At 45.1% G+C, this 72,089-nt stretch overlaps 1 protein-coding gene across 1 annotated transcript in view; it reads left to right on the plus strand.

Moving 5' to 3' along the window:
- SLC30A8 (solute carrier family 30 member 8) overlaps nt 1-1,262 on the plus strand; it is a 482,505-nt gene extending 481,243 nt beyond the window's left edge. The window contains exon 8 of the mRNA XM_086967033.1: nt 1-1,262. This exon is cut by the window's left edge and continues 483 nt beyond it. The gene's annotated coding sequence lies outside the window, so the exon portion shown is untranslated.
- The last annotated feature ends 70,827 nt before the right edge of the window (nt 1,263-72,089 follow it).

Here is a 72,089-nt window from a genome sequence, read left to right on the forward strand (position 1 = left end):
TAATTACCTCTAAAAGAAGAATTAAGATCCAAAATACTTCTGTAAATTTACTGCATTTCATTGAGGGAGGCAAAATAGAATGGACTTGAGAATGGATGCATAATTTTACTGCAAACATTTAGTCACCAGTCTGTATTTCCTCCTCCGCCTTCCACAACTCATTGATATGCAGATGAGTCTAAAAACATATATGTATAAGAAAACGTCAGAGAGAGTGATCACCAAGCAGCCTCACCCCTTTCTGGACATCCATGAGAGAGAGACTAGGCAGATTGCTGAGATGAATGATCCACGTCTGAACTTAAAATGGATAATATTTTTAAACTTTGTTTCACATGCTCCCAAGTTTGGACATTCTCCACCATAATTTTGTCTTTGGTTGGTTTGCCTTGGTGACAACCACTAACTGGGATGTGCCTATATTTTCAAAAAAATCCAGAATTACTGTGGCTTCTTAATGGATGTTTCAATGTGGCTCCACCTGTAGTTTTACTTGCGGACTCCTGTTTTATTCCTTCACATGTCTACACTTTTAAATGTATTTTGTTTCACTTTTTAATTTTATATTTAATTATATTCTAAAGATATGCAATGCTTCTCACTTTTCAAACAACTGACATAATTCATGATCTAAGGACTGCATTTGTTTTCAATGGTAATCCAGTTGCCCTGAAAATTGTTACTTACTTACTGTAAGAAATTGGGTTATTAGTTGCAAAATGTATGAGTCCTTCACAAGCAATACCTCCTCAGATTTTTCTTTAATGGGAACCAAGTCCTCCATTGTAGTACTTGACTCTCGCATGGTAAAGCAGCATAGCAGTCCAACGCCTACTCAAAGGAGGTGGTGTGGCCTAGTAACCCCAGCCCCAATCATTATTCAGTCAGTGCTTTTTTCTTCTAAAAGTGAAAACTGCTTTTTAGACACACTGCTAAATACTTAAGAAAATATACAATAAGGTAGCTGAAAACACTTTTGGAGCCAACCGCAGAGTAGCTGGCACAACAGCAAGCCATAATCTTGAATCACAGCACTCCTACACCTATGCATAGAAATAATATTATAGGGTGCAATTATAACATGTCAGGCCTTATTGCTTTTTAAAGGTGTCACCACGGTCTTAGAAATAGAAATATAGCTTTTAAAGTCGTTGTAAACCACATTAAAAACATACTCTGGTGATGCCATCTCTCAGTGATCTTGATTAACGTGCTATGACCCACTGTTCATGTAACCATTCAATAAAGTATTGTCAATTCAATCTCATGTGGACATGAGTAATTTTTCTACTTTTGATATGATGCCACTGCAGTTTTAGGACCAACCAACAGGTGGCCCCTAACTCCATGACCCCATGTACAAAAGTACAGGGTCCAGGAGTGCTTAAAAATATGAGAAGCCTTTCCCAGGATCATGGATTTATTACCCTGGCACACTTGGGGCTTAAGGGGCACTCCGTGGCCCCTCCGAAGAATAGGTGATTAGCTTTTCTTTTGTCGTATTCTCTAAAGCTGTTTCCTTTAGTTACAGCACAGCCTTTGGATACTGGGTGCCCATGACCCTGTAATGGGCATTCATAAATAGGGGTGATTCAATTAAGGGTTCCAGAGGCTGAAATCAATTGAACAATAATTAAACAAGGAGTACCTCTGAAACCACAAATGAAACGTTATTTGTGCCACAGTAGTCCTTTTTATTAACTCTGGGCTTCAATAATTTCGATTCTTTTTTTGGATTATTTTCAGCGAAGGTTCTTTTCACATAGTACATTAACAGATACACCTCTACGTTTTTTATACAAAATTTTTCAAGAAGGCTCAAAAAACTATATTTACATCAGGTACATATATTTTGTCACTAACCACAAATAATATCTTACACACATAAAAACGACATCAAACATTGTTATACATATACTTCCAATTTATCAAAAGATAATATTTCCATTAGAACTTATTGTCCTACTGATTTATGTTCGTTATCGGGACCTTTTTATTTTGTATCCTCAATACTGTCTGCTTCATGGGTCCTAACGAGGTCAGAGTCTTATTCTCAAACTCTTTTCTAGAGCTTATTCAGGTAAGCTCAAGATGCCTATTATTTAGCGCATTCTTTTTCTTGGTTGCTCTAGGCCTCTTATACATATACTCCAACATGTTTTGACCTTCTTTAGGGGACCAAGACGATATATTTACAAGAAGGTCTTCATCAGGGCAGGACTTTGTTCGGGTAGGATGTATGATGCCTGAATAAATTGAAATAATAATACTAAGGGGCAGATTTACAATAACTGGCGCATCCCCAGGGATGCGCCAGTTATTGTGCGCTGCAGCTCCGCCACCCATGGTGCGCCGTATTTATAATGCGGTGCCCCAAAGGGGCAAAAACGGCAAGGGGCAAAAACGGCACAGATGCGTGACGCATCTGTGCCGTAAAGGTGGCGCACTGCTGGAGTTGCGTCGCAAGCGCGACGCAGCTCCAGCAAGGCTCGGGGTGCCCTATCTGTCCAACGCTGCGTCAAGCCTTATGCCTGCTTCAAGCAGGCGCAGGGTTTTGACGCAGCATTGGCCTAAAAGTGACTGAGTGAAATCTTGTAGATTTCACTCAGCCACTTTTGCGAGGCGCAATTGCCCCGGAACGCACACCCTGCGCCGGAACGCCCACATGTGGTGCAGGGCTTTACAACGTGACGCATCTGCCTAGATGCGTCACGTTGTAAATGGGTCGCAGGGATGCGCCACGAATACGCCGCCATTGCGTGACGCAACGGCGGCTCAAGTCCGACATAAATCTGCCCCTATGGGTCTATTGCCTCTGGTTTTAGACACTTAAATATTGCTTGAAATGGGCTCCTTACATACCAAGTATGGTTTTCTTGATGTGCCTGGGTGCAGTTGATTCTGGTCACCTAGGCTGGTCAGTTCTGTGTTGTCTGTAAATACCTTGTTCCCTTCAATGATTGGAAATTCTGGAATTATCATATTGAAGAGAAAGGGTCCATTTTAGTCTTTGGTTTTGGAGTTAATGTTTAGTATCTGTCATGCACTATCACCTAATTGTATTTAGAAGGGTGCTGTCCCTCATGATTTTTTTTAAAAAGCGGAAATGAAAAACATGCTTCACATGCCTCTGATGTGTTAAACACTCATTAACACTCGCTTCACACGTCGTGCAACAAATCGGGAAGACATCTGTGTGCCTACTACCTTCCCCGTGAAAACCTAAGTGGTCGGCGAAGTGTGCGAGGGATTTAAAAGCAGTGGAGTTAGTGCGCTTGCAGCGTGCGGGCTCAGGTTGTCGTGAAAATTTGTTTATACGCCCGCGTTCCCTGCATTTCCTCCCTCATACCTTGTTTTATCTTCGTTATGGGCGCACATTTCTCCGCGTTCCCATCTAGGATACTCAAGTCTCCCGGAGTTTATGGGTTCTTCGGCGTTTTTGTAATGCGGGGTCAGCCTTCATTGCGATTCCTTGCATATGACGTAATCACGCCGGTGAGGTGTGGAGGCCATCTTGCCTGACTTTGCCTGTCTTCCTGTGTGGACTTCGTCATGGCAATGCGTCTTTCAGTACAGCATTTTGACACTATTAGTTGCATGTTTTATACTATTAGGGTGCCTCCATATCTTATGGTCTTTTACATGTTTACTGATCACTCAATTGTCAGTGAAGAACAGGGTTCCTAATTAAGCTGCACTTCCTGGATGGGTGTCAGCCTAGCGCTTTGTCATGCGTGCATTGCAGTGCAGGTGATTTAGTCTGGAACATTATTAGATGTGTGTGACAGTTATACCTAAATGCAGCCTTTGCAACATGCGGTCTTCTTTCGCTGCTTACACTCCTTCCAGTTATCCACAGTGTGTTATCGGATTCATTTCGTTGAGACCATTCTCAATTGTTCCCAAATACATTATTGATTTCGCTTCAAATCTAGGCAATAGATTGTCAATATTGTTTCCGGTTATATGTTTTAACACTGTCCATTTGATGTCATTCGGCCCGTGCCCTTTTTCAATACAGTGTATTACCATCGGTGCACTTGAAACTTTGCATCTTATTCTAGAGCGATGTTGGGTTATTCTCTTTTTATAGACTGGGTAGTCTTACCAATGAATGCCTTTGGACATGGGCATGTTACACACTAGAAGACGTTGTGTGTGTTGCAATTAGTGAACTCTTCATGCTTCACATATTTGTTGCCGTAAGTGAATTGGATGCCCTCAATGATACTGCTGCATAAAATGCAGTTTCGAATAAACAAAGTGGAATCCACTCAAAGTGGTAGTGATCCCTAGAGTGATGGGGAACACACAGTGTTGTTTAAATGCCCCTCACACACCAACAGGCCCCTTGGTGTCATGCTTCATCATTGGGGCCTTCGCACCCCTCTACGGGATGCGGCGTGCTACGACTCGCGAATACGCAGGAGCACTTGAAGTGAGCTATGTGTGGGGGTGTGTGTTTATTACAAAAGTGTGAGTGAGGTGAGGTGAAAAAGTGAGTGGTTAAGAAATTATTCGTATGACTAGGGAGACTGAATCCACTGACTCTCTCTCTCCCCCCTCCTGTTAAAAATTGTAAAATGCAGTTTCCACACCTCCTGTGGCCTTTGGTTGGAGGTAAGGCCAACATTGTGCGAAGGGACTGGGCACCTTTCTTTTCTGTGGTGATAGCACACACTACAAACACACACTATCTAAAAGAGGGTCCAAGGGCTACTTTAACGACTCCAAACTGGACACATGCCCCCAATAGAACTACTTACAACAAAGAGTATCCAGGAGTCACAACCCTGTTGTCATGCTTTAGACTAACCACTATATGACTAGCAAACTAAATTGTGAGTTAAATGCAATTAAATATGTAAACACCATCTCAACACTCATATCTATGACATACAACCCAGGCAGGAAATTTTTCCCATCAGTTATCGTTCTGTGCCACCACTCTTACATCATTTGGGTACTCCTTACCCAGGAGTTAGTATGAAGTCCGTCACCCAAATTATAAGGTGAGGGCTATATGAGTCAGGAGATGTAGGTAATAGTGTTGTTACTGGGTGGTGTCAGTATGGTGTTGGTGTTTACAACTGAAGAGAAGCACTGCAAGTGAATATAAGTGAAGTGAGTAAAATTAGGTGGAACTGAGTAGAATAGATATTTTAATGATTTCTCTCAGACCCCTAAGTATAAAAACAAGTGAATAGTGAAGAAACAAGTAGATTTAACATAATATCTACTCAGCAAGTGGTCGACATGTTTCTGCATATAGATGGAAGTTATCCTATGCTTTCATCAGGACCATGATGTTGCTACTGCTGTATTACTAAGTGAAGAAAAATAAATAGAAAAAATATCACCTATTTGTCAGGTGTTGATTCTCCACCACAATCTAGAGTAGTCATAATAGTGAGAAAAGAAAAAAGAGAAACAGGCATATTTATCACAGAATGCACTTCTCAGTAGTGGTATTCTTGTGGTCATGTACATAAAGTTCAGAACGACATGATAACACTCACCCAATTTCTGTGGGGATGGCGCCTCACCTCACCTGGCTGCAGCTCAGGTAAATAAGGAGCACCGCTCTGTTTAGCAAAAGACAATCGTAGAAGCACTCAACCAATTCATGTCAAAGCAACATAGACAAGTAAAAACCTTAGGTATTCATAAGGCTGAGCAAAGATATGCTCTGGAAATGGTGAATTTATGCATGTGAGTCAAGTATTATATTAAATAAGTCACACATCCCACTTTCAAGATGTAGATTCTGACCTATCTGCCACGCCCCCAAGTTAGCACAATGAATTACTTGAGGACACTTTCTTATAGACAGGCCAGGGATTAAGAAAATATTGGGTCGTGTTGATCGTTGCATTTATTAAAGAAAAAGATCACTCGCAATGTTGTTTATATATTACATAATATAGAATGCGAGTCGATCAGTAAATGCAATGAGAGCCGTCGGAAGAAAGTTTAATGAGCCCACGAGTTGTTTACAGATGAGCTGCTGATTTTTGCAGAGGCCGGGACCGAGCGTGGGACTCGGCGCGGGGTGCCTCTCGCAACTCTTTTCAAAAGAACCGCATAGCCAAGTATGTATGCGCGCGGATCATTAAATGCGGCAAGCGCCGTCAAAAAATGTCTGATGTACCCATCGCGTGTTATGGAAAGAGCAGCTTGTTATGGCCAAGATCGAGACCCAGCGCGGGTTGCCTCTCTTAACTCTTTTCAACGGACCGTTTTACAAGCTACAGAGTACACGCCGTGCGCGGCAGACAGGGGAAAGTTAGAGAGCATGCACCTCCCCTCCCTCCGCTTACCTCTCCGTCGGTGTCTCCCAGCGTCCCTCTGGGCTGTTCTGGGGAGGCACCGAACGGAGGAAAAAACGGGCATTTCAAACATTGCCTGTTGCGCTATGGTTTCTGGGAATAGTAGTTTTTTTTAAAAGTGGCGAGAACAGTGTCATATGAATGGACGATTTCATGCCCCATATTATATTGGCACTTTTTAAGCCGTGTTAACGTGGCTGTGTGGAAAAAATCTTTCACAGCATTTCTAGCGTGTAAATTGACGGTCTTATAAGATGTAAGAAGTATATACTTGAATTTCAATGGGAAATCCACAGCAGAGAGAACTATGAATAAACAGTTGACTAGGGATCTGAAGCGCAACCAAGCAAACACGCTGTAATTGAGCAGAGAATGCATCTAAGTGTAGTAGTCTGGGGGTACATAACTTGTACCTGATTTGTGTCACAGATGGTTTATACTAAGCACACATAAAATAAAAAGAGAGTGATGCACAATGATACAGATGTTAATCAGACATGAGAAGACTTATTCTTGCTGGCTACTGGGAACTGCCGTGTTCTGGTTAAAGGATGGCCATCGGATGGTATTTATTACAATATGTGCTAAACGGCGAAGAAGTTTTCCGCAACGCTCAACACATATTGTCCCCCAAAAAACGGGTATACAGCTCACCGGAGGTTTTTTATGGGCAATGTGTGTAATCAGGGTGACTTTTTTAAAATATTTTAGGATATTTTATATCCACACATTCCGGCAAACAGGTTTTTTATACATACAGGCTGGATTTTTCTATAGTGACATCCACGGTATGGGTTCATTAAGGCCTTCCTTGTCACTGTTCAGCTTATAGACCCACTTCTGTTCAATTCTGAACAGAAATTTGCCAATGTCCGGACAGCTATCTGGAATATTGGGTTGTTCCAATATGGTCCATGTGAAGTCGTTAGGACCATGTCCTTTTTCCAAAAAATGTGCTGTTAAACGTGTTGCCTGTTTCCGGCAGCGGACAGTGCTTTTATGTTCGCCGATCCTGATTTTAGTTTTTCTAGTCGTCATGCCAACATATCTTTTAGGGCACGGACAAGTAATCATGTATATGGTGTTTTCACTGTTACAATTAGTGAATTTGCGTTGTTGCCACGGGCGCATGGTTCCTATGTCCACTGTGGTTGACTTGGATGTCTGGGGGCATACAGAGCAGTTGCCACAAGGGTGATGTCCTTGTACGGGCGGAAGATCCCACAGAGTTCCAACTTGCCTAGATGCTTTACTTTTCGGTCTGGTGTGGACCAATTGATCTTTTATATTAGGTCCTCTTTTAAAGGCAAAGAGTGGGGGAGGTATTGTGTCTCCACTTGTGTTTAATATGGACCAGTGCTTGGTTATAATTTTACGGACCTGGTTGGATTTTGTATGAAAGGTGTTTACAAAGGTCATCCTTTTCGTTTTCTCTTTAGGGACACTGATGTCCAACAGGGCGTCCCTGTTGTTATTGGACGCCCTCTTCTTGGATTGACGAATAATTTTCGTAGGGTAGTTCTTTTCCCGTAAATCTTCAGACAATTTCTTAGAATGTTTCTCAAAGGCATCTTTCGTTGAACAGTTCCTCTGGAGCCTGAGAAATTGCCCGAAGGGCAGATTCTCCCTTAGTGCTCTTGGGTGACAACTCTCGAAATTGAGAAGTGCATTCCGTGCCATCGGTTTTTGGTACAGTTCGGTTGTAAGCCCTTCACTTGTTGCCGATATCAGAAGATCCAAGAAGGGTAACTCCCTTCTGTTAAATTCCAGTGTAAATTTGAGAAATTGGTTACAACCGTTTAGCCAATTATGAAATTCCAACAAGCTAGCCTCAGACCCTCTCCACACGACAAAAATGTCATCTATGTATCGCTTCCAAACTCGAAGCGATACATAGTAAGGGTTGTCATTGTTCAGCACCTTAGTCTGTTCCAGCATATGGACGTATAAATTTGCTAGACTAGGCGCGAAGACACTACCCATACTGGTCCCAGAGATCTGGAGATAGGTAGTGTCTTCGAATTTGAAGTAGTTCTCTTTCATGGCCAGCTCTGCTAGATCCATGATGAAGGCAACTGGGGTGATAGATTGAAACTCCCTCTCTTGTAGTATGCTGCCCACAACCTCTAGTGTCTCTGTCTGGGGGATCGATGTATATAAGGACTCTACATCAAATGATACAAGTAGGTCCGTAGAGGTGTTGAAATCTATACTGGGTAATAGTCGTAGCATGTCTTTCGTATCTTTTAGGTACGTAGGCATCTCTTTGACTATAGGGTTCAGGAAAAAATCCACAAATGTGGATAACGGTTCCAACACTGACCCGATACCGGAAATTATTGGTCTTCCTGGAGGCGGTCTCTGTGGTTTGTGTACCTTTGGTAGGCAATAGAAATAGGGCACCGATGGATGTGCGGTACATAGATATTGGCCTTCTTGAGGGGTAATCCACCCTTCTGTAGTTGCTTCCTCGACAAGTTGGCTGATCTTAATCCTCAATCTTTCAGTTGGATCATCTCTCAGAGGTAAGTACGACTTCCGGTCTTGTAACTGCCTCAGACATTCTTGTCTGTAAGTCTCTGTGTCTAGGATGACGATTGCGCCACCCTTGTCTGCAGGCTTTATTGTGATGGCTTCATTCGTTATTAAAGCCTTAAATGCTAGTCTCTCCTTGTTCGGTAAATTGACGAAAGATCTGGGAGTTTGAGTATTGAAAAGTAGATTAATGTCTGTTTCAACTGCCTCCTCAAAAGTTTGAACTCTTGTGGGTAAGCCAATGGTTGTGGGATTAAAAGTTGATGGTCTTTTCAGACCGGTATTAATGACCGGTTCCATATTCTCATCAGGGTTCTGCTTGGCAAAGAAATAGTGTAGTCTAACCTTCCTGAATAGTTTGGACAGTTCCACTTGTGTGTTAAACTGGTCTCCTTCATGTGTTGCAACGAAGCCTAGTCCGCGATTGAGGAGGTTCTCTTCGTCCTGGGACAATGTGTGGGAACTCAGGTTAATCACGAGGCTGGAGGGTCGGTTATCCCGCTTGTTCCCGCTCCGTCCTGTGGAATCCTTTTCCCGCTCCTGAGGTCCATTGTCGGTTGTTGCACCGGAGTTGTCCATCTGACCTGGGACCCTTGTCCCTGTCTTCTTCTGCCCCTGTTGGTCCTGGGACCAAACCCTAAAAAAGGCTGTTGTCCTTGTGCTTGTTGCATCTGATGCGGGAAGAAGGCTGGGCCCATTTGAGGGAAATTGGGACCATACATCCAAGGGCCTGGTTGCCAGAAGGGTTGGAACTGGTTCTGTCCGAAATTATTATAATTTCCTCTTCGTCCTCTTCTATTACCTCGTCCCTTGAAGGAATTTCCATTGCCACGCTGTGATGTTTCGGAGTCACTTGAGTTGTCATCAGAGCCTGAAGTGGCATAGCCCGAGCCCCCTCGACGTCCGTTCTGATTAAATGATGGGGCTACATAGGAATCACTGGTGTAAGGATACACCTTTTCACTTGAGAATTTAGCTAAATCCTTCTTGAATTTCTCCAATTTTGTGAACAAGATGGATTCTTTAAATTCAGAATTTTTCTTGTTGCAGTCATCTTGTCCAGATTTGAAGGCTGGATTTTTTAGGGTGGTTTTTATTTTCCCTTCAAGTAGTTGTATTTCAAATAAGATTTTATCTGCAGCACGCTTTGCGGTTTTAATAATTAGGACAAGCCAATCCCTGGTGCACCGCCAGGCAATCAGTGACCAATCTTTTAGGAATTCTTTGTCATCCAAGAAAAGTCTTGGTGCATTGGTCACGATTAGTCCTGACGGTGCACAGTTGCCATGTAGGTATTGTGCCATGATTATACCGTGCACTGTGGTCCTGGTATGGGATTTTTTTAAGATCAAGATTTTGTTCCAACCATCATCGGTGGTATTTACTGCAAGGGGGGCACTATCTAATATACTGGGATTTTCATCTAAGATGTTCTGGATCTCTGCTTCCTCAAAAGCTAGCCCACAATTTGATGCCATTGTAAACAGTATTTCTAATTCACCAATATACAGAACTAGTGATTTCCAAAGTCTTGCTAAGACGTAAAGAAAAGGGAATGCTCTACAACTGAAAGTAAAGTCAAAACAGAGGTCTGGAACAGACAATAAAGGTTGTATGTCTGTTCTTTTCAACAAAAGGGGACCCACAGCCGAGGCTGTACTTAATCACAAACACACACTATCTAAAAGAGGGTCCAAGGGCTACTTTAACGACTCCAAACTGGACACATGCCCCCAATAGAACTACTTACAACAAAGAGTATCCAGGAGTCACAACCCTGTTGTCATGCTTTAGACTAACCACTATATGACTAGCAAACTAAATTGTGAGTTAAATGCAATTAAATATGTAAACACCATCTCGCCACACATATCTATGACATACAACCCAGGCAGGAAATTTTTCCCATCAGTTATCGTTCTGTGCCACCACTCTTACATCATTTGGGTACTCCTTACCCAGGAGTTAGTATGAAGTCTGTCACCCAAATTATAAGGTGAGGGCTATATGAGTCAGGAGATGTAGGTAATAGTGTTGTTACTGGGTGGTGTCAGTATGGTGTTGGTGTTTACAACTGAAGAGAAGCAGTGCAAGTGAAGATAAGTGAAGTGAGTACAATTAGGTGGAACTGAGTAGAATAGATATTTTAATGATTTCTCTCAGACCCCTAAGTATAAAAACAAGTGAATAGTGAAGAAACAAGTAGATTTAACATAATATCTACTCAGCAAGTGGTCGACATGTTTCTGCATATAGATGGAAGTTATCCTATGCTTTCATCAGGACCATGATGTTGCTACTGCTGTATTACTAAGTGAAGAAAAATAAATAGAAAAAATATCACCTATTTGTCAGGTGTTGATTCTCCACCACAATCTAGAGTAGTCATAATAGTGAGAAAAGAAAAAAGAGAAACAGGCATATTTATCACAGAATGCACTTCTCAGTAGTGGTATTCTTGTGGTCATGTACATAAAGTTCAGAACGACATGATAACACTCACCCAATTTCTGTGGGGATGGCGCCTCACCTCACCTGGCTGCAGCTCAGGTAAATAAGGAGCACCGCTCTGTTTAGCAAAAGACAATCGTAGAAGCACTCAACCAATTCATGTCAAAGCAACATAGACAAGTAAAAACCTTAGGTATTCATAAGGCTGAGCAAAGATATGCTCTGGAAATGGTGAATTTATGCATGTGAGTCAAGTATTATATTAAATAAGTCACACATCCCACTTTCAAGATGTAGATTCTGACCTATCTGCCACGCCCCCAAGTTAGCACAATGAATTACTTGAGGACACTTTCTTATAGACAGGCCAGGGATTAAGAAAATATTGGGTCGTGTTGATCGTTGCATTTATTAAAGAAAAAGATCACTCGCAATGTTGTTTATATATTACATAATATAGAATGCGAGTCGATCAGTAAATGCAATGAGAGCCGTCGGAAGAAAGTTTAATGAGCCCACGAGTTGTTTACAGATGAGCTGCTGTAAACAATCGTCCATTCATATGACACTGTTCTCGCCACTTTTAAAAAAAACTACTATTCCCAGAAACCATAGCGCAACAGGCAATGTTTGAAATGCCCATTTTTTCCTCCGTTCGGTGCCTCCCCAGAACAGCCCAGAGGGACGCTGTACAAGTTATGAACCCCCAGACTACTACACTTAGATGCATTCTCTGCTCAATTACAGCGTGTTTGCTTGGTTGCGCTTCAGATCCCTAGTCAACTGTTTATTCATAGTTCTCTCTGCTGTGGATTTCCCATTGAAATTCAAGTATATACTTCTTACATCTTATAAGACCGTCAATTTACACGCTAGAAATGCTGTGAAAGATTTTTTCCACACAGCCACGTTAACACGGCTTAAAAAGTGCCAATATAATATGGGGCATGAAATCGTCCATTCATATGACACTGTTCTCGCCACTTTTAAAAAAAACTACTATTCCCAGAAACCATAGCGCAACAGGCAATGTTTGAAATGCCCGTTTTTTCCTCCGTTCGGTGCCTCCCCAGAACAGCCCAGAGGGACGCTGGGAGACACCGACGGAGAGGTAAGCGGAGGGAGGGGAGGTGCATGCTCTCTAACTTTCCCCTGTCTGCCGCGCACGGCGTGTACTCTGTAGCTTGTAAAACGGTCCGTTGAAAAGAGTTAAGAGAGGCAACCCGCGCTGGGTCTCGATCTTGGCCATAACAAGCTGCTCTTTCCATAACACGCGATGGGTACATCAGACATTTTTTGACGGCGCTTGCCGCATTTAATGATCCGCGCGCATACATACTTGGCTATGCGGTTCTTTTGAAAAGAGTTGCGAGAGGCACCCCGCGCCAAGTCCCACGCTCGGTCCCGGCCTCTGCAAAAATCAGCAGCTCATCTGTAAACAACTCGTGGGCTCATTAAACTTTCTTCCGACGGCTCTCATTGCATTTACTGATCGACTCGCATTCTATATTATGTAATATATAAACAACATTGCGAGTGATCTTTTTCTTTAATAAATGCAACGATCAACACGACCCAATATTTTCTTAATCCCTGGCCTGTCTATAAGAAAGTGTCCTCAAGTAATTCATTGTGCTAACTTGGGGGCGTGGCAGATAGGTCAGAATCTACATCTTGAAAGTGGGATGTGTGACTTATTTAATATAATACTTGACTCACATGCATAAATTCACCATTTCCAGAGCATATCTTTGCTCAGCCTTATGAATACCTAAGGTTTTTACTTGTCTATGTTGCTTTGACATGAATTGGTTGAGTGCTTCTACGATTGTCTTTTGCTAAACAGAGCGGTGCTCCTTATTTACCTGAGCTGCAGCCAGGTGAGGTGAGGCGCCATCCCCACAGAAATTGGGTGAGTGTTATCATGTCGTTCTGAACTTTATGTACATGACCACAAGAATACCACTACTGAGAAGTGCATTCTGTGATAAATATGCCTGTTTCTCTTTTTTCTTTTCTCACTATTATGACTACTCTAGATTGTGGTGGAGAATCAACACCTGACAAATAGGTGATATTTTTTCTATTTATTTTTCTTCACTTAGTAATACAGCAGTAGCAACATCATGGTCCTGATGAAAGCATAGGATAACTTTCATCTATATGCAGAAACATGTCGACCACTTGCTGAGTAGATATTATGTTAAATCTACTTGTTTCTTCACTATTCACTTGTTTTTATACTTAGGGGTCTGAGAGAAATCATTAAAATATCTATTCTACTCAGTTCCACCTAATTTTACTCACTTCACTTATCTTCACTTGCACTGCTTCTCTTCAGTTGTAAACACCAACACCATACTGACACCACCCAGTAACAACACTATTACCTACATCTCCTGACTCATATAGCCCTCACCTTATAATTTGGGTGACGGACTTCATACTAACTCCTGGGTAAGGAGTACCCAAATGATGTAAGAGTGGTGGCACAGAACGATAACTGATGGGAAAAATTTCCTGCCTGGGTTGTATGTCATAGATATGAGTGTCGAGATGGTGTTTACATATTTAATTGCATTTAACTCACAATTTAGTTTGCTAGTCATATAGTGGTTAGTCTAAAGCATGACAACAGGGTTGTGACTCCTGGATACTCTTTGTTGTAAGTAGTTCTATTGGGGGCATGTGTCCAGTTTGGAGTCGTTAAAGTAGCCCTTGGACCCTCTTTTAGATAGTGTGTGTTTGTGATTAAGTACAGCCTCGGCTGTGGGTCCCCTTTTGTTGAAAAGAACAGACATACAACCTTTATTGTCTGTTCCAGACCTCTGTTTTGACTTTACTTTCAGTTGTAGAGCATTCCCTTTTCTTTACGTCTTAGCAAGACTTTGGAAATCACTAGTTCTGTATATTGGTGAATTAGAAATACTGTTTACAATGGCATCAAATTGTGGGCTAGCTTTTGAGGAAGCAGAGATTCAGAACATCTAGATGAAAATCCCAGTATATTAGATAGTGCCCCCCTTGCAGTAAATACCACCGATGATGGTTGGAACAAAATCTTGATCTTAAAAAAATCCCATACCAGGACCACAGTGCACGGTATAATCATGGCACAATACCTACATGGCAACTGTGCACCGTCAGGACTAATCGTGACCAATGCACCAAGACTTTTCTTGGATGACAAAGAATTCCTAAAAGATTGGTCACTGATTGCCAGGCGGTGCACCAGGGATTGGCTTGTCCTAATTATTAAAACCGCAAAGCGTGCTGCAGATAAAATCTTAGTTGAAATACAACTACTTGAAGGGAAAATAAAAACCACCCTAAAAAATCCAGCCTTCAAATCTGGACAAGATGACTGCAACAAGAAAAATTCTGAATTTAAAGAATCCATCTTGTTCACAAAATTGGAGAAATTCAAGAAGGATTTAGCTAAATTCTCAAGTGAAAAGGTGTATCCTTACACCAGTGATTCCTATGTAGCCCCATCATTTAATCAGAACGGACGTCGAGGGGGCTCGGGCTATGCCACTTCAAGCTCTGATGACAACTTAAGTGACTCCGAAACATCACAGCGTGGCAATGAAAATTCCTTCAAGGGACGAGGTAATAGAAGAGGACGAAGAGGAAATTATAATAATTTCGGACAGAACCAGTTCCAACCCTTCTGGCAACCAGGCCCTTGGATGTATGGTCCCAATTTCCCTCAAATGGGCCCAGCCTTCTTCCCGCATCAGATGCATCAAGCACAAGGACAACAGCCTTTTTTAGGGTTTGGTCCCAGGACCAACAGGGGCAGAAGAAGACAGGGACAAGGGTCCCAGGTCAGATGGACAACTCCGGTGCAACAACCGACAATGGACCTCAGGAGCGGGAAAAGGATTCCACAGGACGGAGCGGGAACAAGCGGGATAACCGACCCTCCAGCCTCGTGATTAACCTGAGTTCCCACACATTGTCCCAGGACGAAGAGAACCTCCTCAATCGCGGACTAGGCTTTGTTGCAACACATGAAGGAGACCAGTTTAACACACAAGTGGAACTGTCCAAACTATTCAGGAAGGTTAGACTACACTATTTCTTTGCCAAGCAGAACCCTGATGAGAATATGGAACCGGTCATTAATACCGGTCTGAAAAGACCATCAACTTTTAATCCCACAACCATTGGCTTACCCACAAGAGTTCAAACTTTTGAGGAGGCAGTTGAAACAGACATTAATCTACTTTTCAATACTCAAACTCCCAGATCTTTCGTCAATTTACCGAACAAGGAGAGACTAGCATTGAAGGCTTTAATAACGAATGAAGCCATCACAATAAAGCCTGCAGACAAGGGTGGCGCAATCGTCATCCTAGACACAGAGACTTACAGACAAGAATGTCTGAGGCAGTTACAAGACCGGAAGTCGTACTTACCTCTGAGAGATGATCCAACTGAAAGATTGAGGATTAAGATCAGCCAACTTGTCGAGGAAGCAACTACAGAAGGGTGGATTACCCCTCAAGAAGGCCAATATCTATGTACCGCACATCCATCGGTGCCCTATTTCTATTGCCTACCAAAGGTACACAAACCACAGAGACCGCCTCCAGGAAGACCAATAATTTCCGGTATAGGGTCAGTGTTGGAACCGTTATCCACATTTGTGGATTTTTTCCTGAATCCTATAGTCAAAGAGATGCCTACGTACCTAAAAGATACGAAAGACATGCTACGACTATTACCCAGTATAGATTTCAACACCTCTACGGACCTACTTGTATCATTTGATGTAGAGTCCTTATATACATCGATCCCCCAGACAGAGACACTAGAGGTTGTGGGCAGCATACTACAAGAGAGGGAGTTTCAATCTATCACCCCAGTTGCCTTCATCATGGATCTAGCAGAGCTGGCCATGAAAGAGAACTACTTCAAATTCGAAGACACTACCTATCTCCAGATCTCTGGGACCAGTATGGGTAGTGTCTTCGCGCCTAGTCTAGCAAATTTATACGTCCATATGCTGGAACAGACTAAGGTGCTGAACAATGACAACCCTTACTATGTATCGCTTCGAGTTTGGAAGCGATACATAGATGGCATTTTTGTCGTGTGGAGAGGGTCTGAGGCTAGCTTGTTGGAATTTCATAATTGGCTAAACGGTTGTAACCAATTTCTCAAATTTACACTGGAATTTAACAGAAGGGAGTTACCCTTCTTGGATCTTCTGATATCGGCAACAAGTGAAGGGCTTACAACCGAACTGTACCAAAAACCGATGGCACGGAATGCACTTCTCAATTTCGAGAGTTGTCACCCAAGAGCACTAAGGGAGAATCTGCCCTTCGGGCAATTTCTCAGGCTCCAGAGGAACTGTTCAACGAAAGATGCCTTTGAGAAACATTCTAAGAAATTGTCTGAAGATTTACGGGAAAAGAACTACCCTACGAAAATTATTCGTCAATCCAAGAAGAGGGCGTCCAATAACAACAGGGACGCCCTGTTGGACATCAGTGTCCCTAAAGAGAAAACGAAAAGGATGACCTTTGTAAACACCTTTCATACAAAATCCAACCAGGTCCGTAAAATTATAACCAAGCACTGGTCCATATTAATTATTAAACACAAGTGGAGACACAATACCTCCCCCACTCTTTGCCTTTAAAAGAGGACCGAATATAAAAGATCAATTGGTCCACACCAGACCGAAAAGTAAAGCATCTAGGCAAGTTGGAACTCTGTGGGATCTTCCGCCCGTACAAGGACATCACCCTTGTGGCAACTGCTCTGTTTGCCCCCAGACATCCAAGTCAACCACAGTGGACATAGGAACCATGCGCCCGTGGCAACAACGCAAATTCACTAATTGTAACAGTGAAAACACCATATACATGATTACTTGTCCGTGCCCTAAAAGATATGTTGGCATGACGACTAGAAAAACTAAAATCAGGATCGGCGAACATAAAAGCACTGTCCGCTGCCGGAAACAGGCAACACGTTTAACAGCACATTTTTTGGAAAAAGGACATGGTCCTAACGACTTCACATGGACCATATTGGAACAACCCAATATTCCAGATAGCTGTCCGGACATTGGCAAATTTCTGTTCAGAATTGAACAGAAGTGGGTCTATAAGCTGAACAGTGACAAGGAAGGCCTTAATGAACCCATACCGTGGATGTCACTATAGAAAAATCTAGCCTGTATGTATAAAAAACCTGTTTGCCGGAATGTGTGGATATAAAATATCCTAAAATATTTTTAAAAAGTCACCCTGATTACACACATTGCCCATAAAAAACCTCCGGTGAGCTGTATACCCGTTTTTTGAGGGACAATATGTGTTGAGCGTTGCGGAAAACTTCTTCGCCGTTTAGCACATATTGTAATAAATACCATCCGATGGCCATCCTTTAACCAGAACACGGCAGTTCCCAGTAGCCAGCAAGAATAAGTCTTCTCATGTCTGATTAACATCTGTATCATTGTGCATCACTCTCTTTTTATTTTATGTGTGCTTAGTATAAACCATCTGTGACACAAATCAGGTACAAGTTATGTACCCCCAGACTACTACACTTAGATGCATTCTCTGCTCAATTACAGCGTGTTTGCTTGGTTGCGCTTCAGATCCCTAGTCAACTGTTTATTCATAGTTCTCTCTGCTGTGGATTTCCCATTGAAATTCAAGTATATACTTCTTACATCTTATAAGACCGTCAATTTACACGCTGGAAATGCTGTGAAAGATTTTTTCCACACAGCCACGTTAACACGGCTTAAAAAGTGCCAATATAATATGGGGCATGAAATCGTCCATTCATATGACACTGTTCTCGCCACTTTTAAAAAAAACTACTATTCCCAGAAACCATAGCGCAACAGGCAATGTTTGAAATGCCCGTTTTTTCCTCCGTTCGGTGCCTCCCCAGAACAGCCCAGAGGGACGCTGGGAGACACCGACGGAGAGGTAAGCGGAGGGAGGGGAGGTGCATGCTCTCTAACTTTCCCCTGTCTGCCGCGCACGGCGTGTACTCTGTAGCTTGTAAAACGGTCCGTTGAAAAGAGTTAAGAGAGGCAACCCGCGCTGGGTCTCGATCTTGGCCATAACAAGCTGCTCTTTCCATAACACGCGATGGGTACATCAGACATTTTTTGACGGCGCTTGCCGCATTTAATGATCCGCGCGCATACATACTTGGCTATGCGGTTCTTTTGAAAAGAGTTGCGAGAGGCACCCCGCGCCGAGTCCCACGCTCGGTCCCGGCCTCTGCAAAAATCAGCAGCTCATCTGTAAACAACTCGTGGGCTCATTAAACTTTCTTCCGACGGCTCTCATTGCATTTACTGATCGACTCGCATTCTATATTATGTAATATATAAACAACATTGCGAGTGATCTTTTTCTTTAATAAATGCAACGATCAACACGACCCAATATTTTCTTAATCCCTGGCCTGTCTATAAGAAAGTGTCCTCAAGTAATTCATTGTGCTAACTTGGGGGCGTGGCAGATAGGTCAGAATCTACATCTTGAAAGTGGGATGTGTGACTTATTTAATATAATACTTGACTCACATGCATAAATTCACCATTTCCAGAGCATATCTTTGCTCAGCCTTATGAATACCTAAGGTTTTTACTTGTCTATGTTGCTTTGACATGAATTGGTTGAGTGCTTCTACGATTGTCTTTTGCTAAACAGAGCGGTGCTCCTTATTTACCTGAGCTGCAGCCAGGTGAGGTGAGGCGCCATCCTCACAGAAATTGGGTGAGTGTTATCATGTCGTTCTGAACTTTATGTACATGACCACAAGAATACCACTACTGAGAAGTGCATTCTGTGATAAATATGCCTGTTTCTCTTTTTTCTTTTCTCACTATTATGACTACTCTAGATTGTGGTGGAGAATCAACACCTGACAAATAGGTGATATTTTTTCTATTTATTTTTCTTCACTTAGTAATACAGCAGTAGCAACATCATGGTCCTGATGAAAGCATAGGATAACTTCCATCTATATGCAGAAACATGTCGACCACTTGCTGAGTAGATATTATGTTAAATCTACTTGTTTCTTCACTATTCACTTGTTTTTATACTTAGGGGTCTGAGAGAAATCATTAAAATATCTATTCTACTCAGTTCCACCTAATTTTACTCACTTCACTTATCTTCACTTGCACTGCTTCTCTTCAGTTGTAAACACCAACACCATACTGACACCACCCAGTAACAACACTATTACCTACATCTCCTGACTCATATAGCCCTCACCTTATAATTTGGGTGACGTACTTCATACTAACTCCTGGGTAAGGAGTACCCAAATGATGTAAGAGTGGTGGCACAGAACGATAACTGATGGGAAAAATTTCCTGCCTGGGTTGTATGTCATAGATATGAGTGTCGAGATGGTGTTTACATATTTAATTGCATTTAACTCACAATTTAGTTTGCTAGTCATATAGTGGTTAGTCTAAAGCATGACAGCAGGGTTGTGACTCCTGGATACTCTTTGTTGTAAGATAGCACACACTAACCTATCTTTAATAATGTGTTCCATTATTTTCGTACAATTTTTTTCACTTCACTAGTGAGGCCGGAAAATGTGGTGATGCAGACCAAGGGCATATTATTAGGCTTTACTTTTGGCGTCAGGAGAGTCTCTCTAGGAGTATACCATGCCCTCGTCATTGCGCGTTTCAGTAATTCTCTCGGATAGCCTCTATCAGCTAATTTGTTTAGAAGGAATTTACCATTGCTGAAATAATCCTCCTTTTTGCTGCAATTGCGCCTTTAGTCTCAGAAACTGACTGTATGGCAGATTCTCACGCAAATTTTGTTGATGGAAACTTGAGAAATGCAGGAGTGTGTTTCTGTCAGTTTTCTTTGTATATAGGGTGGTGTATAGAATCTGCCTTCATGTTTCACCTTGAGATCCAGGAAATTCATCTCAGTTTTCCTGAAACTTTGGGTGAACTGAATATTTGGATTCCTGTTGTTCAACCAGACTAAAAATTATTTCAGATATTCTACTGTTCCTCTCCAAAGCATAAAACATTGTCTATATAGCGACGCCAAATTTGTATGTGTCCATTGTAGGGGTTGTTACTGTATATGCATTTGTCCTCAAATAGAGCCATAAACATCACAGCCATTTCTGGGGCGAAGGGACACATCATCACAGTCCCCTTGATTTGTAGGAATTGTTTTTTGTTAAAGTTGAAGAAGTTGTATTTTAGGCATATCTCAACTAATTGTAGTACAAAAAAAGTGGGCATATTCGTTTGTTCAAGAAGAAATGTAGGGCTTCTAGTCCTGTTTCTTGGGGAATGTTAGTATATAAACTAACTATATCCAGCATTACCAGTAACTCCTGTTCAACATCAAAGGGTTGGCCTTCCAGCAGTGTGATGGCTTGCATTGTATCTCTTATGAAGCTGGTGGTTTCACTCACCAAAGGTTTAAGGACTGTATCAACATATTTTGCTGGTCTTTGAAGAATGGAATTAACTCCGGAAATTATAGGTCTTCCCAGTGGATTTTCTGGATCTTCATGGATCTTTGGGAGGCGTAGATTATGGGCGTCCTAGCGTTGTCATTTATGATATATTTGGCTTATTTTTTTGCTAGCCATCCTTCTTCCTCTCGAATGGATGACCCTGTAATGGGGCACCTGATGGATGCTTACTTCTGTCCAGTGCAGGGAGGCCCCTCCAGCATGGCCAACACTTTCCTCTGCACGTGTGGAACCTGGCCTTGTCTCTCCCACCTGTACAACTGAAGGTGGATCCTGCAGAGCTGGCTGTGCCTCCTCACTCCCACTTTGTAGGCATGGGCAACGGTGAGAGACTACACAGTGACTTTATTGGGCCTGCAGCCCCTATTGGTCTTTTTTGTCCCAGGTGCACCAGAATGCAAATGACTGTGTCAGGCTCCAGGGTAATGAGGTCCCCAGGAAGAAAAGTGATCTCGGGGAGGGGACCACAGGCATGCCCCCTCTACATAAACATTTATGACTGTAGGTTGCACTGACCCGCGGAGTTTGATAGGGGCAATCAAGCTGAAATTACATGCTTGGTAACCTGTCTGGTGCAGGAACTAAGCTTTAGATGTTGGTTTCGCCAGCCTATAGTGCTGATTTCACTCATTCTGGTGTAGTTTTGCCCTTGGGGAACAGCTCTAGGCCCCAGGAGCATTTTCATCAGGCCACTTGGCCTCTTAAGGGCACTTTTAATCAGGGCTTGATCTTTGTTGCTCCCTTCACCAGGCCTGCCCTCTGCCTAGGCTCCTGATGTTCTCTTCCTGCCACATTCCCCAGGCCCCTTGGCTCTGGCCATCTTGCAGAGTACCTATGTTTCAGGAGTGGAGGCCAACTGGTCTGGCCGGGAGAGACCCTAGTCCTGGGAACCAGCTGAAATCAAAGTCCTGAGGTCCTTCTTCTCAAAGTCCTGAGGTCCTTCTTCTCAGTGGTTCAGGGTCTTTGTCATTCCAGCTAGGCATTATTCCATTGTCACAGCCCCTTGTCCAGTGTCTTCAAGTGTCTCTCCCTTGTACAGGTGTTTGTACGTGGGTGTGGAAAGTTCATGAAGGTAGGTATCTCTGCCCAAACCTAGGGTGCCACAACATCACTCCACCCCACCCCAACCCTCCTGCACAGCATTCTGGAACAGTTAAAGATGGCGACTTTAAATGGTCTATGAAAACATTTTTCCTGGGAGTCTCCGTACCACCCCCAAATGATATAGCTGTCTCATCCCTTCCCACCAAAACCTCAAAGGGGAACACCTCGTGTATTGGGCTCCAGAGGTTTGACCTTCCTCCTTTGTTTCTCTGTGCTTAAGCTTACCCAAGCAAAGTGCAGTGTGAAGAGCTAGTTAGCACTTGAAGATTTCTTACCCACCCCTTCCCTTCCCAGGAACTGGGCCAATCACTGTTAAGGGTGCTAATATGCGGTGAGGACTCCGATCCTCCTTCTGGCCAGCAGAGTAATTAACTTTGTATAACAGGCCGTTGAAGGCTTGGAATCTAATTGTGGCTGAATCAGGGAAATATGACAATTCTCAACGTGGCAGTGCAAAGGAGTACTGCTATCATAGAAGTGACAGTGGATCTGCACTTGGTGTGCATTTTTACCCCACAATTGATACCTGACTGGCATCTCAAGGCCTAAGTGGTAAGACTGTGCATAGCGCAGATTTCACCCATAAGGTATAATGCAGTGAGCACTACAGATGTACACTATGAATGCCCACTCTCATTATAATTCAGAAAAGGGGGTGGTGATGAACAGAGTGTCTGAATTAAGCAGACCACTCTTACCCAGTCCAAAGATCAGGGCTTGATCCATCACCGTTTTTCAGTTCACTGCACCATCCCAGCTCAGAACTTGGCTATATGCAAATTAGTCTGACCCTGGCCCAGTGCATCATGGGAACAGGGCAGACCAAACTACCAAGCCAATTCTTATACTGGGAAGGAAACAAGCTACCGGGGACCGGTTTCTGGCATTTCAGCCGTCTTCGGCCCGGCTTGCTTGAATCCTGATGGTGCAATGAGCTAGGGACTCACGTCTGAGTATACCCTTCCACGCTTATGGTGGACAAAAATTATTCAGAAAAGGGGGTGGTGAAGAACAGAGTGTCTGAATTAAGCAGACCACTCTTACCCAGTCCAAAGATCAGGGCTTGATCCATCACCGTTTTTCAGCTCACTGCACCATCCCAGCTCAGAACTTGGCTATATGCAAATTAGTCTGACCCTGGCCCAGTGCATCATGGGAACAGGGCAGACCAAACTACCAAGCCAATTCTTATACTGGGAAGGAAACAAGCTACCGGGGACCGGTTTCTGGCATTTCAGCCATCTTCGGCCGGCTTGCTTGAATCCTGATGGTGCAATGAGCTAGGGACTCACGTCTGAGTATACCCTTCCACGCTTATGGTGGACAAAAATTATTCAGAAAAGGGGGTGGTGATGAACAGAGTGTCTGAATTAAGCAGACCACTCTTACCCAGTCCAAAGATCAGGGCTTGATCGATCACCGTTTTTCAGCTCACTGCACCATCCCAGCTCAGAACTTGGCTATATGCAAATTAGTCTGACCCTGGCCCAGTGCATCATGGGAACAGGGCAGACCAAACTACCAAGCCAATTCTTATACTGGGAAGGAAACAAGCTACCGGGGACCGGTTTCTGGCATTTCAGCCGTCTTCGGCCCGGCTTGCTTGAATCCTGATGGTGCAATGAGCTAGGGACTCACGTCTGAGTATACCCTTCCACGCTTATGGTGGACAAAAATTATTCAGAAAAGGAGGTGGTGATGAACAGAGTGTCTGAATTAAGCAGACCACTCTTACCCAGTCCAAAGATCAGGGCTTGATCCATCACCGTTTTTCAGCTCACTGCACCATCCCAGCTCAGAACTTGGCTATATGCAAATTAGTCTGACCCTGGCCCAGTGCATCATGGGAACAGGGCAGACCAAACTACCAAGCCAATTCTTATACTGGGAAGGAAACAAGCTACCGGGGACCGGTTTCTGGCATTTCAGCCGTCTTCGGCCCGGCTTGCTTGAATCCTGATGGTGCAATGAGCTAGGGACTCACGTCTGAGTATACCCTTCCACGCTTATGGTGGACAAAAATTATTCAGAAAAGGGGGTGGTGATGAACAGAGTGTCTGAATTAAGCAGACCACTCTTACCCAGTCCAAAGATCAGGGCTTGATCCATCACCGTTTTTCAGCTCACTGCACCATCCCAGCTCAGAACTTGGCTATATGCAAATTAGCCTGACCCTGGCCCAGTGCATCATGGGAACAGGGCAGACCAAACTACCAAGCCAATTCTTATACTGGGAAGGAAACAAGCTACCGGGGACCGGTTTCTGGCATTTCAGCCGTCTTCGGCCCGGCTTGCTTGAATCCTGATGGTGCAATGAGCTAGGGACTCACGTCTGAGTATACCCTTCCACGCTTATGGTGGACAAAAATTATTCAGAAAAGGGGGTGGTGATGAACAGAGTGTCTGAATTAAGCAGACCACTCTTACCCAGTCCAAAGATCAGGGCTTGATCCATCACCGTTTTTCAGCTCACTGCACCATCCCAGCTCAGAACTTGGCTATATGCAAATTAGTCTGACCCTGGCCCAGTGCATCATGGGAACAGGGCAGACCAAACTACCAAGCCAATTCTTATACTGGGAAGGAAACAAGCTACCGGGGACCGGTTTCTGGCATTTCAGCCGTCTTCGGCCCGGCTTGCTTGAATCCTGATGGTGCAATGAGCTAGGGGCTCACGTCTGAGTATACCCTTCCACGCTTATGGTGGACAAAAATTATTCAGAAAAGGGGGTGGTGATGAACAGAGTGTCTGAAGTAAGCAGACCACTCTTACCCAGTCCAAAGATCAGGGCTTGATCCATCACCGTTTTTCAGCTCACTGCACCATCCCAGCTCAGAACTTGGCTATATGCAAATTAGTCTGACCCTGGCCCAGTGCATCATGGGAACAGGGCAGACCAAACTACCAAGCCAATTCTTATACTGGGAAGGAAACAAGCTACCGGGGACCGGTTTCTGGCATTTCAGCCGTCTTCGGCCCGGCTTGCTTGAATCCTGATGGTGCAATGAGCTAGGGACTCACGTCTGAGTATACCCTTCCACGCTTATGGTGGACAAAAATTATTCAGAAAAGGGGGTGGTGATGAACAGAGTGTCTGAATTAAGCAGACCACTCTTACCCAGTCCAAAGATCAGGGCTTGATCCATCACCGTTTTTCAGCTCACTGCACCATCCCAGCTCAGAACTTGGCTATATGCAAATTAGTCTGACCCTGGCCCAGTGCATCATGGGAACAGGGCAGACCAAACTACCAAGCCAATTCTTATACTGGGAAGGAAACAAGCTACCGGGGACCGGTTTCTGGCATTTCAGCCGTCTTCGGCCCGGCTTGCTTGAATCCTGATGGTGCAATGAGCTAGGGACTCACGTCTGAGTATACCCTTCCACGATTACGGTGGACAAAAATTATTATTCAGAAAAGGTGGTGGTGATGATCAGAGTGTCTGAATTAAGCAGACCACTCTTACCCAGTCCAAAGATCAGGGCTTGATCCATCACCGTTTTTCAGCTCACTGCACCATCCCAGCTCAGAACTTGGCTATATGCAAATTAGTCTGACCCTGGCCCAGTGCATCATGGGAACAGGGCAGACCAAACTACCAAGCCAATTCTTATACTCTCATTATAAGGCTTTCACCAGGTCAGCACCAACTCCTGAAGGATCCCTTCTTTGACAGGCTACCATGCGCAGATACCAGGCTGAGCTAGATGGTAGTCTCACAAACCCTACTCAGGTGTGCACAAGCATGTGCTCATGTGTAACCAGCCCAGAGCCCATCACCATAGCTGTGCAGCAGTACCCTTATCTTAAAAGACAGACACTGGTGGTTAGCACTCTCAGTCCATTTCCACAGAATTTACTATGAGCGAGACTCAGTCCAAAACCCGGTAGTCCGAAAGTGAAAAAACAGGGGTATTAAATAGATTGAAGCAATTTCCTACACTTTCTGTTCCATTTTCCTGTGGTGACAAGTTTTGCATTAACCTAAAACGTGTAGGTGGTTAATATTACATAAGAACAACAACCAATGGAGTAGTCTCACATGTGTCCTATACTGCAAAAAGCAAGTTCAGTACAGGAAAATGTCAGCCTGGTCCTAGCAGTTAGACAGAAAAACATTCAGATGTTTCAAGTAATTTTCCAACATATCAGTCAGCTTCTCTCTAGCACTACACAAGCTCTTTTTGACTTTTAGAGTTGTGTTGAGAGGCAATGATAATGTCACTAATTTTAGATTTCAACTCATGTTTGTTTGTTCAGAACTTTTCCTAGATGTAATTTGTCACATGATGCAATCTGTCACACATTCTTTCAGTTACAATGATGATATAATAGTATTTGGGGCCAAACGTAAGGAACATGATAGAGCCCTTACACATGTGTGCTGTCTACTTGCTGATATAGGTCTTACATTGAATGCTGAAAAGAGTGTGTTTTACAAAACAAGCTAAACATTCTTTGGGCAAATTTTCTCGGATGGAGGAATGGCTCCAGATCCCACCAAGGTTCATGCTTTGCCAGCCAGTAAGAGATACTCAAAGACAGCAAAGGCCCCAAGGAAAGTTTCATTTATCATAAGTCAGAAAATTGCTAATATGACCAAGATAAAAGTGCATCGCCACAACTTAACACAGAGCCGTCATTCATACAGTACGGTAATGCTATAGGTAGTGACCACCAGGTACATAAAGCGCAACAAGCAGAGTCAGCCAGGTGCAAGAGAACGCTGCAATGGGAAGCAGATAAATGCAAAGGAATGCTAAAGGCAGTGAAAATCAAGTACAATGCAGAAGGTTGAGAGTGATGAAGAACAAGAGCAATAGACAAAACCGCTATTCACCTCCAAAGAAGAAAATGGTGCCTCACAACCACAGGTTGAGCAGGAAGGTTCAAGCACTAGTCAGCAGGCTTGCAGTGGTGACACTGGGCCAAAAGACACTGAAGGTCAAGTGTGGCCTAAACAGCATAATCCTGGCAGCAGCTGCAGAAAACAGTACAAAGTATGATTGTTAGAAATGGGGGTCTCTAGTTGGCAGATGTAGGTACCTATGTCCAAATAGGGACCCTTGCTTCTAGTCAAGGTAAGGGGATACACACTTTAGATAACCCCTGCTCACCCCCTTGGTAGCTTGGCACAAGCAGACAGGCTTATCCCTAAGGCAATGTGTAAAGTATTTGTACCAACACTCACAGTAACATAGTGAAAACACCACAAATGAGCACCACACCAGTTTAGAACAATACAATATCTTTATCTAAACTTAACAAGACCAAAACGACAAAAATCCAACATACACAGTAAAAAATATGACTTTCAAAAGGTTTTAAGAACTTGTAACATAGAAAACTATGGATGCGTGATATTTACACAAAGTACATGTAGTTGCGTCAAAATTCACTAGGCCAAACATCCGCAGAGTGAAGAAGCGTCGAAAACAAAGAGATGTGTCAGTTCCTGAGACCTTGGGAAGGTGATTCAACAGTTCTGGTGCACGCAGGAGAAGTGGTGCGTCAAATCTTGTCTGTAGGGGGAAGTGATGGGTCGATTCTTCGTGACAGTTACGGTCTGCGGGTGATGCATCGGGAAAACTTGCCACACAGGTGCGATGCATGGAAATTCGGGAAGCGTTGGTAATCGATGCTGGAGCGGTGCAGCAGCGTATTTCTTCAGCTGCGATCTCTTGATGCGTCGATTCTTGCAGCGACGACAGGCGCTGCATTGGTTTTTGCAGCAGAAATGCAATACGTGGAAATTCTTCTAGCGCCATAGAAATGCATCAGAAAAACTGGCGGAAAAAGAGCGATGCATTGTTTTTGTTGTTTTTCAAGTTCCGTCTTTCTTCCGGATTACAAACAGCAGCAACAACCTCCAGAGGTCCAGTACTGGCACAGTCACCTCCTGGAAGGTCAGAACTCACAGCAGCAGAGTTTAGGGGAGTTGGGGGTGAAGTCTTTGTGTCTCCAAGACTTCAGAACAGGAGGCCTGCACACACAGGCCCCTGGAGAGCTCTTTCGAGCAGGGGACACAGAATACAGCAAAGTCCTTCTCCTTTCCTTGGCAGAAGCAGCAACTGCAGGCCAACCCCACACAGCAGAAATACTTCTCCTCAGTCTCTCTAGCTCTTCTCCTTGGTAAAGGGCAGGGATGATCTAAAAATCTGGTGTCTGGGCCCTTCTTTTTATACAGTAAATCTCTTTGTTCTCTCCTGGTCCAGGGCTCTGAGCCCAGTCCAAACCAGTTCTGGGGGGCACTTTGCAAGTGCACAACAACCTCTATTGTCTGTTGAGCCCTGGGGGGTGGAGCCATCATGGTGGAAGGCAGACACAGCCCTATTAAGGTGCAGGTGCTACTCCTCCCACCACTCCAAATGCAGATAAGGCCTATTCCCCCTAGCGCTGCCTCATCCAGACTCTCTGGAGCCACTGTACCCCTGTCACACTAAAGCCAGACAGTCAATACACATCCTGGCAGAGTCACACTGGGTGGCTAAGCAAGACAATACCTACTTTCTAAAAGCGGTATTTTTAAACACAGAATGTACAAATCACCCTCACTAAAAGATGCATCTTAACATTCTGAGTTCAGGCATATCAAACTTTATTTTCCTATATAGTTCCCAGTTTATGTTTATAAAATGTTATAAGCAAGCTCCCCATTCTATCCTATGGGAACAGATAGCCTTGCAATAGAGAAAAAGACATTTGGCAGTATTTCTGTATCAGAACATGCCACACACACCAGGGCATGTCCTACCTTTCACATACACTGCACCCTGCCCACAGGGGTGCCTTGGGCCTACCTTAGGGGTGACTGATATGTAAGAAAAGGGAAGGTTTAGGGCATGGCAGTTAAAAGACCGCGTGCAGGCACCACAGTGGCAGCCCTGAGACATCTTTTCAGGCTACTGATATGGGTGGCACAATCAGTGTTGCAGGCCCAATAGTAGCATTTGATTTACTAGCCCTGGCACACTTAGTGCACTTAACTAAGGACATATTATTAATTCAAATATGCCAATCAGGGAGACCAAACCATAATAGCAATTTTCACAGGGAGCACTTTCACTTTGACACTGATCAGCAGTGGTAAAGTGCCCAAAGCATCGAAGCCAGCAAAAACAAAATTCAGCACAGCTTCAAAAATATAGGAGGTAAAGGTAAAATGTCATAGGAAACCACGCCAAGGATACCAGGTCTAACAACGATGCTGCAGTTTTCTTAAAATACGCAGACCGTCGATTCATTATTTTGGCTGAGGCATAGACTGTAGGAGACTAATTGTATTTAATTCTGTATGAGATTCTCATGATCAGTAGCCTCTGGAATTAGAAGATCAACACAAGGTGAAGAACGGAAAATCCTTGGATAACAACTTTGAAGCAGAAAGAAGGGAGAAAGTATTATATAGGGGTGAAGTATATGGTATTTTCGTAGCACAAACCTAGCCATAATGCAGCAAAGTGCTGTACATGGTGAAAGACAAGATTATAGTCAATGAGTAATAGGGGAGGAAGCTGTGTTGTGGACAGTTTATCCATAGTGAAGCAGTGTTGTTTAAAGAGTTGAATGAATCTTCAACTCTTTCCTAAATTGCATCTGCAATGGGGTAGTCATTACAGATAGTGGGATGTTGTTCCAGATCCTGTGTGCATGGAGTGAAACGCTTGTTGTCTTGTTTTTCTTTTTTTACACTTCTTAGTCTGCAGTCTGATGGTGTCCTGCCTGTTGGTGTGCTGAGAACTACCAGAGATGATGATCTTGTCCACAAGATAAGAGGTGGTGCTGGTTAGGATGTCTTTGTAAATGAAGCAGCTGGGTTTGAAGATGGTACGGGCAGGCAAGGGGAGCCACGTAGTTCCATAAGGATGTGGGTGATGTGATAAGGATGTGGGTGATGGGATCATACTTTTCAGACCCTTGATGAGATGTACGGCGGTGGGTAGTATGCTCTCATTGGGTTCCAGGATGTTGTCTGGGAGGCCACAAAGTAAGGCATCACTAACATCCAGATGCGAGAGTACAAGGGCTTGAAGAGCAGTTCTAAAGTCACTTTCTGGAAGAAAGGGTTTGAATTTCTTTAGAAGAGAGAGCTGGTACCTAGCTATTTTTATTTATTTAAGCAATGTGTTCCTTAAGGGGGAGGTTGGTTTCGAGGGTAAATCCAAGTTAGTTGGCATTTGGTTAGAGTTGGGGGTATTGATCATACATTCAAGGTTAATGTCACTGAGACAGGTTTGTACTGTATTTTGTTTATTGTCCTCGGCAAATAACAGAAATTCTGTTTTGGATGGGTTCAGCTTCAGGTAGGTGCTGGACATCGAAAGCTGGATGATGTGCAAGCAGTGTTTGAGGCATTGCATCTCTGAAGTGGAGGAGACTTTCAAGTAGAGTTGTGTATCATCGACATATTTATAAATCTTCATGCTCTAGCTGCTCCATGCAAAGGTTGAAGATGACAAGTAAAAGCATGATACCTCTTGGGGCTCAACACATATGGTCTAATTATGACATTGCCGCGGTCTCAGTACCAACGAACCTCGGGTCGGCGGTTGCGACACCGTCATTACAATGCGGCCGCACCATATGCCCATTTCTCCGTGGGAGCTTGTGCTGCGGCCGTAAACCGGCCGTAGCACATGGAGAAATGGGAAATACTGCTAATCCCTGCTAATCCATTATGCGCCTGCCACATAGTGTAGGGATTAACAGAGCCTTTAGCCCCAGCCACAGGCCTTGGAGGAAAAGGGGGCCTTGCTAGGGGCCCCTAAAGTCACTTTCCTACAGCCTTTCCATGTCGGGAAGCCCAACATGTAAAGCCTGTCGGAAACCGACAACGTAATCCCGATGGAGGAAACTCCATCCTAAGGGATTAAATTGGGGCCTCACACTGGCTGACGGGCTCCTTGTACCCATAGGAATTCAGCCGAAATGACCGGCCAGTTTCAATTTCGACTACCTACATTGTTAATAGGCGGTCAGAATTGAAACCAGACATGCCAATAAGAAAGCCTCTGACCTGTGGTTGCAGGCTTTCCGACCGACATTATAATCAGCCCCATAATAGGGATGCTTTGTGACCTGCAGGAGCCCATATGAATAAACTGGTGTTTGTTGGAAAGGTAAAAGGAGAACCAGTGCCGGTGAATCCTATTTACGACTCAAGAATGTATATGAGAATGAGCGGGTCAACTGTGTCAGAAGCGGCTGCAGCGTGATATGAAGTGAAATTGGCAGCTGTGCAGAAGATTGTTGTCATTGATGTGATATAAAAGCTCAAGATAGGGAGGAGGAGTATGGGTGGGAGGACGATGACGGTAGAAGAGGTTCCCTACAGGCTGTGTGCCTGAGAAGGCTCCCGTCATGAAGGCTTCAGCATCTAACTGTTCTCCTGTGTTGTGACTGGAGCAGGCTACTACGGGATCCAGGTCCAAAGTTTAGCTGAAAACTGATGCATTGGATTGAGATGAAGGCAGTAGGGAACCGTGAGCACGACTGCCATCAGCTGGCGTTAACCGAATTAGCACCTCGCGGAAGAAGAGAGGCCTGACAGCAGGGACTATGAGGAAAATTACCTACTGCCTCTCCCTAGAGACTCCAGAACTTTCTGCTTGCTTATGCACACTGACCCAAAGTAATAGATTCTTTTTTCTTCTTACATACCTGCTTTACAATGCTCACACTTCCAAATATTCTCATACGCACAAGGCATGTGAGTAAGAGGATCAAACTTTCTCCATGGGATCTGAGGGGATTATTGCTGCTTCTACATTTTTAGCTGAGCTAGTGCACCTGCTGCCCTCCTAAAAGAAACAACTTGGTTAAGAACTGGAGAGGAACTTCTTACCTGGTGACTCTAGGCTCCCTGGCCCTTATCTCAGAACACATGCTGTGCATGGCTAAACAATACTAATACAGGTAAATATTGTTCTTGAAAAGAAGCCAATAGGTGCTGTGTGCTAGAAGGGTAACTTGGGGTCTGAAGGTAGCGGCAGGTTGGGATATTGAGATAAGGCGCTAAACAAATCAAGCGGATCAGTCTAATTTATTTAAAATTTGAAGCAGAGGGGCCAGAGACATGTAAATTAGAAACCCTCTAAGAAGAAAATGAAGCCCTATGAAGTTAACTCTCTCTCTCTAACGCAAAAAGTCAGCATTTGCTAGATTTATTTCAGATAGGCAAATTAGGTTAGCTTCTCCCTGGTCATCCTAGGATAAACCATCCAGTCAGGGACAATGGGTCAGTCAATGGGAAAGAGGGGTAAATGGCGATCACAACAGGGGAGCCTGCCACTCTGCATCAAGAATAGATGACATTGAAGGGGGGCTTAAAAGATGCAGATACAAGTGTACATACATCAGACAGTGGGTCAGAAGGTTGGTCACAAGGCAGCACTGGAAGTCTTCCGGAGTGGGGGTTAATACCCGATTTTTCAAAAGGCTGGAGAAGGGAGATGGGAAGAGTCATCCATGTAGCGAAGGCAATATCAGACTGGTCGATGCATAAAGAGCAACTGCCTAATCCAGAGAAAGAAATGCTCCTCCAACCTCAGCTGGTCAGCCATCAAACAGTTGTTATGGAGAAGAAGGAGAGAAGGAACAATGTTCAGGATTCTGATGCACCCAATCTATCAGCCAGGACTAAGGGGGATAAACCTAGTCAATGGGCCTGAGGACTAGGTACAGCTGGCACTACCCTCCTCTTACCATACTCCAGCTTGTACTGAAAGAAGATTAAAAGATTAAAATAGTTCAAGAGAATCTTGTTAGCAAATTGGAAATGAGATTTAAAGTGTTAGAATACAGACTCTCAGATCTAAGTGACCATCAAAAAGAAGTAGAGCAAAGGGTGTCCGATCTGGAGGATAGGATCTATAGCCAGACTAAACTGATTCAAACAATACTGAAAGAAGCACAAATATTAAATATGAAGCTGGAAGATCTGGAGAATTTCCCTCACAGGTCTAACCTGTGTTTAGTTTGAATTACTGAGAAGTAAAAGGCAGATGACGGAAAGGTCTCTAGCTTAATAGCAACTCATGTACTCAATGACCCTCTTTAGACTTGCCAATTGCCAGAGCACATAGGGAACCCTTAGGAACACCGCCATCGGATATGCGAGAGGGTCCTGCGAAAGGCTGCACAGCTTAAGTCCTAAAATAGAGATTTAATACTGTCTCCTATGAGACTTAGTGGGAGTTCAAACACATGACGAGTGAGTTCAAAGCTAATGGGGTGCAGTCCCAGCTTATTCAACCGGTAAAGTAAAAAATGTTATGGGAGGGTAGTTACCAGGTTTTTTCGAGACACAAGTTAGAGTATTTCTTGCGAAAGTATATATGGTTTGAATTTGAGGTTGTTATGAACCCCAATGTACCCCAATATAGGCCTAGGTGGTTACACAACCTTTTACCCACATCTGTCCTATCACTGTTCTACATAACTGGTCTGACGCTAACCTTTTACCTAGTTAGGTGCTACATGACTGTCGTGTGACTTTCTTCGAGAACCAGCCTCATGTATTATGCATGAGGATTTTCAGTATCACAGCAGGATTACTATCTTCTACATAATAACTCTGTATAAGGGTCTCCTCTATCATCATCCTTACCCAACATGCCCATAGTACACTTCTAGGTAGAACCCCTGAGGGTACCTTTTGGGTAAATAAGCACTACATCTTCACTGGGCAAACTAGAGGAGAAAAAGACTTCCATGCTGAAGCAAGACGCTGAGGTTCCTGCACGCAGACACCCTAGCATGCAGTGGTCTGACATCCCTCGCAGGGTGTCCTTCTTGAGACCAAGACGGGGTCCTTCGCTCTCTTAAATCAGGTAATGGGTTTGGCTTCATCCCAAGAGAATTCTTTGCTATACACCTACATACATGCTACCTACAGTTAGGTACATTTAGTTAGGGTTCACATCATAGGAGTGCGCATTATTATTGTCATGTAACAATATGCCTGCATATATTAATTGTTTTAGCATCATGGTAGAATTCTACCTTTTCTTTACTCTGCTCATGCTTATAACCGTGTTCATTTGTTGGCTCTTTATTCAACCCCAATTTTGGGCAATATTAAGAATGCTTGGCAAACTTTAACAACTTTTACAAGCGTAGGGGCTACAAAATCAACGAGGAAAAAAATTTCAGTTGAAAACGAATGCAGAAATCCTTCCCTCTACCTAAGTGAGAATTATAGATCAGGTCCGAAAATTATTTAGGGGGCTTTGATTCTGAGGAGCCGACTGAAGTATTCAGTAATCATTTTAAGCTAATGATGAATAAGGTTTTTAAGTTATTGGAAGTATTGACAGAATTGCCTCTATCAATTATAGACTGTATTGCATTAATCAAAACATCAATTTTATCCTTATTCTTCTTTTTATCAGTCATTTATAAGCTGCACGCCTCTTTTTTTTCAAAAGACTGGAACAATTACCTTCATTCTTTCCATGGAATCAGAAAAACCCACTCATTAGACTTAGAAAACTGAAACTGCCTAATACTGAGACAGATCTGGGACTCCCAGATTTTCAAAAATATTATATGGCCTCTTTCATCTTACAGCTCCACTGGTTATCAGCTTGAAACTCCACGTTCGACAATGAGATCCGCGACTGATGTTGAAGAGACTAGAGGGTGCTGATTTAAGATGTCCTATCTATCTTAATCCCCGAATTCCTAGAGTAAATGCTCAGACCCCGTTGAGATACTGAAAGTTTCTCTCCTTCCGCCTGACTGATGTTATAATAGGTAAATGGGCGGATTTATTGGTCTATTAGATAGGGGATTTGTTTAATGGTACTGTATTGAAATTCCCCCAATCCCTTTTTAGGAGAACACATGTGCACAGGCACTCACACTTTTTTCGGTATTCCCAATTATGGCAAGGTTTCATTAACTGCTGGGGAGGATATTGATTCCTCTAGTCTAGTTAGACAGATGTTCAGGAACAAGAATGTAAACCAACCCTGAGTTATTGATACAGAGGGAATCGGAAGAGATTGTTGGAAATATAAGGGCAAAGTGGAAAAGAGATACCTGTACTAAGGTAAATGAAAAACAATGGGAAAAATATTTTGATTTTAGCTTTTTTTAATGGATGGATGTTGTACCTTACACCACGATTTTTAAATTAAGTATATCCTGCAGTTTCTAGAAATTATCCAAAGTGCGGTCGTATGTTCTGGTCCTGCTATCAGTGGAGTTATTTTGGAGAGGAGTCTTTAGGGCAGCAGGTAAGATGATTGGCTTGAATATCTCTCCTTCCCCAAAGCCAGCTCTTACATGTTTATTGGAGGTGGAGAGACCAGAATATCAGGGCACTGAGGATTTATATTCATAGCAATGCTGATAGCTTGATAGCACGTCCTCTGATTACCTCTTATTGGAAAGTTTCAGCCACTCCAAGGGCTGAGGAGTGGGAAGAAAAAATGTGGAAGGTCAGCCAGGGGGAAGCCTGGTATCATCCGAAAGTAAATCATCTGACCCAATATGATAGGACATGGAAATCTTGGGCTCTGGATTTGTAGGGTTTGCTATTCTTCGGGTATAAACGCTCTTTATGGTTTACATTTCTTTATTGTAAAATCACAAAAGAAAACAGCAGCTTAGCAGGGTTTTTTTTTTCAACAGGCCACATTGCATATGAATGTGTAGTTACCTGTAGCGCTCTAGTGCTCCGAGGGTCTCAGCCTGAGCCCCGGAAGCACTACCCACAATTGTATCACCTTCTGGCCAGGCGTGGCCAGAAGGCTTTAAATAAAGGGACGGAGGTGGCACAGCACTTCCGGTCCACACCAGCATAGCAGAGGTGTGTGTGTCCGTTATTTTAGCTACGCAGGCATCGCAGCGCTGTAGGCCCTGTCGGGCCCCTTGCACAGCCCCCCCCCCACACTGGCGACGAGGGTGGGATCCGCCTAAATCGAGCAGCGCAGGCCAGCAGCGCTACCTGCCCGATCAAATATTGCCCAAGCACACCGGCTGCAGCGCCGGAGCGGAGCGAGGACGACGACCGAAGCAAGCCAGTCACCCAGGACAAGAATCCACCTACCGGTAAGCAGCAGATGCAAGGAGCTGCGTGCGGCACCGGTGACAGCAGCGGCAGGACGGCCCAAGCGAGGAAGCGCGCCGAGGAAGGCGACCCGGCAGCAGGCCCGGCAGTGCGCGCATGCGCAGAAGGTGAGGAGCCGACGCTTTCGAGGGAGGCTCCGGGAGAGCGCGAAGCAAGAGAGGCGCCTCAGGACAAATGAGCGCGAGGCCCCGAACACACGCAAACACCCCGCAGGCAAAAGGGGAGCAATAACACCTGCCGTTGAGGCTGCGAGTCACGCCACACCACACGAGAGAAAAAAAAAAAAAAGAAACGAGCACAAGCGCATTGGAAAAAAAATATATATATATAACTGAACTAGAACCAATATTGAGACACAGAGGCACAGCTGGGTGAATTCTGATACCCTGTATGACAGCTGCCAGAAACACGAAATACCAGTGCCTAATCCACCTGCCTCAACAAGCATAGGCAAGCACAACCTGCGGGGCAAGGAGAGAAAACCAGTGAAAAACCAGTGAGAGAGCGTCAAACCCCCGCCCAACACCAGAATGTCTACAAACACAGGGGGAGCGACAGGTGGAGCGCAGCAAGCAGCTGACCCGGCACAGCAAGCAGGACCCCAAGCACAGGCAGTAGTCCCCGTGGCCCAACCACCAGCACCGTCAGTCCACTCCCAAATCCAAGCGTTGCCGCCTTTCAGTGAACTGATAGACCCGGGCACAGCAGCGCCCAGGTGGGCCGTGTGGCTAGGACAGTTAAACAACTACTTCACCGCCACGAGGGAGAAGGACAACGAAGTGAAGAGATCCCTGCTGCTACATTTTGGAGGCACAGAACTATATAAATTATTCAAGCACCTGCCAAATACGGGGGCCGACACCGACTACGACGCAGCAGTTGCTGCGCTGAACGCCCATTTTGACCCCCAATTAAATCCGCACTATGAACGCTTCAAATTCCGCCAGTCCAAACAAAGGGAAGGAGAAACAATGGACGCATTTCATGCACGACTGAGGGATCTCATAAGCACGTGCACAGAGGATGACGAAAAGAAGGAAGTAACCGCGCAACTCATCCAAGGTTGTCGCAATAAGCACCTGAGAACGCTGATTCTAAGGCAGCCGCGCATATCACTCGAAGAGATACTAATCCTCGCCAGGTCCCACGAGTTATCAGATGCACGAGCAACCGCGATGGAAGCAGCCCTGAATCCACGAGCAGAAGTTGGAGCAACTGTGAAGACAAAAAGGGTAGACGCGGTTCGCGGCACCAGTCGGGGGAGCAGAGGAAGATGGCCGACCAGGACGCCACACCGAACACCATGCGGATACTGTGGCAGAGAGGAGCACAACCAAGATGGCTGCCCAGCACGAGGCAAGACATGCTCGAAATGCGGAATACCCAACCATTTCGCAAGCGTGTGCAGAGGTGGTTTTCGGGGAAGAGGAGCTTCAGGAAGAAAATCAATCACCGGAGCCGTGAGGCAGTTATCACTAGACGACGCAGCGTCGTCCCGGTCAGGCAAGTCACCGAGACAAGCACAATTTGACGAGTCATCCACAGAGGATGAAGATGAATGTTACTACGTATCATTCGTAAGTGAACTAAAGAGACGGCGCAGGCCCCAGCCAAAATGCCAAATACATATTGACGGGTCACCAGTGACCGGCGTCATCGACACAGGAGCCACCGTAAATGTCATGGGCATCCAACACTACAAAGCACTGAAGCCAAGACCCAAGCTAGTCCCCTCAAAGGCACGAATACTGACCTACGGCAGCCAAGAACCACTTCCGCTGCGAGGGAAGATGGTAGTTCAAGTTAAAGCTGAAGACAACGAAGTAATGACGACTTTCCATGTCATAGACAAAGAGGCAGACCTACTCGTCGGAAGCAATACAGCGGAAGACCTCCGCCTCATCGCGTTTGCGAACGCAGTTAAAGCGCTCCAGACTGAAGACATCCTGCAAATGTTCCCCACGCTATTTGAAGGCCTTGGAACCATCAAGCGACCGCCTATCAAACTACACATTGACCCCGCCATACAACCAGTGGCACTGAGACACCGAAGGATACCGTTTCACCTGCGCACCCCAGTAGAGAAAGAACTGAACCAGCTAGAAGCACAGGGAGTGATTGAGAAGGTGTCGGGACCAACACCGTGGGTGTCCCCAATGGTAATAGCTGAGAAGCCACGCCAGCCAGGCAAGATCCGTATCTGCATAGATATGAGGATCCCAAACAAAGCCATACGACGGGAGCGGCACCTCACACCAACTGTAGATGACATTCTGACAGACTTAAACGGGGCCCAATGGTTCTCTAAGCTGGACCTTAACGCAGGGTACCATCAGCTGAGGCTAGCGGAGGAGAGCCGCTACATAACAACATTCTCAACGCACCTAGGGCTAAGGCGGTACAAGAGACTGAATTTCGGCATATCGTCCGCAGCTGAAATCTTTCAAAATACAATTAAAGAAATATTATCCGGCCTCCAAGGGGTATTGAATGTAAGCGACGACATCCTGATCCACGCCAAAACGAGTGAGGAGCATCACCACAGATTGAGAGCCACACTGCAGAGGCTCGCACAATATGGCGTCACCTTACACAAAGATAAATGCCAGTTTTTCAGAAAATCAATTGAATTCTTTGGATACGTGTTTGACTCAGAAGGGGTTAAGGTGGACCCACGCAAATCTCACGCCATCAAGAACGCTCCAGCACCCACAACCGCGTCCGAAGTGAGGAGTTTCTTAGGGATGGCACAATACTGTGCAAGGTTCATACCCAACTTAGCCACAATCGCAGAGCCTCTAAGAAATCTGACGAAGAAAGAAAGTTCTTGGAAATGGACAGACACCGAGGACAAAGCATTTCACCAAATCAAGGATGCACTATTAGACAGCACCACGATGGCATACTTTAACACTGCAAAACCCACAGAGATACTGGTGGACGCTAGCCCAGTGGGACTGGGAGCCCTACTTTCACAAGAAGCAGAGCCAGGGGTGTGGGCCCCACTAGCATTCGCGAGCAAAGCCTTGACAGCGACAGAGTCGAGATACTCGCAAATCTAAAGAGAAGCTTTGGCAGTAAAATGGGCCTGCGCCCACTTTCACCTCTACATATCTGGCCACCCCTTCAGAATGGTGACGGACCACCAACCACTAATCCCTCTGTTCCGAGGAACAGCACCACACCCACCACCGAGAATTGAACTCTGGGCCATCCAAGTTCAACAATATCAAATGGACCTTGTCTATCGACCTGGAGCGAGAAACCCGGCAGATTTTCTGTCACGACACCCTTTCGCAGAAGGACCCCACAACGCGGACCAAGAAAGCCAGACCGAAGAATTCATCAATATGATATCAACCGGAGCATGCCCCCGAGCTTTAACTGCAGACACCATCATTTCCCACTATGACAATGATGCAGTCATCCAACGGGCGAAAGAAGCAATACATTCAGGATCATGGGCAAACTTCTTGAAGGATGTCAGTGGGTGGAACGAGACTGACAAAACACGCCTGCACCAATTCTGGAAAATCCACAACGACCTCAGCTGCGCTGACAACGGACTGATACTGAGAGGAGCCCGGGTAGTTATCCCCAAGACTCTACAAGAGAGGGCGACCACCCTAGCACACGAGGGACACCAAGGCACCCGCAGGATGAAAGCTAGGATGCGAGAGAAAATATGGTTCCCCAACTTGGAAGAGAGCGTTGACACCACTGTACGGGAGTGCCGAGCATGCCAAATAACCAGTAGCCCTGAAGTACCTGCCCCAGTAATCACGGAAGACCATGCCCCGTCGCCGTGGGCGTGGCTAAGTCTGGACTTTGGGAGTTTCCCGGATGGGAAGATCACGGTGGTACTAATTGACAGTTACACTAAGTACCCCATAGTAGAAACAGCAGTATCAACCAGCTTCGCGAACATTTGCCCAATCCTCAGCAAGGCATTCGCTATGTTCGGCATCCCGCTCGTCATCAAGACGGACAATGGACCCCCGTTCCAAGGGAGCGATTTCAAAGAATTTCTGCAGAATCTGGGAATAAAACACCACTGAATCACTCCTCAATGGCCACAGGCTAATGGTGAAGTGGAACGGTTTATGAGGACAGTGAATAAGGTGCTGCGAATATCATCAGCAGAAGGGAGTGACCCAGAAGAAGCACTGCAAGCCTTCTTAAGGGAATACAGGAGCACACCACACAGTACCACCCTGCAGTCACCATGGGCCTTGATGTTGGCTGGACCCCGGAGAGACCTGCTACCCATGGCCGACAATTGGGCCCCTGCACCATACTCGCCAGCAGGCACACAAGAACGGAGAAGAAGGACCAATGAGAAGGCAAGTCGCAAACGGAGAGCCCAGACAAGGACCCTGAACCCGGGAGAGACAGTGCTAATCCGAACAAGGAGGCCAGGAGGAAAGTTCAAAACACCGTTCGAACCAGAACCCTGGGTCATCAAAGAGACCAGGGGAACAGCAATCACAGCCAGCCGAAACGGAGAGGAAGTAACTCGAAACATATCATGGTTTAAACAGATACCACCACCGAGGGAACAAACCCCCGACCATGACCAACCTGCAGCGAGGGAAGAAGGGAACACAGCCACAACCAGCACATGCCTGCCCCCAGACACGGCGGAAGAAGCATCTCCGCTATCACCAGGACCCTCTCGAGACCAGACACCTCTGAGAGGCAAGTGGCAATACAATCTTAGGCCCAACCCACGGCCTAACCACAGACTGGCAGACTTCGCATGTTGAACTGATTAGTTTCGTTTCTTTTCAAAATCCAAGTTGGGAAGGGATGTAGCGCTCTAGTGCTCTGAGGGTCTCAGCCTGAGCCCCGGAAGCACTACCCACAATTGTATCACCTTCTGGCCAGGCGTGGCCAGAAGGCTTTAATTAAAGGGACGGAGGTGGCACGGCACTTCTGGTCCATACCAGCATAGCAGAGGTGTGTGTGTCCGTTATTTTAGCTACGCAGGCATCGCAGCGCTGTAGGCCCTGTCGGGCCCCTTGCACAGGCCCCCCCCCCCCCCACATTACCCTCAAATCCCCCCTCCCTCCCCGAAACCTAGACATGATTGGATCAAAAACAAAGGTAAAAGCGAAGAGATAACACTATCTCCCACCTTGTCTAGCCCATAGTGAGGGTTTCCTAGGTGGTATCTGTGGGTACCTCGGATGCGCGGAGAAGGTGTAGATATTTGGGGCTCGTACGTTTACGGAATTCTTACGTTAGCGGTTTTAAAAATGGACTTCACAGCTTAGAGAATTTAGTACCTTGGTATACCAATGTAATGGTTATTCACTCCATCCCCATGTGTACCACAATCTATGTAACTATCCCTGGTATGTTGGGATGCGCCCTGAGCCCCAAATCAATTGGATATTTTGCAGGGCTGCACCTATTGCCAGCCCGATCTGTCTGCCCCAGCGAGATTTAAATGGAAATGTGGGTGCATCTGGAAGGACTAGGAGGATATAGGCAGGGAATCTGGGTAGTTTTGTATCAAGATGAGTGTCGATGTCACTAAGGGCTAGTGCCCAGTAGAATGCTAACTTTGGGAATTCCAATAGAATATCTAGGAGCGTGCCGGCGGACCCACATTGGTGGTCTGGATGGTTTGTATTTATGCAGTTGGGTGGATGTGAAATACCAGTATGTTGCAATCTTTGTCGCTGTTTCAATTCTGGGTACGCTGTGGGTGGTATGTCGAGCGTTGTAATAAATGTCTCCCCACTCTCTCAATGTCAGGTCCCGCCCTATCTCTGACTCCCAGCATTTCTGGCCAGGGGATTTAGGTGGTGAGTCTGTGGGGCTTATGAGGCTGTACAATTGCGTGATGAGGGCATGTAGTAGACAAGCTCGAAAGCAGTCAGCGTTCAAACAGGGTGAGGTGACGATGTACTCCTGGGCAAACCGAGGGATGTGTCACCCAGTGCCGTATCTGGATAAAGTTCCGGCGCTCACTTTTCAGCAGCGCGTGATCAGTGCGGGGTGGTTTAAAGGGAATCGGTACCTCTGTATCAAATAAGTGGCCGGCGGATCTACAACGAGCTTAGTTCCACAGGTGAAACGCTGGGTAGATCAAAGCTGGTGTGAAGTCTGTGTTCCCCAATATAGGCGTCAGTGGGGAGGCAAAGGGGGTGAGGCCCACCCGTGTTACCAGTCTGCGCATAAGGCCCGTGTGGGCTTGTTGATCAAGGAGAGATATACGTTTTGGGCTCAGGAACGTTAAGAAAGGAAGGGGATTCTCCACAGAGGAAGTCCCGCTAGAGCACTATCCATGAAAAGCCAGTGCTTTTCAGACTCAGCACGGGACCATCCCATGAAGACTCTGGTTCGGGTAGCTTAATAATATTGGGAAATGTCAGGAAGCTACAGACCGCCCTCAAGGGGTTGTGTGTAGCTGAGATCTCTTCAGAGGCGAGGTTGTTTGCCAGCCCAAACAAAGCAGTTAAGCATCTCCTGGAGGGAACAAAGAGTACCTGGGGGAGGGGGCGGGTTCGGCTGCGAGGACCTGGATGAGGAATAAAACCCAGAGTAAAATCACCATTTTCACTCCTACAATCCTTCCGTGCCAAGAGAGAGACTATGGCCACCAGCGGCGGAGGTCAGACCTGACCTGACAGATCAAAGTGTGATAATTGAGGGCTACCATTCTGTAATCGTGGGTGTGATTTGAAGCCCTAAGTAGGGAATGAATGTTGTTGGGCTGATTGAAGAGGGTGTTGGAGGGTGTCCAGCATGCTCTGTTGTAGGGTCAGGTTGAGAGCCTACTATTTATGAATGTTCATTTTAAATCCAGCTGCCTCGCCAAATGCTGTCAGCTCATCAAGGAATGCAGGTAAGGAGGTAGATGGTGTCTCCAGGGTTGCCAGGACATTATCCGCTTATAAACTGATTGTGAGCAGTCTCTGCCAAATTTGATCCCTTGTATCATGGGGTTAGTTCGACCTCTATAAGCCATGGGCTCCACATATAGGGCGAAGAGCAGGGGTGACAAAGGGCATCCCTGCCGAGTACCCCTGCCAATGGGAAACGGGGTACAGGAATGGTCAATGACCCGGACTACTGCAGTGGGTTGAACATAAGTGCTAAAGATCCACCCCCGGAATCGCTCCCTGAGACCAAAGTGTTTTAGAGTGGCCACAAGGTACGGCCAGTGGACTCTATTAAACGCCTTCCCATTTTATCACTGCATTGTCGTTGTCGGACGAATCCCGCTTGGTCCGGGCCTATGAGGCCCAGTAGTAGGGGATTGAGACAAGAAGCTAAGATGCTTGTAAGAGTTTGAGGTCGTCGTTTAGGAGGGAGATCGGCCTATATGAGGAACATTGTGTTTTATCCTTCCCTGGCTTGGGATTTGCCACAAGGGACGCCATAGACATAAATGGGGAGAGATGATGAGGTCCTTATAGCGTTGAACAGTCTGGTGAGAAGAGGTGCCAGAATCTGGCAGAAGGTATTTTAGAAGATGGCAGGAAAGCCATCAGGGCGTGGGGATTTGTATGATTTCCGGGGGGCTATACAGAGATGACCTCCTTGATACAAATGGGTTGATCTAATTTGGCCGCTTGTTCTGGCATCAGAGTAGAGGTATGTGACTCCTGTAGGTACTCCATTGCGGTATCTGCTGGGAGATTCTGTGCCATGTTAAAATCTTGGTAAAATTCACAGAACATCTCTACTATATGTGGGTCATAACTCCTATCCCGACCCTTAGAGTCAAGCACTGCTTGGACCCCGGATTCCTGACGCTGGATACGAAGTCAGTTGGCGAGAACCTATCACCTCCGACATATTATCGGTGACCGATGCTAAAGGCCACATATTTTGCCCTGTTCACAACCATGCCAGCTAGTTGGACCCGGGCAGCTTTCAGCTGTCTCCAGACCCTAGAGGCACCCGTCCTTTTGTGGATACTTTCAAGTTCCAAGACTTGGAGGGAGAGGCGCTCCCTTTTTTCCAACAGAGTTTGTTTTCAGAGGCCGATATGGCAATGAACTCCCCCCTGACTACTACCTTTAGGGAGTCCCACAGAGTTGTGACTGCGATATTAGGGGGGTCGTTGGCAAGATAATTGATAATCACCCTGGAGATTTGGTCAATGTTATCAGAGTGTTGCAACAGACCATCCCACAGGTGCCAGGTCCTAGAAAATAGGCAAACTTGTGGGGCTGCAAGGGCAACAACCACCGCTGAGTGATCCGAAAGGGATTGGGTTTGATACTGACTCTTTGACCTTAAGTGGTGATTTTCGGTGAGCCTAGGAAGCAGTCCACCCTGGCATAGGTTTTATGTGCAAAGGAATAATGTGTGTAGTCTTGGGATTGTGTGTGAAAGGTTCTCAAGATGTCAGCTAGGCCTTATCTTTCAACCACCTGCACCCTCAGTGGAAAGGGCTCCAGGTCACCTCCTACTAAGATCATGCAGTCCTGGAACCCCAAAACCTCTGTCTTCCTGCCCCTGATTGGGAGAGTAGAGAGTGGCTACAGTAATGGTGCTAGAACCCACCATCAGTGAATATGCTAACATCCTACCTTTTATTTCAGCCTCTTTGGGACCCACGTTTCCCTGGAAATGGCGAGAGACCAGAATGGCCACTCTGGCTGCTTTATTCAAGAGGGAAGAGAAGTACTGGGTGGGGAAGGTCTTAAGTGGAAGTTCTGTTCTTCTTTGGGGAGAAGGTGTGTCTCCTGTAATACGCAAATATGAGCTCTAGATTGCTCCAAGTAGGAAAGAATAGTGCTCCTCTTCAAAAAGTGATTGAGACCCTTAACATTGTGGGTGAGAACCACTAATTAGTCAAGCATAGGGTGGCGCAATGTGGGCCGCTAAGGAAGCCTACCCCTTCCATGGAAAGAGTAAGCTGGCGATGGAGGGTAGGAAAATTGTGGATGAGGGTGACAGTGACAAAAGCTCATGGAAACAGTCCCCGGGGCCAACAAAAAGGAACAGTAAGTTGCCCAACCAGTTGGTGTAAAAAATAACATAAAACCAGCATGACGTTCGTCAGAGTATATGTCACACTGCTTCAAGGTGTGTTCATGAAGTAGGGTATCAGTGGCTGCGGCCCCCCTCCCCGCCTGGGCCCCCCGTCCCAGAGCAGGAAGGACAGCATGGAAAGAGGAAGGTGGAAAGGAAGAGGGAAGGCGAGAAGGAAAACAGCGATTCTAGGACAGCCTGCTACTCTTCGGCCATGGTTTCTGGATCTGGGCAGAGTTCAGTCGGGGAAGAGCTGGTGCCCCTCCGGCCGCGGGTTCTCCTTTTGTCTCAATCGTGGTCCACGCCCTGCTTAGGCTCCGGTAAGCTATCCTTGAGGTACAGTATGTGGTGCGCCTCCTCCAGCGAGTGAAGTTGGTGTAGTTTCCCTTCATGGCGGAAGACTAGGCAAAAGGGTTGTTCTCACGAATACTGTACCCATGCTGCTCGAAGGTGGGTGGTGATTGGGCAAAAGGCTTTGCGTTTCTGGAGGGTTATGGCTTCAAGATCTTGGTAGAGGACCGGGTTGTGTCCCTGAAATTGTAATGGGTGTTTATCTCTCGCCCGCTGGAGGATGCGCTCCTTCAGAGGGACATCATAGACACACATCAGTATGTCAGGTAGAGGGGTGGTGGATGATCGCCTGGTGCCAGCTCTGTGAGTGCGTTTTAGTTTAATGTCCATGTCCAGTGAGGCCTCCAGTAACGTTTAGAAGAGCTCCTTTACGAAGGAGGAGATATCTGATCCTCTGCCCCAGAATGACGCCCCTTATGCGGATGTTATTCTGGCGTGATCTATTCTCCAGATCTTCAGCATGGGCCTGAAGGTCCAAATGTTTATCTCTAAGGCGGATGTTCTCCTGTTGGAGTTGCTCTATTTCCTCTTCTCTACCCGCTTTGTGGTCCTCCAGAATAGAGACACTGTCAGCCAGACCATCTATGTCGTGACAGACATCTTTCAGCTTGGTGGTGAGCTCCTTCTTGAAGGACTGGAGATCCTCACCGAGAGAGAAAAATAGTGCAGACAGGTTGGGGCGGGGGATTGTTCCTCTGAAGCGCCAGCGCTAGGGTTCCCATCTGAGGACGTGGCAGGCACAGCATCTCAGGCTGGGCCCCCTGGGGTTTTGAGGAGCATGTCCTTAATCCTACGGTCTTTCTTTCCTTTCCTGGTGCCATACCGGGAGGTGGACAGATAGCCTGAGGGCTGAGCTAGGCTGAGAGATACCGGGGTTCAAAAGCACTTTAATGAAGGTTGAGCACTGTCATTTTTTTCACTAAGGCACTTCAAGGAATAGGATTTTGGTATTTATGAACATTTTAAAGTTTATTATAATGTAACTTTAGCTGGGAAGGTTATCACAGAAATATTGTAGTGGTCCTTTTTTATATCAATATCTATTAAATGTTAGAGTAAGTTTCTTTTGTGAATAAGGGGACTGCCGTTTTTTTAGAATGGCAATCAGAGTAAATAATAGTTGCACTGTACTAGGATGTTAATGAGAATTTAAGAACTGTGTGGGGGATAAGACATGGTTTTAGGATTATTTCTCAGGTTAACCATCAAGTTATGTATTATGTATGGATTTTCTTTTTCCTTCCCGGAAAAAAAAAGAAGTTTCAGTGATCCTCCAACCCTAAATTATTACTTAGAGCAATGGTGCAAGTTGATCGAAATTGTAGGGCCCAGATAATATTCAGGAATATTTGATGAATTCTCAAGTGAAATAATGGCCAATGAATGTATGTATGACACTTATAAAGCGCAACACTATCTAGAGAGTAATTACCTGCTGAATAGGGGCACAGGGGCATAAGGGGACATAAAGCCCAAGATCAGATTTGTGAGTTTTTACAATGAAAGAGAATAATCAGTAAGCTTGAACTTATGTAGGGAGGTAATGTTTGCTATAGTGGCGTGTCATTAGCTCCTTTAGTTGATGTTGATGAGGATCTTATTCCAGATATTTAATGCAAAGATGAGAAAGTCTCTCATCTGGTTTTATCTTTCTTTGTTTTCCGCCTGGTGATTACCTGACTCCTGGTGTACCACTATTGACGTGTGGTAGTGATTTTTGGTATTCTATTTTTGGTGGAGTTGTATGTGATGCAACTAGTATTACTGGAATTAAAGGGGGTGAAGGCTTGGATTGGAAGCCAATGAAATTCCTTTAATGTTGGGATGATGTGATTCAACTTTCATGGTCCTCTGATGAGACATGCTTCAGTATGTAGGGTGCTCATCAGACAGAGCTGAACTGGCCATTGTGCCCACCCTGGTACTTTCTTGGAGGGCTACAGTGTGGGGGTTGCTTTTAGTGCTGAATGTACAGGCATGACCTTATCATCAAAGATTTCATGGCCCAATTATACTTACAGCCTTCCGCAGTGTGGGTCTGTTTGATCATTTGTGCCTGGGCTGGTTGTGGTTTTCAGTTCAGCGCAGCCGTCAAGGAAAATCTGGTAATGCAGAGCTCATTAAACAAGGGTTGCATCCATCCAGGTAAGATAAGTAAGTTAAGTATGCCTTGGACTGTTGTTATAAAGTTGGGTTCAGGTAAGGAAAGTTTCAGGAGAGAGAGCTGATATCATGCTGTCCTAGTTTTTCTTTAACCCCTTCGATGCTGGTGACAAAGCCAGCTCGTCATGGGTGTTACCTGCGCTGCGCGCATGACGAGCTGGCTTTGTCACGTAAGGCTCTTTTTTGAAATTTCAGCGCACAGCGGGAAAACCCGCTAGCGCGCATGCGGTTAAATGAGATGATTATGCTGAGGGTAAATACTAGTGATTTTGCATTGTATGCCTGCTGGGGTGTAACTGTTCAGGTCCGAATCAGATAGTAAGTCTTAAATCTGTGCTTGTTTGGCACCTTTGTTGAACAATTTGAGCTTTCGACAGATACCTGACATCAAATTCTGGGTGAGACTATGTCAGGTTCTCAGTCGGTCACTGGATGTAATGAGTCATGGAGATTTTCAGGTACAGTCTGGGTCTTCAGTGTTAATATTTTTGTACATTCTTGGGCACGGGTTTCTGAATGACTGCCAATCTTCAACAGGAAGTACTCGATCTGATAAAATGCAAAAAGCATCTCAAACACCAAGAATCTGAACTGCAACTTCCTATTGAAGCTTGGCAATCATCCAAAAACATGTGTCCAGGAATGCAGAGGAATATCGGCCCTGGCCGGAACTCTGCCTTACCCATGAGTTACTGAAAATATTACAAACTGCAATTACCACAATGAATGGGGAATGTTTGCTGGAATGCCTGCAGTGCACTGCCACGCCCCTCTCCCCTGCCTACAATATTGTTAAAACTGCTCTGGGACTGATTAGGCTGACAAGCCTTGGGAAGCACGCACGAGCACTGGAGAAGTGCTTAATCTGATGAAATACAAGCAGCATTAAAAAAAACCTGAATGAAAACTGCCACTACCTGTTGATTCAGACAATCACCCAGAAATACTCGTCCAGGAATGTACAGACATACCAACAGTGGCTGTGCCACATGATAGTGGGCAAGTCTTTACGTGTGAGCTACTGAAAATATGACAAACTGCAAATACCACAATGCAGTGGGGAAGTTATGCTAACATAGGTTTCTACTACAACTTTTAAATAAAACAAAAGTACAAATCCACTTTTGTATGCATTTTTTGTTGAACTTTGTACCACTTTTGACATGGTGATAGGTCAAAGCTGACAAAAATAGGGCATGCATAGCCTTCTAAAAATAATGATCCTGCCTTGTAATGGCCTGATAATTCTGCCAATAATCAGGACATACGACCTTATCCCCTCTTGGGACCCAAAAGGACACAATACTTCACAATACTTACCCAAGAAAGGAATAACACCAACAGCTAACTAGAAAATGGCCATTGCTTCGACAACTACCTGCAGGAAGGGAAACTTACCATCCTTCCGATACATCAGCAGTTGGATTAGAAAGGTCCTGACGTCCCATCCCAAGGAACACAGACAAATAATTATATGCCCGGGGGTTTCTTTTATTACACAATGATAAGATGAAAAAGAGTTACTACGATGTCACAATAGGCCGTCTTCATATCAGAACCTAAGCAATTGCTAAACGCAATCAGTAAAACATATATATAGAACTTATATGTATATAAATGTATGGAACCTGAAAATAGAAGAGGGTAGTTAGGCAAGAACAGTAAGAATGTAAGAGTTAGTGGAACACCTTACCAAGTATCTACACATCCCATTTCCACTTCGCCAGAGGGGAGTCTGTTTCTCTAGCTGAATCAGGATTCTCTGCTCCACCGTCACAGCTACACGTCTGTACTGCGATGAACTACCAGTGGTAGAGACCCAAACCCTTTAGTGCAAGTGGAAACGTAAGACGAAGCTTCTAGAGAGCCTCGCCCCCTTTTCCCATCAGATTCCGTACCACTCCGCGCCAAGGCCACAGGCCACAGCATTGGTTGATCAAGCCTTTGCTATGGCTTCGAGACAGAGCCCGTATATTCCTCCGATAAGAACCAGTTTCTACCAGCATACGAGGTGCAGAAAACAAGTGAGAAGCATAACACGACTTCTTACCTAGAAAGGCTCAGAAGATGGCGACAACTTAGAAAATGGAGCCGCTTAAGCATAGGCCACTACACCCGTATGTGAGCAAAATTCGTATGGAAGACGGCATAAGAGGAGGAAAAAGCCAATAGGTAAGCACTACCACAGTCGGAAACAGAGAAGGCATAATCAAGCCCTACTTTGTAGCTTATTCATACTGTGCAGGCCTACGCATCACTATATTAGATCAAAATATACTGAGATGGTGATGGGCAACGGTCATAATCGAACCATTTAACCATAAAAATAGCTCAATCACTCCCTTTAGGAAGCCAGCCAATGGAGGAGAGACAGAGGAGAGAGGCGGGTTAAACTGCCCTACTGAAGATCATTAAATCTCCGACTTCCGGCTGGCAAGCCAGCCTTCGGTCCTCGACCTAAAAAGGGGCCTACATTTGCAAATCAGTGCAGTATTCAATGAGTAAAGACATGCTGAATAGGTGTCTGTACAGGGTATTCTAGACAGCATGCTTTTGTGCTTGCTGCAAGCACTATTTGCAGTAAAATCAGAAAACTCAATAGTAAAAACTGTCCCACCAGATCATAATATGGGCCTACAAACCACAAAATTGGTCCACATATTGACCTATCAGACCAGTTCTTCTGTCACTGCCATATTGCCTTATAGAACAGTCTGCCCTTGTGTCTGTCAGATAGCCAGTCTTCCAGGGTTGAAGGTCTCAACTTTCTACTAGAGGAGGTGAGGGCTGGTGAGAGCAAGAACAAGTCTGCCTTGCCCTTCAAGACAAGAAACTGGCCAGAGAGAGAATTCCAGGGTGTTCCTAGCTGAAGGGGCACCCAAAGAAAGCAGTCAGTTGGAGGATGAAGCCAGGAGCGCCCTTGCTGAAGAAGATCTCAGGTCTCATTACGATTCGTGGTGGGAAATGCTACAATTGCTTTGAGGTTCGCCTAGCCTGGCCTGATCGGGGGCACAACTGCCTTAAGGTTTGCTTGGCCCAGCCACAGCCACAACTGCCATGAGGTTCACCTGGCTCGATTGTGGCTACAACAACTTTGGTACTAGTATCAGCCCAATCTGAACTGCCCCTGCTTCAGCAGCCAGGCAAAGCTGTCATTGCGGGGCTGGGGCCTACATGGGTTCTCAGATCACTGTGGGTCAATGGATCAATCCATGCCGATGCATGCAAGACAGGCGACCATACCAGCCTCCTCAATGGCCTCCATGACACTGTAACTGAACGCCGCAGTCCCCCTCCTGCAGTATAATCATGCAACTGTGTCTGCACCAGTTAAAGGGAAGGGATTAAAACAGAATTCCATCCAGCTACATCACCAGGGGCTAGAATTCAAGCAAATTAGTGAACTAATTGCATATTTAACTTTTGGGGCACCAGCAATCCCCACCTTCATGCTCAAATTCTTTGAACATGTTTCTAAATCCCCACACACAAACAACTTGATAAATATTAAATTAGGAGTTTATACATTCATACAGTGAATAAGAGATCTTTAGAAGTGACCTGCTTATGGCTGCAACCTACCACGAGATGACCTTCATGACTCTTGCAAAGGTAAGTCACTGGCCACACTCAATATATAAAATTATATACTGTGCAGCTAAGGATGTAAGTTTTCGTTATGATTTGAAACATTTTATTATAACATCTGTAATGGTGGGGCTTATAATCACAGTTTGTGTGCTAAGGAGCAAATTGTTTGTTAAAAAAGTTTCCCAAGACAAGACGTTTTCCCTTAAATTTGGTACTGGGCTATATTTTAGCAACTGTGGCAACAGTTTAGTCCCTTTTACGTCACTGGGGCCCAGGATTTTATGCATATTGGCTATTATTGCCCTACTTTGAGCAAGCCATGTTTGAAGAAGTTCTTCATTTGAAAAGAAATGTGGAATTAAATATGAAGTAGTTCAAACTGAATATGTTCAACTGACTATTAGCATATAACCAATTGTTTCGATTTTTGATTGAAATAAAACATGTCAAATTAAAAGCTCCTAATTGTGAATATCGAGAGAGCATGGTTTCTATTCCTTGATAATGTTAACAATGAAGTGTCAATTACATTCAATTCTTTGGGGCTTATTTTCAAGCCTCTTGCACCTCTGCTGCCTCACTTTTAACATGGGGGAAATGATGCACGGGCGGCGCAGGGGGCTTGTAAATAAGCCCCTTCGTCTTTATTCGATCTTCCTAAGGTAGATCATAAAAGATACACAAAAGAAATCATACAGTAGAAACTGAAATATTAAAAACATCTAAAATTAAACACCTTTGATAACTTACATTCAAAGGGATACAAGTGCTTAGATCTTAGTTCAAAAACTCGAGGTGAGATTAGCAGCATGTTATACCAATAAACTCACATCCCCCAGCAGCAGCTTTAAGGGGTTTAAAGTGCAATGAAGTGTCATATATTTGAGGGTATTGATGAATTGTAAGATGTTTACGCTTTGGTTACTGAACCTATTTGTTTGTGAATTTTTCTGTGAATGGTCGCTATTAAAAGTTTATGAAGTTTCAATTTTTGGAGAACCCATGTCTGGTTTGAAAAATCAGACCGACAGCAAGACCACAATTTACTGTAGATAATCCAAACGCATATCCTAAAACCTTTTATCAACGTTTGCACTGCAGCCAAGTAGCCTCATGCCACATCTGACGCATTCAGTTAATGCTCACTCTTTTAACAATGAGCATTTGCATTCTGGGACTTGTAGTTATAACTTACAGCATGAAAACTTTGGGGCAGATTTATGAAGGCCTTGCGCCGCCGGTGCGTCATTTTTAACATGGGAAAAAGTGACGCACCGGCGGCGCAAGTCCTTCATAAATCTGCCCCTTTGTGTGAGTAAAAAGCCACACAACTGGCTGACGCTGCCAGACACCACGTGGATTTACTTGCCAAATTGACTCGTAAAAATGTATATATAATTTGAAAGGGTCGCTATAGTTTACAGTCATAAAAATAGAGACAAGAACATGATTTGTATTTTACAACTCTGGGGGAAGATATATTTGAATAAGGAATAGGTTTAAAGGCTGATGACTAGTATGGGATGTGATTCAAGTTATAATATGTGTACTGCATGCTTGTTAGATACAATATGAATCCGATCTTACTTTAAAGCTCCATTTGAAAAGTACATTTTAGGAAAATCTAAAGACAGTGATTGGTGAAAAGAATGCATAGGTTGGTTGAATGTTAACACATGGAGCATTTCCTGGAACCTATAGAAGAGCGATGTTTTATATTGCCATGATTGTTCCATTTTTATCTTCTTGCTAATGGAGAAGGGGAAAACTGACAGTTTAATGTGCTGGAATAAATTGGTAAACAGTCAATTAGCGGCGCTAAATAGATCAATGAAATGGCCATGAGTGCATTTACAAGAAAACCAGCCTTCATAATGAAAAGATGACAAAGGGTTTAACATGACCAATGCAATTATAAGCTGAAGGAAATGTAGCAACAGCACATTAAATGCTGCTGACGGTGCGAAACAGATACTATTTTCATACTGTCGACAAATTGTCAATTGTCGGAAATAATTGTTGGCAGCAAAACGGAAAACATGAGTCTTTTCTGCTGCGGCCGTTGCCATGAGAATAATCTTTGCATCTACTGGGAAAACCAATTAGCCGTCCAGCTGGGCTGCCATCCTTCTGTTAAATGTCCTGCGCCATTGTTAGAACCTTTCCATCCTCTGCCATCGAAGAGACAAAGGGAGATGACTTATCCAAATTGTACACAACGGGGGTCACATCAGACAACTGGGTAATGCAGTGGTTCCCAAACTTTTTTGACCTGTGGCTCCCCTGACCTAATCGGCAGTTGGCCGTGGCTCCCCACCATTTTTTTACCGGTGGGTGGGTGGGTGGTGTGTACCTCCTGTTATCTTCCTTAAAGTATTTGGGACGCAATGAAGGTATTATATTGGTTGGAATGCTTGAATTATTAATCTCATCCACTGGCAATCACTTTGGCTGCATCCCAATCCATCGTTTTTTTTCCCCAACAGAGTGCCTGGTCCCAAACCCTTATTTATGCCAGCTGCTGCTTTCAGTACCTTTTGGTACTGAGACCCGCTCTGAGAAAATGGAACTTTGAGTTTGGTCTGTCGTAATCAGTATCCCCATCCTTATTTTTACACTAAAAAGGTCTGTCCTTCCATCTGTGTGCCCATCTATATCCAAACATATTCAACCATTTGCACACCTATCCACCATATATCCTTCCGTCCATCATTTCACTCATCCATCCCTCCATCCACCCTTTCACTCATCCATCCATTATTCATCTACCCACCCTTTCACCCCATCCATCTTTACAATCATCCATGCATCCACTCTTCCACCCAGCCATCCATTCACTTACTCATCCATCCACCCATTCACTTACTCATCCATTCACTCAGTCATTTATCCTTCCACCCATTCACCCTTTCAGTCATTCATCCTCCCTTTCTCTCTCCATCCCCCTTTCACTTATCCATCCATCTACCCACCCATTTACTCATCCATTCATGAATCCATCCATGGATGTATGACATTACAACGCATACTTTTACCATGCATGCTTTTACATAGCAAGTTTTACAACTCATGCCTTTACAACGCATAGCGCTTTGGGGTGCTGGATAGTGAATAGTTTAATTTACTATTCCAACTCCAGTCCCCGTGGATAGTAGGGAAGGTGTTGGGTAGTAAATTAAAACTATTCCCTATCCTAGAGCGCCCCCCAGCGCAATGCGTTGTAATGGTTTGCGTTGTAAAAGTTGCGATGTAAAAGCATTGCGTGGTAAAAGTTGCGTTGTAAGTGATGTTTCCCTCCATCCATTGATCCTATTACTCATCCATTCTTTCACTCATCCAGCCATCCATTCTCTCATCCATCCACCCTTTCACTTCACTCATCTATCCATCCTTTTGTCCATCTACCCCCTTTCACTAACTCATCAATCCTTACATCCACCCTTTCACTCATCCATCCATTCACCATTTCACTTATCAATTCATCCATCCACCCATTCACTTGCCCATCATCTACCCTTTCATTCATCCACCCATCCATCCTTTCACACACCCATCCACCAATTCACTCGTCCATCAGCTGCCCTTTCACTCATCCATCTATCCTTTCACACACCCATCCACACTTTTACCCATCCATCTACCCTTCCACCCATACATCCATCTATTTACCTTTTCTCTCATCCATACTTCCATTCATTCCCTCATCCATCCATCCTTTCTTTCATTATCTATCCATTCCCCCTTTCATTCATGCATTCATCCTTTCAGTAATCCATCCAGCCATTCAGACATTCCTTCACTTATTTACTCACCCACCTTTTCACATTATGAGCTGAGCCTTTGTTTGCAGAGTTGCAGGCAGAAGAGTCCCATCAAGAATGAACTACAGCAAGGGGTGGGGTGCGGTGGTGGAGAGTTCACTATGCCCCTGCACATAGGCAGACTGAAAACGTAGAAGTCACGCATGATGCACAGTGCCAGGATGTGAGGTTACTGTAACATGGTGTTGTTTCCAGGGCTTTAAGCGGTGTAAAAAAACTGGGGGGGTCTCTTCAGTGTTTGACGTAATTAAGAGCACAGCTTAAAACACCTAGGCTAAAAATCTGCGCTTAGCATAGTGTTCCGCCTCACTGGTATTACGTTGTCTCTGTCATTGCATCCAGATATATAATACAGCAAGTATCATTACACCTCAACAAGCCAGGACTATTGGCTTTGTCAATGGTTGCTAGTTCCTTAAAAAAAAAAAAGGAGCAACCATGGCTTTGTTGAATACAATATTGAAAATACTTCAGTTCTAAAATGACAGGACAGTGAGAGAACGATAACATGTTCTTTTAAACTTATTTTACAGGCTTCTTTGAATGAAGTGATTTCTAATGTTGCAGCTGGGCGTTTTACTTTTTATCGTACAGAATGCCCTTCTGTACCCTGAACACAAAACAGGTGATGGACCGAATGTGGATCAATGTCACACATTCAACCCAGTCAAAAGATCTGGGCCCAAATCCATCGTTTTTTTGCACTCCACACCACCCTGGGTTAGACAATGGCGATATGCAAATCAGCTCTGACCCTGTGCCCCATGGGAACAGTCCAGTCCGAACTACAAAAGCCATGTCCTTCCCAGAACGGAATCAAGCATCCGAGGACCGGACCGGTTTCGAGGTAAGACCTCTCATCAGCCCGGCTAGCTTGACTCCAGTGGTGTGGAGTGCCTGGGACCCACGTCTGAGCATCCCCAGCGCACTTATGGCGGTATTGCAAACAAAACAGGTGATGGACCGAATGTGGATCAATGTCACACATTCAACCCAGTCAAAAGATCTGGGCCCAAATCCATCGTTTTTTTGCACTCCACACCACCCTGGGTTAGACAATGGCGATATGCAAATCAGTTCTGACCCTGTGCCCCATGGGAACAGTCCAGTCCGAACTACAAAAGCCATGTCCTTCCCAGAACAGAATCAAGCATCCGAGGACCGGACCGGTTTCGAGGTAACACCTCTCATCAGCCCGGCTAGCTTGACTCCAGTGGTGTGGAGTGCCTGGGACCCACGTCTGAGCATCCCCAGCGCACTTATGGAGGTATTGCAAACAAAACAGGTGATGGACCGAATGTGGATCAATGTCACACATTAAACCCAGTCAAAAAATCTGGGCCCAAATCCATCGTTTTTTTGCACTCCACACCACCCTGGGTTAGACAATGGCGATATGCAAATCAGCTCTGACCCTGTGCCCCATGGGAACAGTCCAGTCCGAACTACAAAAGCCATGTCCTTCCCAGAACGGAATCAAGCATCCGAGGACACCGGGCCAGGGACAGACTAATTTGCATATAGCCAGGTTCTGAGCTGGGATGGTGCAGTGAGCTAAAAAACGGTGTTGGATTAAGCCCTGATCTCTTGACTGGGTGAGAGTATTCTGCTTAATTCAGAAACTCTGTCCATCACCACCTCCTGTTGTTTAATTATTTTGTCCACCATAAGCGTGGAAGGGTATACTCAGACGTGAGTCCCTAGCTCATTGCACCATCAGGATTCAAGCAAGCCGGGCCGAAGACGGCTGAAATGCCAGAAACCGGTCCCCGGTAGCTTGTTTCCTTCCCAGTGAAAGAATTGGCTTGGTAGTTTGGTTTGCCCTGTTCCCATGATACACTGGGCCAGGGACAGACTAATTTGCATATAGCCAGGTTCTGAGCTGGGATGGTGCAGTGAGCTAAAAAACGGTGTTGGATTAAGCCCTGATCTCTTGACTGAGTGAGAGTATTCTGCTTAATTTAGAAACTCTGTCCATCACCACCTCCTGTTGTTTAATTATTTTGTCCACCATAAGCGTGGAAGGGTATACTCAGACGTGAGTCCCTAGCTCATTGCACCATCAGGATTCAAGCAAGCCGGGCCGAAGACGGCTGAAATGCCAGAAACCGGTCCCCGGTAGCTTGTTTCCTTCCCAGTGAAAGAATTGGCTTGGTAGTTTGGTTTGCCCTGTTCCCATGATACACTGGGCCAGGGACAGACTAATTTGCATATAGCCAGGTTCTGAGCTGGGATGGTGCAGTGAGCTAAAAAACGGTGTTGGATTAAGCCCTGATCTCTTGACTGGGTGAGAGTATTCTGCTTAATTCAGAAACTCTGTCCATCACCACCTCCTGTTGTTTAATTATTTTGTCCACCATAAGCGTGGAAGGGTATACTCAGACGTGAGTCCCTAGCTCATTGCACCATCAGGATTCAAGCAAGCCGGGCCAAAGACGGCTGAAATGCCAGAAACCGGTCCCCGGTAGCTTGTTTCCTTCCCAGTGAAAGAATTGGCTTGGTAGTTTGGTTTGCCCTGTTCCCCTGATACACTGGGCCAGGGACAGACTAATTTGCATATAGCCAGGTTCTGAGCTGGGATGGTGCAGTGAGCTAAAAAACGGTGTTGGATTAAGCCCTGATCTCTTGACTGGGTGAGAGTATTCTGCTTAATTCAGAAACTCTGTCCATCACCACCTCCTGTTGTTTAATTATTTTGTGCACCATAAGCGTGGAAAGGTATACTCAGACGTGAGTCCCTAGCTCATTGCACCATCAGGATTCAAGCAAGCCGGGCCGAAGACGGCTGAAATGCCAGAAACCGGTCCCCGGTAGCTTGTTTCCTTCCCAGTGAAAGAATTGGCTTGGTAGTTTGGTTTGCCCTGTTCCCATGATACACTGGGCCAGGGACAGACTAATTTGCATATAGCCAGGTTCTGAGCTGGGATGGTGCAGTGAGCTAAAAAACGGTGTTGGATTAAGCCCTGATCTCTTGACTGGGTGAGAGTATTCTGCTTAATTCAGAAACTCTGTCCATCACCACCTCCTGTTGTTTAATTATTTTGTCCACCATAAGCGTGGAAGGGTATACTCAGACGTGAGTCCCTAGCTCATTGCACCATCAGGATTCAAGCAAGCCGGGCCGAAAACGGCTGAAATGCCAGAAACCGGTCCCTGGTAGCTTGTTTCCTTCCCAGTGAAAGAATTGGCTTGGTAGTTTGGTTTGCCCTGTTCCCATGATACACTGGGCCAGGGACAGACTAATTTGCATATAGCCAGGTTCTGAGCTGGGATGGTGCAGTGAGCTAAAAAACGGTGTTGGATTAAGCCCTGATCTCTTGACTGGGTGAGAGTATTCTGCTTAATTCAGAAACTCTGTCCATCACCACCTCCTTTTGTTTAATTATTTTGTCCACCATAAGCGTGGAAGGGTATACTCAGACGTGAGCCCCTAGCTCATTGCACCATCAGGATTCAAGCAAGCCGGGCCGAAGACGGCTGAAATGCCAGAAACCGGTCCCCGTTAGCTTGTTTCCTTCCCAGTGAAAGAATTGGCTTGGTAGTTTGGTTTGCCCTGTTCCCATGATACACTGGGCCAGGGACAGACTAATTTGCATATAGCCAGGTTCTGAGCTGGGATGGTGCAGTGAGCTAAAAAACGGTGTTGGATTAAGCCCTGATCTCTTGACTGGGTGAGAGTATTCTGCTTAATTCAGAAACTCTGTCCATCACCACCTCCTGTTGTTTAATTATTTTGTCCACCATAAGCGTGGAAGGGTATACTCAGACGTGAGTCCCTAGCTCATTGCACCATCAGGATTCAAGCAAGCCGGGCCGAAGACGGCTGAAATGCCAGAAACCGGTCCCCGGTAGCTTGTTTCCTTCCCAGTGAAAGAATTGGCTTGGTAGTTTCGTTTGCCCTGTTCCCATGATACACTGGGCCAGGGACAGACTAATTTGCATATAGCCAGGTTCTGAGCTGGGATGGTGCAGTGAGCTAAAAAACGGTGTTGGATTAAGCCCTGATCTCTTGACTGGGTGAGAGTATTCTGCTTAATTCAGAAACTCTGTCCATCACCACCTCCTGTTGTTTAATTCTTCTGTACCCTGAGGCAGGAGGAGGCCGCCACATGGTGTCACACCCCCAGACTGCCCCAGTGTCATTCAGTAAGTGGCAATCAGCGGCATACTGAATGACAATGGGCGGGAGGGGATGCTCTTGTGCTCCTGGAGGAGTGCGAGGCGCCTCCAGCAGCAGGGGTGAGGCCTCTCACAGGGGAGCAGCCTGCTCCCTGTGATGGCCAAAGTTACAGATAAAAGGCCCGTGGAATTTACGGACGGTTGGTCACCCTAGTGTGCGCGGCGCCCCTGGCACCTCATTACAGCGCACTGGGGCGCCGCGGAGCACAGTTTGGGAACCACAGGGGTAATGTATACAGTTCCGAACTAGGCCAAGAAAGAGGCTAGTGGGCCTGGCTGAAGGACGTCTCAGCAGACAGGGGTAAATGATGAACTAACAGCTCTGGTTTCTCCGGAATATACCAGGAAATATGTTTTCAGAAATCCACCGAGTAATATAGCAAAAAGCATGACTAGGGGGCTGTTGGATCGGCGCAATCTGTTGGGCATCATGAGTCTGCGTCTCATTAAAAAAAATCGAAAATCTTCTAAAGCATATTTACGACAATTTATACAAGTATGGACTCGATCAAAGTTTTTCCAAGAATGCTCCTGTAAACCTGCGGGAGTAGACCACCCCCTCCTTCCCCTGGAGTAGGATCTGAGGATGCTTAATAACATTGGGGTAGTGGGGTAATATTGTGAACTGAGCAGATCGGTTTATGAGTGCAAGTTCACCTTTTGTGAGATGCTCCTATTCACAAATCAAGCCACTCGCACATGCCTCTTTGAATAAGGCACGTACATTTGATTCCTATGATAATGAAAAACACATATGGAAATAGAAGAATGATCAAAGGGAAATTGAACATTTTGATGATAGCTCTAGTCAACTTCATGCCTCCATTCAGAGATTCATCCTCCCCTATAATCCACATGGGATTTACTCAAGAAACAAACTCAAGGAATCAGCGGATTGAAATAGTCAGTGTTAATTGTTGATTTTGTGGAAGATTTTTTTTTCTGAAATGGAGAAGTGGCGTTTCAAGGAAGTGTAAGTGGTGGGAAAGGCAGGGGTTATAGCCTTCAGTGCTTCTCATACCCTAAAAGGCCCAAACAGGAAAGTCACGCTTAATGTCTCAGTGATTTGCCTCGATGTCCATGCTGAACTCCCTGAGCGGAGATATTAAGACCAATGAGAAGTAGGTACATCATAGACAAGGTGATTGTGGGGTAGTAGTGATGGCTGGGAGGGGTGGTTGTGGGGGGTTAGGACTGCTTTAGGTCCAGGTCACGTGGGAAGGACTTGAGGGTATGGACTGGCCACATACCTCTACAGCCTAGAAACAGTGGCACACAACTTGCATGAGAATCAGAAGAAAAAAAGAAATTAATTGTAACATGATGCAGTCTGGACAGAACAAGGACAATTCTCAATTTACTCCAAAATTTCAGGGATGGTGAGGTTCCTTTCACAGTGCTGCAGGGAGCAGATTCAACATTCAACATTCTCCTCTCAGCACTATTTTCTGAACAGATTAAGCTGTAAGAACATAAAAAGAAATTATCGTGCTTTGCATCCCCTTCCTTGTGCAACCCTTTAAGGTACATAAACACTAACTAATGGGAAAAAACAATAATTAATAAAAATGCAAAAAATTGTTAAAACTAGTACACAGAGCTGTGGAGATGCAGGCCTAGAAGTGATACATCTCAGCATGTCAGGTTCATGTGCAAGGAAGCAGTATCTCCATGGAGCGCTCTTTAGTAAAGAAAAGGCTTACTGTCAGTACTAAGTGTAGATGCTGACTGGTGAGTGACATTTATTTCCAAAATGACCGTGGATTTTCCTACATCTAATGAGACAGTGGTCAACTTGGATCCTTAAGCTTAGCGTCCCTCAAGTTGCCTGGGACTCTTGATAAACAATTTGTCCTATAATGTTGCTGCAGCCATACCTTATTACATGGATGTTGGTTTTCTAGTATTGATGCCCTTATCTTTAAGGATTGTGTTATGGGCATTTTGGAGAAATAGTCTAAGGTGGTTTGATTCAAAAATGAGCTTTGAAATGTTTTTCTAAATTTATTTGAACTCTAAAGACTGGGGTTGAATGATCTGCTACACTTCCTGAGAACTAAATCTAAAAGGACATTTAATATGTATGTAAGTATTAATGAACAAGTGTATAAGGTAGCAGTCAAGTGCGGACTATAGTCATCTTCCACAAAAGAGCGTATAGTGACACAGCTTGAGCTCCCAGAAATGTCTAGTATAATTGACTACACAGAGAAATTACTAACTACCACTGGTTCGCATGTTCTAGTATATGTGTCATGGTGATAGATGGAAAAAACATGGCCTCCATTGGATTTCACACACAAAGTTAGTGGAAAACCTGACAAAAGCAAATTAGGGAAAATAGTGGATAGTAAAAAGGGGAGAAGTGGCAGTAACACACTCTAGGATTTTAATTTCACAATCTGTGCATTCTGAAAGTTGAACAATGGTCCTGATAACAATGAAATATAACAAGGAAGTTCACAATTAAAAAATGATTTCCTATCAAAAGAGAGTGTTGAACAGTAGTACTGCTCTGCAGTTCAACACTAAAAAGTAAAAATGCGGCTGCAGAAGCAGCACTGGGAAAGGAGAAAAGGCAGGGATTAAAAGTCTTTCAAACCAGAAGGCTTGAAGTAGCGTAGGGGTGTTCATTTTGGACCACAATGCGGTTTGGGCATAGTAGGTGTCGTAAGAACCCTATTTTGGAGGTCAGACAAGGGTAGATTTCTTTCCCGAGCCTTGAAAGGAACCTGTGATCTTTCGAAGGAAATTATAAATTGACAGGTGTTTCTCACTCCTCAGAGTTATACATGCAGGAGTTAAAAAGCTTTGAATAAGACAAACCTGTCAGAGAATTACTAGTTCTTACATGAGAAATGTTAGACCTGGCATCATTGGTGTGGGTTTCTCCTGTATTTTTTGCCTTTGCTTCCTGTTATGTTGCTGTGTGTTGGACTTCGTTTTTGCTGTTCTAGATGGTTTGGGCTCTTTGCCACTGCCGTTCAGTGCCAAACTGCAAGCGCACCCTTTAAATTGTTGTTATGGATTGGTGATTCCATGATTGGCATACTTGGTTTCCTAGTCATTCCCTAGTAAAGTACACTATGTGTCCTAGGGCCTGTAAATCAAATGCTGCTAGTGGGCGTGCAGCACTAATTGTACCACCCACATAAGCAGCCTGTAACTGTAACTCAGACTTGCCTCTGTAGTGCCTGTGCGCAGTTGGGTACTGCCATGTCGACCTGGCAAGTGCACCCACTTGCCAGGCCCTAACATGCCCCTTTCTTACATGTTAGTCATCCCGAAGGTAAGCACAAGGTACCCCTGTGGGCATGGTGCAGTGTATGTGAAAGGTAGGACAGGACCCAATGTGTGTGGCGTGTCCTGATAGTGAAATACTCCCAATTTCGTTTTTCACTATGGTAAGGCTATTTGTCCCATAGGATACAATGGGGAGCATGCTCATAACATCTTATGAGTATTACTGCCCATGGGAACAATATAGTAAAATAAAGTTTGATAGGCCTGAACTCAAAATGTTAAGATGCATCTTTTAGTGAGGGTGATTCTTACATTCTGAGAGTGAAAATCCCACTTTTAGAAAGTAGGTATTTTCTTGCCTAACCATCCAGTGTGCCTCTGCTAGATTGTGTATTGACTGTCTGGCTTTGAAGTGACAGGGGCTGGGGATGTGCATTCTGTTCAGACAGCCACTTGGGGGGTTGATGTGTGTCCTGCCTGTGTCCAGGGTGAATCGGGGCTGGGCTGAATAGACCTGGACTGCATTCAGAGTAGGGGGAGGAGATTTATTTTACACCTGAATGGGCCTGGCCTGCCATGGACAACTCTGTCCCCACCTCCTGGCAGCAAGCTGAACCAGAGAGGACATAACTGGTTTTGGCTGGGCAAAGAGCTTCTCTGCCACAGGAAGGATTTTGTATTATAAAAAGAGGGGCCCAGACCCCAGACTTTTAGATCACTTCTGGGAATCAAGAGGAACCTTTGCCAAGGAGAAGAGCTGGAGAAACTGAGGAAGAATACTGCCCCTGTACTCTTTGCTGTCTGGGGTTGGCCTGCAGTGGCTACTTTCTGCCATGAAAAGGAGAAGGACTGAGCTGTGTGCTGTGTCCCCTGCTTGAGGAAGATCTACAAGGGCCCTTGTAGATCTTAGAGCTTGCCTCTTGTTCTGAAGTCTGAGGGACACAAAGATTTCACCTCCAGTCCCACCTGAACTCCTTTGAGACAACAAAAAAGATTTTGGGGTATGGGGCAATAATGACAGCACTTATCTATATTATCATCTATGTATTAGGATGGTGTGGGTGCCAGGGACCTAAAGCTAAATACCCCTAAGCTTCTGAGGGAGTAGAGCCCACAAAATACAACAAAGCACTATGGTCCGGCACTATCCAACAAGAGTCAACAAGTAAATTAACAAATGTAATAAAGTTCTCATGGAGTCCGTTCAGCAAGGCTTAAAAAGTTATTTATTCTTTTTCTTCACAAACAATGTTAGCCATCGAGTTTCGTCCAGAGGACTTTTTTAGGGCAATAAAAAGTGATGATTTTGACTGCTCTGGTAAGCTTCACACCTTATTAGCAGGAACAAATATTCATAGAAAGCAGCACCTTATGAGAATGCGTATTCGTTCTTTCTTGTAACGACTAATCCACTTATATTAAGCAGTCTGTAGAGTACTGCAATATGTTATTCAGCCCATTAGTTTCTCATGCCGGGGAATAACCACCTCGCTATCTGCGAAAGTTTCCGTAAAAATCCTTCATGTATTAGATAGAATAATGATGTTCTTTCATACACCCAGCATCCAAATTCTGTTGTATCTCAGATCCCCCCTAATAGAGGCACTATCGTAAGGAATCGCGTCGTCGTCCGTAGTATCGTTGACGATACTACGGACGACAATGCGATAGTGCCTCTATTAGGGGGGGATCTGAGATACCACAGAATTTGGATGCTGGGTGTATGAAAGAACATCATTATTCTTTCTAATACATGAAGGATCTTTACAGAAACGTTCGCAGTTAGCGAGGTGGTTAACACCTGAACTCCTTTACTGGGAGTTCTGACCTGCTGAGATGTGTCTGCCAGTGTTCTGGACCTCTGGAGGTTGTTTTGGGGCTGGAAACTGCAAAAGCTGTAAACATCAACGCATAGCCTTTTTTTGACGCATCGCAGCAGTGCGGGAAGAATTTTCAAATGCATCGCCATCGTCGAAAAATCAACACAGCGCCTGCTTGCGGCTGAAGTGTCTGCTGTGCGATGAATCCTGTGCACCGATCTCCGACGTCCGAGATCACCGCACCGATTCTGGCGCAGGCCCTGTTGTGGAATAACCGACGCATCTAGTTGACACAGCTGATATCATTGCAGCGCATCCTGGGTCTTCACGCATCACATCATACCGAATTGTCATGCATCGCAACAAAGCGCCAAGTCTGTCGCACTGTTGGGGGACGCAGTAAGAACCCGACGCAGTAAGAAACTGACGCTTCACCTTCTCTCCAGTAAGGGACCAATGCATCACCTCCCCTGTGCAGCAGTAAGGAACCAACACATCACCTCTCCTGGAGCAGGGAACCAACGCATCACCTTCCCTGAGTGTAAGGAACCAACGCATCACCATCCCTTTTTGCTTGAATTTTTTGAAGCATCCAATGTACTTTGTGTAGTACCAACATTTTCTTGGAACAGAACTGTTAGATCTGGGAGTCTCTAGTTGGCAGAGGTAGGTACCAATGTCTAAATAGGGACCCTTGCTTCTTGTCAGGGTAAGGGGATACACTCTTTAGATAACCCCTGCTCAACCCTTTGGTAGCTTGGCACGAGCAGACAGCCGTATCAAAGGCAATGTGTAAAGTATTTGTACCAACACTCACAGTAACATAGTGAAAGCACCACAAATGGACTTCACACCAGTTTAGAAAAATAAAGTTATTTAATCTAAACTACACAAGACCAAAATGACAAAAATCCAACATACACAGTTCAATATTATGATTTTAAAAGAGTTCTAGGGTTTGCGTCAAAATAATCCCCAGTTGCGTCACGTTTAGCCAACAGTACCTTTAGATGCGACAAAAGTTCTAAGTGGAAGCTGTAGCGTTGAAAAACAAGCGATGCGTCACTCCTGAGACCCTGGGGAGGCGATGTGATAGCCCTGCTGGACGCAGCGGGTGAGTTGCAACGAATCCGGTATGTATAGGGAGGGAGGCGATACCTTGAATGGATTCCGGTGAGCAGGTTCGGTAGGAAGCGTCTCGCAAAGGCACGATGCGACGATCTTCGAGACTGCGACAATCTCAGGTGCGACGGTGATGTGCAGCGCAACGTTAATCTTCTCTCTCAGCCCCTTGGTGTGATGGCTCTGTGACGATGTTCGCAGCGACGTGATGCGATCCATAAGCAAGCGGTGCAGCGATCTCACCCAGCGACGACAGGCTCTGCGACGATGTTCGCAGCGACAGTAATCTTCCCGCACGGGGCCGATGCATTCCGCAAGCGAAGGATGTGTCGGCTCTTGCAACAGCAACAGGCGCTGCAACAATCTCGATCTTTGCGGCGGTGGGAATTTCCTCACACTGTCGGGATGCACTCCGCAAGCGAGCGATGCGTGAAAATTTGGAGATTGTCTTTGTTTCTCCTTGTCCAGCTTCCCAATTAGCAGGCCACAACGTCCAGAGGCCCCTCAGTCGGATTCAGCACTCTAGGTAGGGCAGAACTCTCTCAGCAGAAATCAGGGGGGAAGCTAGGGGTGAAGTCCTTTTGTTCCTGGGACTTCTTAACAGGAGGCCAGCTCTCTCCAGGCCCTTGGAGATCTCTTCAAGCAAGGGGTCTAAGCACCAACAAAGTCCTTCCCCTCTTCTTTTGACAGCAAAGCAACTGCAGGTCAGCCCACAAACACACAGCAGGACAGTCCTTCCTCTTCAGTCTTCCAGCTTTCTCCTTGGCAGAGGTTTCCCTCTTGATTCCAGGATGATCTAATTTTCTGTAGTCTGGGTAGCCCTTTTTATACCAGTCTTTCCTTTGTTCTCTAGAGGCAGAGAGTCCTTAGCACGGTCAGAACCAGTTCAGGTCAGTTCCTGAGCACTTTGCTTTTCTGTCTTCTCCTCTCCTTTCAGAGAGAAGGGCAGAGTCGTCAGCCGCCCAGCAGGAGGTGTAGTCAGCATTGTAGAAGGCAGGCATAGCCCTATTCAGGCCCAGGTGCTATCCCCTCCCACTACTCAAGATGCAGATGCAGTCATTCAGCCTAGGGCTGACTCATCCGGCCTTCTGGGGGTTCCCCAGCCACTGTGACTCACAGACCAGACATTCTATTTACAAACAGGCCAAGGCACACAGAATGGTTAGACAAGAGAACAGCCACTTTCTAAGAGTGCTGTTCTCAAACACAGGATTTAAAAACCATCCTTCCTAAAAGATGTGTTATTAGATTCTGAGTTCAGGGATACCAGATTTTAATTTTCTATCTTGCTCCTATGGGAAGATATGCAGGTAAACATTATACTCAATATTCCCCATTATAGCTTCTGGGCAAGATAGCCCTCTCAGTGGTGAAAAACGAAAATGGCTGTCCTTTCCTACCAGAGCATGTCACACACACTGGTACATCCTCTACCTTTCATGTACACTGCAACCTGCCCAAGGGGGTACCTTGGGCCTTCTATAGGGGTGTCCAATATGTACAGAAAGGGAAGGGTTAGGCCTGGCCAGTGTGGACACTGGTCAGGGCAGCATGGCAGTTAGCAACTGCACACAGGCACTGCGGTGGCAGGCCTGAGACACCATTTTAGGGCTACTCATATGGGTGGCACAATCAGTGCTGCAGGCCCACTAGTAGCATTTGAATCACCTGCCCTGGCACACTCAGTGCACTTTACTAGGGACTTCCTGGCAATACAAATATGCCAATCATGGATAACCATTTATAAACGTCCCTTTTAGGCATGCTGAAGTGCACATACACATACACTCAACACCACTGCAGCATGCCTAAAAGGGACGTTTATAAATGCATGCACACATTCAGAACACTACCCTTCCAAGCGGCAAGCGATAAACGAACGTACCGGCAGTAAACGCATGCGCATATCCAACTAGATCATGGAAATACACGTGCGCATGCGCAAACCAGGCACGCTAACAGAGCGAGTCGCGAGCAGAACTGACAAAAATCCTTATATGAACATAAAGGAAACACTAATTAACCAATCAAACAATTAACTCGAACGCGGGTAAAGATACAAAAACCCGTCCTTTTGACTCCACTTGGCATAGTCACCGGAGCCACGGAGGGGTCGATCGGGAGGAATTTCCTCGTTGAAATCGTGAGTAGTTTGGGGTAAAGAGCAGCTACTGCCTCCGTGACGCTAATGTAAGTAGATTGGGGATTTGAACATCCATTTTCTCCAAACAGGTGCTAAATAGCATACCAGACCCGGACGTTTGGCTCATGAAGCTTTTCAATCACATCAAAACAGTATGTTAATAGCCCTTAAAAGCATGAAGTGTCTCTTTTTCTTTACAGGGGCACAAAACATTTTGCTCAAACAATTTTACCACAAACAGTGTCATGCTCTGAAAGTACGCTAAACAGTATATCTACAAGTCTGTGTTTTATGTTTCTATGTCAGTGTGTCTAGTTTGTCCTTATGTTTTTATCCCACTATAGGCACAATAGACACCTATAGTAATAGTCTTGACCGCGAGTTTGTCACTTGTAACCACTGGTCACTTTACAAATGGCTGTTGAGAACGAGACTACCAGAAAAAAAATGTTGTCTTCTTTTCCTTGACAGGTTGACTAAAAAGCGACGTTTTTGTTAGGTACATTGTTTTACCTGCACTGTAGTTCTCACTTTTTATTGGAGATTCTAATACAAGTTAGAGAAACGTGAGCAAGGTGGGGATTTGTGTACCCCGTCCTGAAGAAGGTGTCTTTACACCGAAACATGTCGACGCACACCGAGAGGAGGTAATGCACATTGTCTGCATGATAACCTCCCACACTTTAATTTTAATAGCACCAGCCCAGGGGCTTATTAAATATTTTTTAGTCACCCAACGAGCCAGGTCCTTTTTTAACCCTCACCTAGATTAAAACCTCACCATACACTCACATAAAAATACCCCATCCACACCACACAGAGTCTATCAAGTGCTCCCACGTACCCATAGGTCGCAGCACGCCGTACCCCGGAGAGGGTTACGATGACCCCGATGATGAAGCATGACACCAAGGGGCCTGTTGGTGTGTGAGGGGACCCAAAAACAAGAAAGGTGTTCCCCAACTGTGGAGGATACGCCCCATACCCGAGAAGTGGATTCTGTTTGTTTATTTGCATATGTTCAGGGAGAACGAATCCATTTTGATTTATTTTCTCTCTCTCCCCCTTTTGTTATTGATAGTATTTAGGCAGCGCACAGCTGCGGGAGTCCCCCTATTCCCACTAGTATCACTGACACACCACATAAAACACACACATTAATCTTAGACACACACCAACAGCACGATGGAGTCTGAACATGGACTCACGTTTGTAGAGGAAGACATTGATGAGATTCTGGCGGCAGTCAACCCTTGTGAAGGCCTGAGCAGCACCGATCCGGGACCGAGCGTGACCGACTGGGATGAGCTGATGAATCTTAGAAGGACACAGATCAAAGCAGCCCTCCATGGCCTCCTTATGACTGAATATCTGCGAAATAAGATTGCGCCACAAGGGTTATTGGTCAAGAATGAACCTTTCATTTTCCAATCGGACAAGGTTTTCAAAAAGGAATGGTCACTAATCTCGTGGCACTGTACACGGGATTGGTTAGTACTAATCATAAAAACAGCCAAATGAATCACACAGGAGTTGAAAATTGACATACAAAAAAATGAGGTACAACTAAAAACATACATAAAACCAGCGGAACTGAAAAAAAGATTGGATGAATTAAACCAACAGATGTCGGATTTGGAGGCCACACTCAAACAAAGTAAATTAAAAAAAATAGGGAAAGACAAAGATCGCTTTACCCCGGAGACTGCGTACCCATACACGAAGGATGACTACGTCCCACGCAACGTTAACAGCGACAATGACAGCGACGGTTCCGATACCGGATCGTCAGGGTCAAGTACAAGCAGCAACTCTAGATACAATGGCACACAGAGACAAAGAGGATGGAGGGGTTACAAACCACAACCTTTTTACTCCCAGTACGGAGGACCAACCCTTTTCTACCATATAACTATGGCCCACCACCACCAGGCCATTTGTACCAACAATGGGGGAATGAGTTCGATACTGGGTTTTATCAGAACCAGCCTTTTTTAGCCTCACGCCCTGGACCGCGCCGCGGCCAAAACAGAAAAGGAAACACAGCGGTGTGGCAGGACCCGAGCCAGGCGGACCCACGAATGAACACAAGGAGCATGACGGGGGCCCTACCAGACAACCCATCCACCAGCCGGAGGGGGACCTAGTGATAAATATCACCCCATGGGAACTAACAGACACTCAAAAAGAAGTCCTGAACAAAGGACTGGGTTTCGTCCCCACTAACAAGCTGGACCTATTTAAATTACACACGGAAGTACAAGAGTTCATCAGCAAAATCAAGTTACAGGTCTTTTTTAAGGGGACGGAGAAACCCACCGAAACCGACACAGGCTTAAGACCAATGTCGACTTTTGTCCCACCAGACAATGCCCTACCCATTAAAGTTCTAGCTTATGAAAATGCTGTCATGACTGAACTAAAAGAAGTGGACAGGATAAATCGCCAGGTCTTCCACAACACTAGCCGCAGGGAACATGAAGCCATTCGTGAGTTGGCCAACAATCATGACATGACCATCAAGCCCGCTGACAAAGGAGGAGCGATAGTAATACAGACGACAGCAGCCTATAAAGAAGAGTGCCCTAGGTTGTTGTCGGACCAACGGAATTATACTATCCTACCCCAAGATCCAACGGAATCAATCAGGATCACTATCGGATGTATGGTAGAAGAAGCCTTGGCACATAATTGGCTATCAAAAAAGGAGGCAGAATTTTTAATCCAAAAAACACCTAAGACACCCTATTTCTACTGCATCCCTAATATACATAAAAATCTGGAAAATCCGCACGGAAGACCGATTGTCTCAGGGATAGGCTTCATCCTAGAGCCCCTATCAAAATTCTCGGATGCTTTTTTATACCCTTTAGTACAAGGGACAGACACCTATCTCAAGGACACCAAATCTGTTCTGAAATTTTTACAAGACCTCAACTTCGATCCAGACAGCCAACTATTGCTAAGTCTAGACGTTGAAAGCCTGTACACTAGCCTCCCTCATGATGAAACCATATCTATTATTGAGGAGGTTTTGTACAGAGCCCACTGGAAGTACCAGACCCCACGAGGAGTTGTAATGGAATGCATCACGTTGGCATTAACTAAAAACTTTTTTGAATTCGAGGGGACCCTCTACCTCCAGCGCCACGGCACCAATATGGGCAGTAAGTTCGCGCCGAGCCTGGCGGAACTGTACGTGCACCATTTAGAAAGCACAAAAATCCTACACACCAGCAACCCATACAGACAGAACATCAACCCCTGGAGGAGGTACATCGACGATGTGCTTGTGATATGGCAGGGTAACCGCGAATCAGTATCTGAGTTCATGGAATGGCTGAACCTACAGAACCATTTCCTGAAGTTCACACGTACAGTTTCAAGTGAGACACTGGTATTCCTCGATCTAAACATTTTTCCCAAGGATGGCAAACTTCAAACCACTACCCACTTCAAACCAACCGCAAGGAACTGTCTCCTCCGGTATGAGAGCTTCCACCCGCGGTATTTACGAACCAATTTACCGTACGGACAATTCTTGCGGTTAAGACAAAACTGTACCCAGATCCAGGATAATAAGGCACAAGCACAAGACTTAAAAAACAAACTACAGAAAAGACAGTATCCTGAGAGAATCATTAACAATGCAATGAAAAGGGCGAGAAGCAACCACCAGGATGCATTGTTAGAAAACAAAATCCAAACAGATCAGGTAGCCACCAGACCGATCTGCGTAACTATTACAGCTCCCAAACTAATGAAGTATCCAAGCTACTGAACAAACATTGGCGAATCATAACGAGTGGTACTCTGAACATTGAAAAACCACTATTTGCCCACAAACGTGGCAGAAATCTCAAGGCCATGCTGGTTCATACACGCCCAAAACTACAACAACAACTACAGCTCTCGCAACATGGACTGGGAGGCCACTACCCATGTGGAAACTGTGCGAACTGCCATCTCACACAGAAAAGTAAACATTTGATCTTTGCCAATGGAACCAAGTGGGAGCAACGAAAACTAACTAATTGTAATAGCAAAAATTTTATTTACATGATTCCCTGCCCTTGTAAATTAGAATACATTGGTATGACCACGAGACCAGTGAAAGTGCGAATTGGTGAGCACAAGAGCAACATACGGTGCAAGAAGATAACAACGAAAATGGCCACCCATTTCTTGGAAAGTGAACATTGTATCAATGACATCAAATGGACAGTAGCTGAACAGCTACCGTCGGAACAAGGACTCTTTGAGAAGGAGCAAAGATGGGTTTTCAGACTGGGGACTGACACTCTTGGCTTGAATGATAACATTCCCTGGGGACGGTTAACATAGGCAGTATCCCTCGAGATTCCCTTTGGTTCCCACGGGGAGTAACTCTGTATGTCAGACGATACCAGCTGAATGCACGCAGTTGTATTAGCATGAGCTTACTAGGCTCTGATCTCACAACGCCACTGAAATCTGCCGCATTTTTCATTTTTTATTAGAGATATGGTAAGAATCAGCACAACCGTTGCACTTTGGGAGCAACTGTGGTCACCATGAGGAGTCAAACTGATCAGATACCTAACTAGCGGCGGAGCTCACAGCATCGGTTATGCTCAGCCTTGCCTCTATCGAGCATATACAC

Source organism: Lissotriton vulgaris, chromosome 4_1 (assembly GCF_964263255.1).
Source record: "Lissotriton vulgaris chromosome 4_1, aLisVul1.2, whole genome shotgun sequence".
Taxonomy (NCBI): domain Eukaryota; kingdom Metazoa; phylum Chordata; class Amphibia; order Caudata; family Salamandridae; genus Lissotriton; species Lissotriton vulgaris.